The 60948-nt window shown below is 51.1% G+C and overlaps 3 protein-coding genes, 1 non-coding gene and 1 pseudogene across 4 annotated transcripts; 1 reads left to right on the top strand and 4 right to left on the bottom strand.

The window, feature by feature from the left end:
- Positions 1-1976: 1976 nt before the first annotated feature.
- Positions 1977-5712, bottom strand: CCDC124 (coiled-coil domain containing 124). The gene is made up of 4 exons (XM_016210816.2): positions 5554-5712; positions 3145-3334; positions 2556-2670; positions 1977-2437 (listed from the first exon to the last, which is right to left on the bottom strand). Exons 1-4 carry the CDS (start codon positions 5710-5712, stop codon positions 2230-2232), a joined length of 672 nt encoding a protein of 223 aa, XP_016066302.2. The 3' UTR covers positions 1977-2229.
- Positions 5713-34454: 28742 nt separating this feature from the next.
- SLC5A5 (solute carrier family 5 member 5) lies at positions 34455-46091 on the bottom strand. Its single transcript, XM_016210805.2, has 15 exons — positions 45735-46091; positions 44879-44944; positions 44523-44574; positions 44260-44327; positions 42725-42879; positions 42141-42281; positions 41935-42064; positions 40976-41064; positions 40132-40244; positions 39988-40058; positions 39485-39571; positions 39221-39414; positions 36845-36963; positions 36062-36177; positions 34455-34643 (listed from the first exon to the last, which is right to left on the bottom strand). Exons 1-15 carry the CDS (start codon positions 46089-46091, stop codon positions 34455-34457), a joined length of 1947 nt encoding a protein of 648 aa, XP_016066291.2.
- A 5995-nt stretch (positions 46092-52086) lies between these two features.
- RPL18A (ribosomal protein L18a) lies at positions 52087-55318 on the bottom strand. The gene is made up of 5 exons (XM_016210815.2): positions 55232-55318; positions 53822-54001; positions 53090-53219; positions 52400-52509; positions 52087-52234 (listed from the first exon to the last, which is right to left on the bottom strand). Exons 1-5 carry the CDS (start codon positions 55247-55249, stop codon positions 52142-52144), a joined length of 531 nt encoding a protein of 176 aa, XP_016066301.1. The 5' UTR covers positions 55250-55318; the 3' UTR covers positions 52087-52141.
- LOC148093366 (small nucleolar RNA SNORA68) lies at positions 52606-52735 on the bottom strand. The gene has a single exon (XR_015714449.1). It is a non-coding gene; the product is annotated as a small nucleolar RNA SNORA68 (small nucleolar RNA).
- Positions 55319-58513: 3195 nt separating the features above from the next.
- Positions 58514-59201, top strand: LOC107535391 (WD repeat domain phosphoinositide-interacting protein 3 pseudogene; annotated as a pseudogene).
- Positions 59202-60948: the final 1747 nt, after the last annotated feature.

Raw genomic sequence — 60948 nt, 5'->3', positions numbered from 1 at the left:
CCAGCAGAGCTTGCCACAAGCAACTCGCAACTCGGAAGCTCCAATACTCTTCCTCCCCTAGTCACACAACTCTCAGGGGTCCCTATTGCCCTGTGGTGAAGCCCCATTCCTCAGCCTGGCGGGCTTCCTTCCTTGGGTTAATCACCAATGGTCCCTGATCTTCCCTCATTCTGGGCCCCAACATAGGCATGCAGGAGGCTCCCTTGCTAAACCCTTCTCCCTTGCCAAACCCTTCCCAGGCACCATTTTGTTGATTCTCGAAATAGCTTAGGGGTAGATACTGTTTTTAGTCTCATTGTATATAGGAGTTAGGCTCAAACCCGCTATGTCCCTGGCCTAAGACCCCAGAGGTAAGAGGCAGAGGCCTCCATTTGTAGGGAGCCATCTGGGCTCTTGCACTGGTTATTGGCAGACACCTTCACCCCTGATTCATGGCCCCACCACCACCCTTGCTGGCTCCCTCATAGCTCTGGGTGCTTCCTGGTTATGTGACACAGGCAGGTGACTTAGTTTTCCCATCTGTAAAGGGGACCAATATCTCACTGGGCCGTCCTTAGGGCTCAGTGAGATATTGCCAGGGCCCAGCATCCAGGGGATGCTTCTAAGAGCTTGTCCAGTCCCTGCACTCCCTGGGGGGCACTTTGTTAATAGGCAGCCCCTGCAGGGCTGCTTCTCTCTTTCTTACTTCCCTAACCCCCACAGGGTCTTCCTGAATCCTTCACAAGCCCTCTAGCCCTTGTCTCAGGACTGGCTGCTGGGGGACCCCCAAACTAAGCCAGTGCTCACTCCATGTTGGTTAGTTTTTATGTCAGCTGCCATTGTTTCAGGCATCCTACATACTGCACTTCAGCTGTATCCAATTATTAATGGCATCCCTCCCTTGAACAGTAGAGTGGTGACCTCCAGGTCTTTGCTCGAGTGGCTACTTTGGCCTTTTCTGTTCCTTGTCTGCGTGGAGAACTCCTATGCATCCTTCAGGGCCCTCCCTCCAATAAGCCGCCTACTTTCCTACCTCTGGGCAGAGCCTGGCCCCATTTAGCCCAGCCCTGATTCCACACAGTTGGGGATATCTATGAGGATCTGCATCTGAAACTTGCAATTTGAGAGACTAACCTTCTTGGCAGGAAGAAGCAACCATAGGCCCTGAGGGGAAACCAGCCTGCTGTGTTGCAGCAGAGAGCAAGGAGGCAGGAGGGGCTGGAGCTGAGAGGGGGTTAAGAGTGGGAGCATGGAGAAAGGACTCGGGCAGCCCTCTGGGTGTAGAGAGAGTGTCACTTTAGTGGGAGGCATAGCAGTGACCTGGTAAATGCTTAGATCCCATTCCACACATGTTGGGTCCATCTCCCAGCTGCCCTCCCTCTCTGCTGACTCCCTAAGGGTGACTAAGCACTTGGAAGCAGGAACCAGGTTCAGACCTCTCCCAGCCCTTCTCAGTCATGTGGCCTTCAAAGAGCTCATTGCTACCCAGGTCCACCTGCCTGCTTCAGCCTCCAGGCCTTTGCCCGCCCAGTGCCCTGCCTCTGTGATGGAATCTGACTGATCTTTCACTAAGGCCCGCTCTGAAGAAACCCTCCACCAGGAAGCCTGCCCAGATGTCTCCTGTGTTGAAACAGCACAGCAGCCAGCATTTCCTGGTGGCCTGGTTGCTGACTCTGAACCAGATTCTCTGGATGCCAACTTGCCTCCAATCTCCTCTGATTGATTTCGTAAAGTGACCTGGAGCCACAGCCTCAATTTCTCTGAGCCATACCCTTGCAGGAGCCCAACAAGACTAAGGAATGGTGGTACAGGTTCCTCACTGGACAAGTGGCCCAGCCAGGAGGGAGCGCCGTAGGAGCTGGGGCACAGCTCTCAGGTAGCTTGCTGCAACAGGAACTGTGCTGGGAGCTTTTATCATCTCTGGCTGTGGCCCGCATGTCCCCCCTCACTCCGGCCTTCATCTCCCCATACACACCCATGGAGACTTCAAGTACACATTCTGCCTCATCGACCACCTTTATTGGGCACTCAGCCAGCCACTGCTAACGAGGGAGGGAGATGGATGTCACTCAGAGCAGGGCCCTTGGTGGGAGGCATGGCTGATGATGCCAACTAGCCCCCAGGACATGCGCTGGCACGGACCTCTCTGTAACCCTGGGAGCTGACTCTGAGAGGGCATGTGGGGTCATGACCCTGACCGCCCGTGGGGCTGCTCCCCCAGTTCGTGGGGCTGCTCCCCCAGTTCGGGGCTCACTTGGGGGTGTTGAAGGGCATGACCCGCTGGTTCATGGGGTTGTCTGGTGAGCGCAGCCACTCCTTCTTGAGCAGCTGCTTCAGCTGCGACAGCCGCATGTTGGGGTTCTCTTGCTTGAGCCGAGGCAGCTGCTCCTCCTCAAAGGCAGTGAAAGCAGCCCGCATGCGGCGCTCCGGGTGTCTGTCTCCGGCCTCCTCTGCCACACTGCAAAGAGGACACTAGACTTCAAAGGGACCGCGGAGTGGCCCTGCTCCCAGAAGCTCATGTCCCGCCCCAGAGGCTCAAACCTGTCCCTGAAGGCTCATGCCCTGCTGTACACTACCTGAGCACAGCGATGGCTTCCTCAATTGTGCGTGCCTCCAAGCTGCCCTCCGCCAGCACGCGGCGGTTCACATTTTCCTCCAGTGGCACCTCCAGGTGGCTCTTGACTTTCTCAGCTGGGGATGGGCAGTCACCCAGGTGACAGAGACACACCCAGAGTCAGAGAGAGACACAGTGGGGAAAGATGGAAAGGGAGAGACAGAAACGCTACTTGAGTTGAGAAGCCCTCCCAGGACTGACCTATGTGGTGATCCTACCCTACCGGTGCTCAGCCTCTGCCCTCCTAACTCCCCTGGAGCTGGGCACATGGAGAAGACTCACATGTGGCTGCTGTTTCCTCAACATCGGGCAACATCCCCCCTACACTGGGGCAGGCTGGGGCAGGGGCAGGTGCAGAGCAAGTACACAAGTGTGTGCAGTGCTGACCGTGCTCAGAGCAGGTCTGCCAAGCCACCACCCACCCACCTTTCACCATGCAGAGCCCAGGCAACATCTCCGAGACAAGGAGGGGGTCTGAATTTACATTACGGGGAGATCCCCTGCATTCTTTAGTGGGTAAGAGGGCAGCTCCAGAGGGGACCCTGCCCCACCTGTTTCTTGGGCTTCCTTGTGCTGATGGTCTCTGCGGAGCGTCTCCTCAATCTGGGCGCGGGTAACTTTGCTTGGCATGGCCACCCGGGGGGCCTTGCCGCCCTTGAGCTTGGAGTCCTCCTCCTCCAGCAAGCGCTGGGCCTCCTTTTTGCGCTCCAGCTGCTCCAAGCGCCGCTTCTCCTTTTCCTCCTGGGGTGATGGGGCAGTCAGGGGTGGATACCACCCTACTGCCATGGGTTCCAGATTTTCATCTCAACCAACGTGGTTTGAGGCTCTGCGGTGTGCTAGACCCTGTGCTGGGCATAGGGGACACGGCTGGGAGCACGATGGTCCAACATATATAAAGACGGAAACAATGGGGAACCTTGGCCAACACAGGTGGGTGGGTAGGTCTGAAAGGAAAAAGTGACCCCTGGGCTTGAGGAAGAGCCAACCAGGAGGAGGGCTGGGGCACAGGAGAGTAGTGGGAATGGCAGGTGTAAAGGCCCTGAGGCAAGAACTACCTAGCATGACAGAGGAGGAACACAGAGACTGGTGTGGCTGAAGTGGGAATGGGATGTGTAAAGGGAAAAGGGGGGTGGGGGGACAGCTTAGGAACCTCAAGGGCAAGGGAGACAGTTTGTATTGGATTCCAAAGGCAACAGGAGCCACAGAGTGTCTGGATCCATTTGCCAGTTGGGACAGGAATTCTGCCCTTTTTAGTCAGGAGACCTTGGGGGAGGCACTGTCCCCAGCCTAGTATCACAGGGGCTGGGACTGATCCCACCTTGGCTCCCCAGGGAGACCCAGATGCCAGTGGGACAAGGGGAACATCTGGCCTACAGAATGTATCCTTGGCCACTGCTCCTCCACCGTTCCAGGGGATAGAAGTTCTTATTCACTTATAGTGTAGAGCCCTTTGGCTGAGCTCTGCACTACAGGCACCGCTGCTTGCCTACCCACTGCCTACAACTCTACCATCTGCCTCCTATGCCTCCAAGATGGTCCCTGCCTGCAATGCCCCATGACACTCCCATGGATGGACTAAGTATCCCAAGAGAGGGGTCGATGTGCCTGAGGACACCCACTGAGCCTCCATCCCGCCTGCATGGCACAAAAGTGTGTGGGGGCAGGTTTAAAGGTCAAGACTGTTTGAGTGTAGCTTCTGGGGCTCCCACTTCTGTGCTCAGGCACCTCAGACAGGGCCACTGTATTCTAAGCCTCAGTTTCCTTATCTGGAGGATGGGGATGACCCCAAGGCCCAAAACAAAGGCCTGGGGAGGGCTCCCAGGCTCCAAACTGTCAAAATATCTCTGGCTTTTCTGTCTGGATAATGGATCTTTGACGGACACTGATTTTCTCTTTGAGTTTTCAACTTTCCTATGTTGTCAAAATGTTGACAATCAAAAAGGAAGTTTAAAGACCCCCACAAACCCAATGAAGCATGGTGAGGAAGATGGGGAGGGAACCAGTGACATTCGATGTCCACTAACAACAAAGCAGGACCCAGTCCTGCACAGAAAGACAATGAGAAAACTCTCAGAAGTACCCAGGCACCCCATGATCTGGGTGTGCAGGGACTGCGTATAACCACTGGTATTTTCCACAACCTTTATCAGTTTTCCAACGGAGGAAACCCCTGTTCTCTCCGCAGAGTCACCAATGTATCACCAGAGCCCTGGGGAGGTCTGACCAGCCCAGGAACCAGGATGTCTGTTATAGGGGTCTCTGGCGCCACCTACTGGGCAGAGCAGGTCAGCACCAGCCCTCAAACATTCCCAGACAATTAAGCACCCATTGTGTGCCAGGCAGTGGGGCCCATCAAGGATAGTCAGCCATCCCTGCCCTCTTCTGTGTTTTTATGAACTCCTGGGAGATCCTGAAGGCCCCAGGTCAGCAAGTCAGAAGTGGGAGTCTATCCCAGCATTTCTCAGCCTCAGTACTGCTGATGTCTGGGCTGGCTCATTCTTTGCTAGGGACCCATCCTGAGCACTGTGGGGTAATGAGCAACATGCCTGGCCTCAACCCACCAGATGCCAGCAGCACCCTCCACCAACCAGTTGTGACAACCAAAAATGTCTCCAGATGTTGTCAAGTGTCCCCTGGGTACAGAATCACACACACACACACCCCCCACGCCCCCCATCACCACCCCGGGGGTGAGAACTGCCAGAGTAACCTGACCCTGGCATCATATGAAGGAGAGAAACAAGCCCATGGAGGGCTGTGGCTGCCTTGCTGTTCCTCAAACATGCCAAGTCCTGGCCATCCCAGGGCCTTTATATAAACTGTTGCTTCTGCCTCCCTCCCTGCCCTTGCTCCAGGTCTAGTGCCTCCTTGCCCTTCAGGCCAAAGCCTCAGAGGCCTCCCACCACCTTCTACCATGACTGCCTGCTCAGTCACGGGTGTGGCAACCCAGGGCCCCCCACCTTGCGCTGCTCCTTCCTCATGACGTGTTTGTCCTCATCCTTCCAGTAGGCATCCTCCAGCTCCTTGTGCTTCCGGGCATCAGCTGCCGCCTTGGCTTCAGCCCTCCGTGCCCGGGCTGCTGCTGACTTGGTGTTCTCGCCCTGGAACTTCTTGGGCATCCCTCAGCAGGCTGTGGGAAGAGGGTGGGGGACCAGTGAGTGGGGAGAATCCATCTCCAGGACCCCCAGACTCACTCCTGGGCAGCCAGGACCCCCTTGGGGCCTCAAAGGCCTTTCTGTAAAACAAGGGCTCAGACTTAGTGATTTCTCTTTTTAAATATGTATTGAGGTGAAATGCACATAACATAAAATGAACCATTTTAAATGTACAGTTCAGTGGCATTTCATACATTCACAATGGTGTACAACCATCACTTCTATCTAGTTCCAGAATATTTCTATCACCCCAAATACCTCCCTCCCCCAGGCCCTGGCAACCAATAATCTGTTTTCCATCTCTATGGATTTGCCTCTTCTGGACATTTCATATAGATGGAATCATACAGGCGGCGTTTTGCACCTGGTGTCTTTCATTCAGCATGATGTTTTAGAGGTCCATCCACATTGTATCATGCATTAGTGCTTCATTCCTTTTTATGGCTGAGTAATATTATCTTGTGTGGATGGACATTTTGTTTATCCATCCATCCACTGATGGACATCTGGGTTGTCTCCACTTTTTAGCTCTTATTAAGTCATGCTGCTGTGGACTCCGGCAGGCCAGTCTGTGTGTGGCCCCTCCCACTCTGCCACCTTTGAGGCCTCAGTTCCCCTCACCCTGGGTAAGCAGCTGCCATAAACTGCAACCAGTGACCCAGCCCAGGCTCACACAACTGGGAGGTGGTGTAACAATCATGAAGCTGCTGTCCAGTAGGCACCTGGTCTGTGCGAGTCCCACGCTGGGCACTGGGGAAATGACCACACACACCAATGGCAGGTACTACCTCCCTGTGCCTGGCCCACCACTAAACACTTTCTATGGACCAATTAAATGAATGCCCCAAAGCGGTAAGTGTGGAGACTGTTCTTATTCCCATTCTAAGGCAGGGAAGCCAAGGTACCTGGCCAGGTCGCATGAGGCTAAGCCTGGAGTTTCACCTCCAAAGTCTTTCCTTTCTGAGGAAGGGAAGGCTGAGAAATTAACAGCACCACCTCCAAGTGCTGACTGAGGACCAAGTGCTGTGTGGCCAAAGGCACGTGCCTTCTGGGCCTCAGTTTTCCTCATTTGGGAAATGGGCTGATACACCTCCCTCCTAAGTCATTCTCACCCCTCATTGAACCTTGGAGAAACAGGCCCAGAATCCAAGAATAAAGAAGAGGGAGTGTGGGACCATCCTGACTCAGGACCACTAGGCAACCCCTAACTCCAACCTCTCAGCTGTGTGACTGGTGGGCAAGGGAGCTCCTATCTCTGACCCTCAGTTCCTGCTTGCAGCAGTTGTGTGCACTGGGCTAAGGGCTTTATAAGCAGCATCTTAATGAATTCTCACAACCCTGATGGGTGACAGCCAAGTTGAGACCTAAAGGGTGGGTCAAAGGCAGTCCTGTGATGATGAAGGGGTGAAGGGCACAACACACGCAAGGGCTTTGAGGCAAGAATGAGGCTATGTTCAGATACCAGGGAGTTATAAGGCAGCTTTGAGCAGGGCAGGAACAACTTCTGATTAAGTTGTTCCAAAGCCCTCTCTGGCTATCATGCGGGTGGCACCAAACACTGAGGGAATTACCATGGTGCAATGGGCAAAGTCAGAGGTTTAGAGTCAGGTGAAGCTAACACTGGGTACAGGCATGTTCTAAACCATTTCATCCCAGCAGTAGCAATGGCATCCTTCACTAAGCACTTTATATGGATCAACTCAAACAAATACCCCAAAGCCTTAAACGTGGGGACTGTCCTTATTCCCATTCTAAGGTGGGGAAGCTGAAGTACCCGGCCAGGTCCCCATTTGCAGGTGAGAAATCTCAGGCTTTGAGGCTCAGGGACACACAAGGGGTTAGTGGAGGGGCCTGGATTCCACCTCAGGCCCAGCCCCTCAGTCCTGACTCCATGCTCTTAACCACTGCTCCACCCTAGGGTTCCAGCAGGTCCCTCAGGGAACATCAACACAGATCAGGACTTTGAGGCCACTGGGGCTCCTCATTTGATACAGAAGGGAGGACCATCCAGGCTGAGACTGGGAAGCAAACCCCATGAGGAAGAACAGGACAGACTGAGGATCAGTGTACCCAAGAGACTTGGAGTTCTGGGGCCTGTAATCATAGCTGATGTATTCCCTTCAACCCTCAGTTTTCTTATTTGAGATGTGGGGTTGATTCTAGTACCTCCCCACACTAAATCCAGCATTTATTACTGAGCATCTACAACAGAAACTCCCTTCTGATTCCCCAGGAATGCACCAAGAAGTGGGGGTTACTGTCCAAGTTACAGATGAGGAAATTCCTCACCCTCTATTTCTCCCTCACTCATTCAGCAGCACCCACACCAGCCTCCTTGCTAGTTTTCAAATATATCAAGCAAGTTCCCACATCAGGGCTTTTGCACTTGCTGTGCTCACCAGCTGGCTGTTCTTTGCTCCTCTTTTTACCCAGTTAACTTCTTTTTAAACTTCAGGACCCAACTCAGGCATTGCCACCTCCAAGAAGTGTTAACTGAGATACCCTTGACTCTCAGACCTCAAACTTCTCTCTTTTTTAAAAAAATGTCTTTATTGATTTCAGAGAGAGGAAGGGAGAGGGAGAGAGCGATAGATAGAAACATCAATGATGCTAGAGTCATTGACCGGCTGCCTCCTGCAAGCCCTCTACTGGGGATCGAGCCTGCAACCCAAACATATGCCCTGATCTGGAACTGAACCCGACGACACTCTGAGTTACCCAGCCAGGGCTCAATAAATGTTTTGAGCAAGTAAATGAACAAGTGTTGATTTCCAGGGTTCCCCCAGTATTTCCTTCATACTGTGTTGTGTCCAAACTCAGCTTCTCACTATTCTTCCCACTCACCTCCCCCTCCAGCCTCTGAGCCTCTGCTTGCTATGCCCTCATCTGACACACCCTACCCTATCCCTTTCTCCTGTGAAAACCCTGCTCATTCACAGGGACTCTACCCTAGCATTTCCTCCTCCCATACCCCACTGCTCACCATCCCCATCTCCAACCTAAGGCCTGACAGGTCTTTTTTGACCCCCTCTTCAGGCTGAGAACCCAGGACTGAATGTTTGTGTGTCCCTCCAAAATTCTTATGTTGAAGCCCTAATCCTCAGGGCCACTGTATTTGGAGAAAGGACCAATGAGGAGGTGATAAAGATTAAATGAGGTCAGCCCTGGCCAGTATGTCTCAGTTGGTTGAGCATTGTCCCATGGACCGAGAGGTCCCCAGTTTGATTCCTGGTCAAGGCACATACCTGGGTTGCAGGCTTGATCCCCAGTAAGGGACATGCAGGAGGCAGCCGACTGGCGTTTCTCTCTCATCAATGTTTCTCTCTCTCTCCCTCTCCCTTCCTCTCTCTAAAAATCAACAAAAACATATATTTTTTAAAAATAATGAGGTCATAGGGTGGGGCCCTAATCTAATATGGCTGGTGCCACTGTAAGAGCAAAAGACTCCAGAGCTTGCTCTCTTCACTATGTAAGTACACAATGAGGTGGCGGCTGTCTGGAGGTCAGGAAGAGCCTGCACCAGGAATGGCCAGCACAGAAACTAAACTGACTGGCACCTTGATCTTGGACTTCCCACCTCCAGAACTGTGAGCAAATAAATGTCTGTTGTTTAAGCTGCTCAGGCTGTGGTATTTTGTTATGGCAGGCGGAGCTGACTAAGACAGACAGCTTTCTTCTCTGGTAAACAGTCATTCACTTTGTCATACAGTAAACATGCAAAAAGCACCTAATACATGTGGGACGCTGGAGAAAGAGGTGGAGTCAATGGGCTTTCTGCCCACAAGGGACTCCCAGGCTGTCTGGGAGATAAACAATAAAAGTGACAACTCAGCTGTGATAGAGTGCTGGGGAAGCCTGGAGGGGGCTTCTGACCTAGCTTGGGGATGTGTGTGTCAAAGGACTTCCTGGATGAGACATCTAAGAAAAAGTCTAAAGGAGAGGGAACACCAGAGCCCCCAGGAATGTGGGGGAGGCAGACTAGAAAGATGGATTTGTACTCCAGAGTGATGGGAGGGTGCAGAGGGTGTTAGAGCCTGGAGGTGCAGATCTAGGGGTCTGAGGTTGGTGAGGAAGTAAACTGGGGTGGGGAGAAGACAGAAGCAGGGAGCTCAAGCAGATCCGGGGAGTGGCTCTGGATGGACAGGGGGTACACTTAGGTGGGAATCAAGACCCACATAGTTGCTTGGGTGTGAAAGTAAGAGAGAACAGATGAAGCTCAACGCCTCCTCCTTCAAGGAGCCCTCCAGCTCTCCCTTCTGGGCTCCCCCAGCCCACAGTCCTTCTCCCCAGCCATGATACGGAAGAAGCCGGGGCGTCCGTGGAAACTCTGTGATCCCCAAGCCTAGAAGCGGCTCAAGGGTAGGGCCAGAGTTGGTGGCCTCGAACATGACGCTATCCTTCTGGGTCTCAGTCGCGCGCTGTAGTTAATGGGCACAGCTCCCGAGGGAGCCGTCGAGACTGGGCGCCGGAAGTGCCCCCGTCTCCAGGGACCCCACCTTCAGCCCTCCTGGGCAAAGGTCCCAGGCCGAGACGCCCGCCGGGCCCACCCGCACCCTGAAACCCAGCTCCGACAGCACCACTGCCGCTCCTACCTCCTTTCCTCAGCGCCCGTCAGGTCGCGCCTTCGTGACGTCACCACAGAGCTTGCGTGCTGAGCTCCCTACGGCACGCGCTGATTACGTACACGCGCCGCCGCCATCTTGGTAAAGGAAATGCTGGCCAGGTCCCCGACTCAGGCCAAGGCCACTATCCTTTTTGTTGTTCTTCTTCATCAGAAAGCGTATGTTTTATAAAAAGTCATCCGTGTGCTCACTTTAGATATTTGCGAGCCAGGAGGGGCGGGGAGAGACAATCTAGAACCTTGCCTTTACCAAGATGGCCGCTGCCTGGAGGAACGTTAGCAGCCTGTATTTCACACTCGGTCCGTCGGCGTCGGCCGGGAGCTGCCCTGCCGCCAGGGTGCGCCAGAGCCCACGGTCCATGCGCAGTCCCTAGACCCCGCACGCCCGGAGAAATACTCGGAGTCCTTCGCTATCGCTTTGCGGTTTTTCAGCGCTTTCCTAGCCCACATTCTCTGCCTCCGTTTGCGAAGCTGGGGAGGGAGGGGGCAAGAGAAAGCGGCAGAAAAATTTAACTCCGCGTCGTCCAGGTGGGGAAACTGAGGCTTATAAAGACCAGGAATTAAATTTGACCAAAATGTAACTGTGAGCGGCTCAAATTTCCCGCCGACCTCTCCTTCTGGATTACTGCCCTCCCCGACCCCCTTGAGATATTATTTACCTTATTATTTTATTAAACAGGTTTGGGGCCCAGCCCGACGTGGCTCAGGGGTTGAGCTTCGACCTAGGATGCAGCAGATGGTGGTTCGATTCCAGGTGAGGGCACATGCCAGGGTTGCTGGCTTGATCCCCAGTTGGGGGCGTGCAGGAGGCAGCTGATCCGTGAGGGCTCTCTCATCACTGATGTTTCTATCTCTCTCTCCCGCTCTCCCTTCCTCTCTCTGAAATCTATAAAGATATATATATTTTTAAAAACCCACACAGGTTTGGGGGTCCATTTGTCTTAAGGATCTGAGGATGGTTACACTGGGCCTGGCTGTGGGAAGAAGAAGGGTATGAACTTGGGGAGCAGTTCCTCAGAGTCTACTTGATCACAGCGTCCAACCCCAGTGCCCCACTGGGTCCCCACGCCCTGCTTCTCCCACCTCCCCACCTCTTCTCCCTCCTCTTCCCCATTCTCTCAATTCCAGCCACACCACCCTCCTTTCTCCAAATTGCCAGACCCTGTCCTGCCTCAGGGAATTCACCTGTGCTGTTTCCTCTGTCCTCACCCAGCATTTCCCCTAACCAGCTCCTTCACTTCCTTCAGGCCTTGGCCCAAATATCCCGCCCTGAGAAGACTTCCCTCACCTCCTGCTCCACCCCCAGCCCTCTTTTTTGTTTCCATCATAACATCAACTTGCTTTATCCATTTGGTGACATGTTTGTTTTCTGTGTTTCCCATGGCTGTGATGTCTGGAGAATGTCTGGAATGGTGTTTGACACCAAGAAGACAGGGTTTAATGTAAACATTTATTGTTGTTTACTATCAGGGTGGGGAGGTGTGGAGGTGCCAAAGGCGATACCTATTGAACCTTCCACTGGACAAGAGCCAGATTTAAAAATGAATAAAAGCCCAACTGCTGTGGCTCAGTTGGTTGAGCACAGACTCGGGCACCAAGAGGTCGCCCTGGTCAGGGCACGTGGCAGGGTTGTGGGCTCAACCCCCCCGTGGGGGGGGGGAGGCAGCTGATTGATGTTGCTCTCTCATTGATGTTTCTATATCTCTCTCCCTCTCTCTCTCTCCAAAAAAATTCAATAAAAACATTTAAAAATAAATAAAATAAGTATTTAAAAAGAGCCTTGTCACACTTTCCTGGGGGCAAGGGAGCCTGTTACTTCCTATTGACATAACTGAAGGCTTCAGGTCAAGTTACTTATTCTGTGTGGGGGCCCCCCTACTGGAAGACTGGCACACAGACTGCGAGGTGAAATGGGCAATATCAGGGTGGAGTGTGGAGTCAAGTGAGGATATTGCCCAATTCCCCCTCCCAGTCAGTGGAAAGGTGTCTGCCTGGCCAGCAGCCACAAGGAGCAGAGCAGCCCAGACCCGGGTGGTTCCCACATCCTTGACAAGAAACAACCTTCACCAGACTCTCCTTTGTCCTTGGCCTGCATGAGACCATTCCCAGCATGGCTCCCTCCCCCTCCCCACTGCTAGTTAACCCCTAGCCCTGGCCAGGCTTGGAAGCTCACCATCGGGTCTTCCCCATTGTTTAAGTAATAAAGGCTGTGTCTCTCCCCTCTGGTCCCCCACTAGGTTTTTTTGAACTAGCAAAGAACAGTATAGTGCCCCCTGGGTTGGAGCTTCTACAGTACACTTGGTATTGTTGGCAGGCTAGTCCAGAAAACCCCAGAGACCAGGACCTGGGCATGCCCAACAGAGAAGTGTTGGTAGGAAAATCCTGAAGTCTGCTGGGGGCAATCCCAGGTTGGGGGGGGGGGAGCAGATTCCCGGGGTGGGCCACAGGTTCTACGGGGTTTGCTGTAGCAAGCTTGCTAGATTCCTGGGGACCACCAAGGGACTGGAGGAACGCCCCCTCTGACTGGCAGGATTGCTCACGGTCCTGGGGACCATGGGAAAAGAGCAAGTAAGGAAATGAAAGGATTGCTGGTGGGGCTGCCCCGGTGACGTGGCCTCTTTTACATGCAGTGTGGCGCGCCATGGCAAAACAGTTGGCTGCTGAAGCAAAAGTGGGTAGGTTGGAGGGGGAAGTAAAATTGGAATGGGACACGCATCTGATGCAGGCAGATCATAAGGAAGCTTTGGGATGGCAGTTAGAGCAAGGGGGGGGGCGGGCAGAGGGGCAGCTACAGGATTTAGCAGTCCAGGTTGCTTGCCTGAGGGGGAAGAAGCTCACCCTGACCCTAACCCAGGCTGTGGTAGCACACCCAGAATGAAACCCTAGTAGGTGGGACCCTACTGCTGAAAGTGACTCTGACTCCGACAAGGAGATACTAGTTGAGACAGACCCAGCTGACCCAGCAGCCATGCAGGCTGGGCCCCTTGTTATCCAGAAACTGAAACCTCGCCCTGGCTGGTATGGCTCAATGGTTAAAGCACTAGAGCATCGGCCCAGGGACTGAAGTGTCTTGGGTTCGATTCCTGATCAAGGCCATGTACCTGGGTTGCAGGTTTGATCCATCGCCGGGGCGTGTGTGGGAGGCAGCCAATCTATATGTCTCTCTCACATTGATCTTTCTCTTTCTCTCTCTCTCTCCCCCCCCTTTCCACTCTCTCTAAAAGTTAATGGGAAAAAATATCCTCCTGTGAGGACTAACAAAAAAAAAGAAGAAAGAAAAAGAAACTGAAAACTCAGCTGGAGAGGCCAGAGGGGCAGGACCCAGCTGCCTCCACAACTCAAACACATGCACACCTCAGCCTGGCCATGCACCCTAGCCGCGATGGTAGAGTTAGCCACCAAGTATCTCCAAAAAGGGACAGGGACCGTCGCAGGTTGGCTGTTGAGGTGGTGGGACACTGGCTGATGGGGTAGTCCAGCCAGGGATGAGTTGCAGTGTATGGCCTCGGCCACTTCGCACCCCTCCCTGCACCAGCGAGTGCACAGGGCTGTGCTACATACACTCTGAGAACACGTCCCTTTTGACATGGATGACGGCAGGGTGTCAGGTCGCCTGGCCCGATGAGGGGGATTTACCCGTGTCTACGCCTAGTTGGGGTTCCATGCCAGAGCTCCACGCTTTCCTACAGGAAATGGCAATGCGGTGCGCTATTTGTGAAGATGACTTTAGGGGGCCAGATGCAGCCAGCCGCCCAGTAGTGGCGGATCTGGGAGACTGAGTAGCTGCACCTACAGAGGGGTCCCACAGCTGGAGAAGGAGCAGCCCAGGCGGCTGGGAGAGAGCAGCGGGGCGTTGAAAGTCACCCCGAAGCAAACGTGGCTGGACTTCCTAAAATTGACAGACAGCCTGTAAGATCAGCAGTTAAAGCCACAGCAGCAGTTTCAACTAGTGCCCACACCCTAGGCTAAGCCAGAAGTGTGGGTCTTGGAACAGACCCCAGCTCCAAGGTCGAGCTGTCGCTCCCCCCACCCCCCACCCCAGCTGGCAGATTACCTCAAATACGGCGGGGGCAGAGACGTGGCTGTGGCTCTACTCTACTGCTGGCTTCCCCAGAGGACGACCCTTGGGGTGGGCTCTTTGCGCAGGGAGTGGGCCAAAATTTCTGTCTGGTTGGGAGTCTCTGGGACAGGGACTCGAGGTTGCATGTAGAAATTGCCATCTACTGGTCCCCCAAGAATGTTCAACAGGTGTTAGCCCTTGTAGACACTTCTCCATGCACACTTCTCCATGGGGACCCTGACCAGTTCCAAGGACCCATCAGTGCCATCAGTACCACCACACAAGTGAGGCGCGTGTGGTGCATCAGTGTCTTGCTTACCATTGGGCACCTGCCCCCCACCCACGCTGTGTTTGTTTCTCCTATACCGGAGTATGTCTTAGGGACTGTCCTTCTGGGGCTCCAGTTGAGGACTACCTGGGAGTCTGGGTGGTGAAGGCAGCCCTGCAGGGGCAGGCAAGAGCACCCCTGATAGTTCTGTCACAGCTGGGGCGCATGGTAGCCACAAAGCAATACCAGCTATCTAGGGGCCACAAAGAAATAGGGGAAACTATTGAGGAGAGCCAAGCTAGAGATTGTCCATCTAACTCTTAGTCCATACAGTTCCCCCATCTGGCTGTGAGAAAGCCACATGGGGCTTGGTGAATGACAGTAGACTATAGGGAATTCAACAGTGGTTCCTTCCCCCTCTGTGGCAGTGCCCAATGCTACTGACATCTTAGACACCAATATTACTGACACAGACAAGCTGGCAGTTCAAGCCGGCACATACCACTACATGGTAGATTTAGCTAATGCTTTCTTCTCCATTGACATCTCCCCTGATAGTCAGGACCAATTCACCTTCAGCTGGGAAGGACGCCAGTGGACATTCACAGTCCTGCCCCAGGGGTACCTGCACAGCCCTACTCTGTGTATCGGTTTGGTTGCAGAACACCTGACAAAATGGACCCATCCCTCTTCCGTGACCTTGTACCACTATATGGATGACACCATGCTAACCTCTGACTGTCTTGCAGATCTGGGGAATTGTGTCCCTGGGCTCCTGGGGCACCTGGAAAAAAGGGGTTGGGCAATAAACAAGAACAAATTACAAGGGCCTGGGTTGTCTGTCAAATTCTTAGGTGTTGTCTGGTCAGGTAAGATGAAGGCCATCCCACAACCAGTAGTTGATAAGATCCAGGCCTAACCACAACCCCTCACACCTAAGCATCGGCAGGAATTTGGGGGGCTGTTGAGTTACTGGAGAGTTTTCATACTGCTCCTAGCTCAGATAGTCTGCCCATTATATGCCCTGACCTGAAGGGGGAGCCACCTTGAAATGGACTGAGGCCCACCAATGGGCCTTCACCGCCGGCGCCAAAGCAGCAGTAGCTGTGGTAAAGGCGCTGGGGGTCCTCGACCCCTCCTCACCCTGTGAACTAGATGTTACCTGTTTGCCTGAGGGGTATAGCTGGGGGCTCTGGCAAAAGCAAGGCAAAACATGGGTCCCCATAGGCTTCTGGTCCCAACTATGGAAAGGGACTGAGAGCTGCTACAGTCCCATTGAACAAGTCCTTGCCGTCTATAACGCTCTCATCGCCGTGGAAGCAATAACCGGACCAGCACCTGTCTTTGTGCGGACTACCCTCCCAATCTCAGGTTGGATCCTGACTTAGGGAAGCAGCCCAAGAGCCACACTGCCCAGACTGCGTGCCTGATGCAGAGAAGCACTCTAGCCCTCTAGGTGCCCAGTTGCAAGAATTCCTTGGCCTCCTCGCTTATGTGACCCCTGAAGACTCCCCTCCTGACCCTGCTGACAGCCTCCCACCACTGCCCATGACTGAAGGGATACCACTCATTCCAGAATCGGCCTGGTGTATAGACGGGTCCTGTCAGGGGCAGCTGCCCTGTTAGAGGGTGGTGGCTTACAGAGGACAGGGAAGGACACAGCAGGCAATGGGCAGGGCCGCTGGGGATCTGTACAGATGCTGGGTGGTGTTTCAAGGCCTGATGCTCTGGCTCGAGAAGTGACAAGCCGACTTACGGCTCATGGCTGGAAAGCCCCTTTGGGAGTCAGACCTCTGGAAGGACCTGGCCGCTGTCTGTGCCCAAAAGGCTGTCACCCTCTATCATGCAACTGGGCACACCCCCTGGCAGCGTCTGAGGAATGAAGAGGATGCCCTAGGGCACATCCGCTGGCTGGAGGAGGCCCCTGCTGAGGAGACTGCGGCCTGGCTCCGCCGGCAGATGAAACACGCGGGCCAGCGGACTCTCTGGGCCATGGTGGAGGCCTGGGGCCTCCCCCTGAGACATGCAGACGTGGTGGCCGCCTGCCAAGCATGGTGCCCCTCCTGTGCAGAGGCACCTGTGCCATCTGCCCATTGAGGGAGGGCACTTGCACTGGGGCGACCGACCCCTGGTGCTTTGGGAAGTGGACTACATAGGGCCACTGCCCGGCTCGGAGGGAGCTCAGTACGCTGTGACCTCTATGGACACTGCTACAGGCCTGCTTCAAGCGTACCCAAGTCGAAAGGTGTCACAACAAACCAGCATCTGGGTCCTGAAACAACTGTGTGCTGCGTATGACACCCCAGAGACCATCGAGAGTGACCAAGGCACCGATTTCACCAGGCACCTAGTCCAACACTGGGCCGAAGAGCACAGCATCGACTGGCGCTTCCACCTCCTGTACAACCCCACAGGAGCAGAGCTCACTGAGTGGTACAATGGCCTTCTCAAGGATGCCCTGTGGGCAGGACACCACTCGCTTTCAAGACGCCTTGCAGGCCCTGAATGAGAGACCTGGGGTCAGTCATGGGTTCCCAGTCGACCTGCTAACACAGCCCTGGACTTCCCCTGTACGCTTCCAGATAGCTATGGCAGAGGAGGCCTTGAGACTGGGGTGGGGACCCAAAACAATCTGCTTTTGCTGGCCCCTTGTGACATTCTCCCTGGGCGAAAGGTTCTTAGGTAGTCATGGACAGCCCAAGGTGGGCCCCACTGGTGCTCCCTGGTAGCCCCTTGACGTGAGGGCTCAGAGAGAGACTCGACTCTTGTCCAGGAGTATCTATGACATGGTCCCTCACCCTGGGGTGCCATAATCCAACCACGCATACTGTGCCAAGGGGAACATACACAGCATCTATATGGTGCTTGGTTTTGACCTCTACAACCACCTGCAGTGGGGGGACCTACACGGGCCTGGCACACCCAAGCCAGGCTTGCCCCCCACAACAGTGACCATACTAGCCCAAGATCACACAACTGCATGTGTGTTACCGAATGGGAAAGATCTGCCTTTGCTAATTCCAGTAGAACATCTTCCTTGTCACCCCTAGTCTGACCACAGGGAACCTGTTCTACCATGGGCAAGTACCCTGGCCAGGGAGGCCAACTGTTTAGACTGCTGGATATGCTCCGAGTTTCCTCTGTCTACAGCTGCGGGCCTCCCCTGGGACATTAGCCCCAGCAACAAGACAAAATGGAGCCGCCTGGGCCTGTGGAATGACACTGCCCCTGATTTCCACTGTGTGCACCAGAAGGTCTTCCACCTGGTCTGGGAGAACAGGTCGATCACACTGGACCCTGGCTGGGGCATTCTGTGTGGGACAGACTAGGGTAGTTGACTATGGTGCAGATAGAATTGTGGGGTCAGCCCGGCTGGTGTGGCTCAGTGGTTGAGCATCGATCTATGATCCCGGAGGTCACAGTTTGATTCCCGGTCGGGGCACATGCCCGGGGTTGTGGGCTCGATCCCCAGTTAGGAGAGTGTAGGAGGCTGCCAATCAATGACTCTCTCATCATTGATGTTTCTATCTCTCCCTCCCTCTCCCTTCCTCTCTCTGAAATCAATAAAAATTTAAAAAAGAGTTGTGGCATCAGACCCCCCTACTGTATTGAGAGAGCAATTCCACATCGAACACCACACATCACATGGGGTGAACACTTAAGGAACAATGCCGGAACATAGCCACCCTCACTGCCCAAGGCCCCTGGGGGAAACAGAACAACAGCTTAGAGGCAGGATGTTTCCTGTCCCTTGGGGGACCCTTGGGTCTGCCAGGGACCCTCTGGGTCTGTGGGATGCATGGCTGGCCATATCTCCCCTATAACTGGACAGGGCGCTGCACTTGGGGAAGCCCCTACATCCCAGGCTGGGTGGTGACCACTCTGCAGGCTCTCCCCTGCAACTAGGAGGCCTAGCACGGCTGGCACGGGCCCCTGTATGCCAGACCCACTGGTGGTTCTACCCCCTTGCCATACTCTCCCCGCAGGGAGGGAACATATGGACACATGAGATCCAGGCTTTAGATCCAGGGCTCAAACCTTGAACCACTCTGGCCCAGCCATCACCTTGCTGAATCCAGAAGTCACACAGATGCTCAAGGTAGTGTTACAGAACCTGATGGCTCTAGACATGCTGACTGCAGCCGATGGAGGGACCTGTGCTCTCCTAGGGTCCGAGTGCTGCACCTACATACCTGACTCAGAACACAACGTCAGTTCAGCCTTGCAGGCCTTGAGAAGGGAGATCAATACCATCTCCACCCTGGGCACTGACCCCTCACCTCCTGGTGGAACTCTCCTGGCTCCTGGAGGCACTACACCCTTTTAGGGGGTGTGGATCTCCTCCCCCTGCTATTACTCTGTGCTTGTAGCCTAGACTGCATTTGTGGATTTGGAAGCAATGTGTTAACACCCTAACTGCACAGGTCCCCTGCTGGAAGACTGGCACACAGGCTGCGAGGTGAAATGGGCAATATCAGGGTGGAGTGTGGGGTCAAGTGAGGATATTGCCCAATTCCCCCTCCCAGTCAGTGGAAAGGTGTCTGCCTGGCCAGCAGCCACAAGGAGCAGAGCAGCCCAGACCCGGGTGGTTCCCACATCCTTGACAAGAAACAACCTTCACCAGACTCTCCTTTGTCCTTGGCCTGCATGAGACCATTCCCAGCATGGCTCCCTCCCCCTCCCCACTGCTAGTTAACCCCTAGCCCTGGCCAGGCTTGGAAGCTCACCATCGGGTCTTCCCCATTGTGTAAGTAATAAAGGCTGTGTCTTTCCCCTCTGGTGCCCCGCATGTTTTTTTCAGACTAGCAAAGAACAGCGTGGCGCTCCTGGGGTTGGAGCTCTTACAGAACATTCTGGGACAAGCTAAATCTCCTGCAAGGTGACTTCTACTTCCTCCCAGGCACCCCCACTATGAGGCTTCTTGACTTCTATTGGTCTGACAATCTATAGCTCTTAGATGCTGTCAGGTAAGTATTGAGGCTCTGCTGCACACCTGTGCGGGAAACACAGTGGCAAGTGAGACAGCGTCCATGGTCTCCCAGGGTTCACAGGAAGTTGAATAAAAAAATTATGATCCTAACCACAGTCAGAAGATGTGCCCCATGTTGAGAATGAGCTAAGGAAGCCAGCAAGGTGGATAATTAAAGAGGTCTTCTCAGAGGAGAGGAGTTGGATGAAGAAAGGAGAGAAGGGTGTTCTGGGCAGAGGGAACAGCATATGCAAAAGCTGGGTGGTAACTGTATGGTGAAAAAAAAAAAAAAGCAGGCCCTGACTTCGGGCAGCTGGGAATTGGCCTGGTGTCCACAGTTGAGCTGTGGTGTCCTCTTGTTGAACATAATTTCATAGAACATCAACATCAGACAAGGCCACTCTGGCCAGGATGGAGCAAGATAAAAACAAGACTCCTCCATAATCATGTCTGATCACAGACAAAAACAAGAGTAACATCTAAGCCCCTAAAGATGTCCATACCTTGGACCTTGAATTCTAATAGCTTAAGTTATATGGCAAAAGGGATTGTGCAGCCTGGCCGGCGTTGCTCAGTGGTTGAGCGTTGACCCATGAACCAGGAGATCACAGTTCAATTCCCAGCAGGGCACATGCCCTGGTTGCGGGCTGGATCCCCAGTGGGGGGTGTGCAGGAGGCAGCCGATCGATGACTCTCTCTCATCATTGATGTTTCTATCTCTCTATCCCTCTCCCTTCCTCTCTCTGAAATCAATAAAGATATATTTAAAAAATGTATATATGACTTTTATTGATTTCAGAGAGAGGAAAGGAGGGGGAGAGATAGAAACATCAGTGTTGAGAGAGTCATTGATCGGCTGCCTCAAGCCCGCAACCCGGGCATGTGCCCTGACCAGGAATCGAACCCCGATCGCCTGGATCCTAGGTCGACGCTCAACCGCTGAGGCACGCCCAGCCGGGCAAAAAGTCAAATTTTTTTAAAAAAGGGATTGTGCAGATATAATTAAGGTTGTGGACTTTATTATTAATAATTTTTAAAATTTTTTATAAGTTTTAATAATCTTTTAATATTTAATTTAAATATTTTTTTAAATTACACTTTACATTCAATATTAATTTGTATTAGTTTCAGGGGTACGGCATAGTGGTTAGATCATACTTTACAAAGTGTTCCCCCCGATATTTCCAGTATCCATACACAGTTATTACAATATTACTAACTTTATTTCCTATGCTGTACTTTACAGTCCCATAACTATTTTGTAACTACCAATCTGTGCTTCTCAATCCCTTCACCTTTTGGACTTTAAAAAAATAGAGACTATCCTGGATTTTCCTGATGAGCCCAGTCTAATCACACAGCTCTTCCAAGCAGAGGACTTTCTCTAGCTCCAGGCAGAAGAGAGAAGAAAAATGAGAAGCCTGCCCTTGCCGGCTGTGATGATGGTGGGTGTGGGGGGCATGGGCCTTCCTCCTACCCTACAGCTGGATTCTTCCAGCAACCAGAATGAACCACCCTGCTGACAACTTGATCTCGTACACGAGGGAATCAAAATAAGTCTCTGTTGTTTTAAGCCACCCAGTTTGTGGGACTGTGTTATAGCATAATACAGTAGAAACGAATACAACAGATTTCCTTCCATAGGCCCTCTGACTAGGTACATTTCCCTCATCTACTTAATCCCAAACTTCATCTTGTAACAACTGGATCTTGGTCTCAGGTCAACAAAATGACTTTCTGCTGAGATAATTACAACCCTATCAGCAAGCCCAGCTCGTCAAGAGTGGAAACAAATATTTGGGTTCTCCTTGCCATACTAACCAACATGTTCCCCCTAGAGACACCCCCTCCTGCTCTGCAGAAACTGTTTAAATCCATTCAGAAAATCTCTCCCCTAAGGCACCAGCGTTTGGCTCACTCCTGCTGCAGTAACAATGCCGTGTTCCCATCTGAGTCTGTGCCTTTCAGTGTTACTGCTTCTTAAAAGGACACAGGTCCTGCTCTGGAAGTCCCACAGATCCATTTAAATTCACTGGCCAGTACTGGTTTCCTTGTAGCAGACACGAGGAAGTCTGTGCTGTGGCAAACACTTCCTGCTACACTATGTAATACTGCAGGTCAAGTAGAAGAGTCTGTGATCAGAAAGAAGAAAAAAAAAAGCCACCTGGATCTCCACAGACCCCCAGCTGGACCTGGGGCATGCTTTCCTTGCCTGGGTTTAGTTATCTAGGCTCCTGGCTTTGGGGCCTGTGAGGGGAAGCCTTCGAGATGGTCCCCAGTGATACCCCACCTCCAAGTGTTCACATCTTTGTGAACTCGAGCTGGACTTATCAACTTGCTTTTAATGAATATCACACAAGAGAAGTGATGAGACAGCACTTCCAAGATTAGGTTTAAAAGATTACGGTTTGCCCAGCCGGCATGGCTCAGTGGTTGAGAGCTGACCTATGAACCAGGAGGTCACTGTTCCATTCCCAGTCGGGGCCCATGCCTGGGTTTCGGGCTCCATCCCCGGGGGGAGGGGTGCAGGAGGAGGTTGATCGATAACTCTCTCTCATCACTGATGTTTCTATCTCTCTCCCTCTCCCTTCCTTTCTCTGAAATTAATCAATCAATAAAATGAAATAATAAAATAAAATAAAATAATAAAGCTGTGGTTTCCTACCTCCCAACTTCCTAGCTTTCTTTTCAGGTAAGGGTGGCTATGTTTGCAGTATGCTTTTTCCATCTTGATAAAAGGGCGATGCAGCTGGCTTCCCATTCTTTCTGCTGTGAATGTGGATGTGATACCTGGAGGTGTAGCAACCACTTTGCAATCATAAGGCAACAAGCCTAGGGATAAAGAGAACATGAAAAATGGTGGAATCAAAAAGAAAAAAAATCTATGGCATCATGGAGCAGATGAAAGGACACCTGTAGCTGCCTAGTTCTAGATTTCTGGTTACATAAGAAATGTATTTAAGCTTAAAAAAAAAAAAAAAAGACCTGTGGCTACTGTCTTAGGTGTTCTTCTCTCTTGGGTTACTCATGCTGATGGAAGACAGCTGGGATGTCATGAGGCAGCCCTGTGGAGTGAGCGAATATAGAATTGGATACTTCAACCCCATTCGAGCCTTGAGCAGACTACAGCCCCAGCCAAAACCTCAACTGCGATCTTATCAGACACATGAAGCCACATGTACCCAACTAAGCCACTCCCAGATTCTTGACACAGAAACCATGAGATAAATGTTTGCTGTTTTCAGCTGCTAAGTTTTGGGGTCATTTCTTATGCAGCAGGGTATAGCTAACATAGGGCCTACTATAAGGACTAATAAAGACTTTATTTCTGGGAGTTGCTATGGTGCAGTTGGCCCTTGTAGCATGTCCAAAGTCTGAAATTCTACTGCAGAGCCAATATCCAACAACTGCACCCAAAAGAGCAGGAGGGACTAACTCTATCAGAAAAATGCTTTCTGGACAAACACCTAATCAGCAGTATCAAAAACATTTGGAAGCCTCAAAAGACCAATCAAAATAGGTATCCCATTTAGTTTTGCTAATTTTAGGCCCATGGCTGTCCAATTCAGTTTTGAGAAAAGTAAGTTTGGGTAAATTGAAAGTTCCCCAGAATGGCCATTGGTGCTTTAAATTCGTTTTGGTTAAGTAGGTCCCTTTAGTGAGAAATGCGCATGAAGAGGGATTGGGATCTGTTTTTAAACATAAAACCGGCCAGGATCCCTGAAGGGGTGGGGGTGGGGGTGCCCTTACAACATTTAGATGACCTGAATCCCTCTTCTCAAAGGTTTCTCTAGAGAGCAAAATAAAAATTCCACATACTTCCAATAGGAACAGCCTCATTCCAAAGGAGTCCTGCCAAAGGCTAACAGAGTAGTTCCCAAAAAGACAAAGCCTTTATAAAAACAAGAACAGATCCCCAATGAAGTTGGAGGGCTCTAAACGCAAAGAGAATGGAGCCCAAATCCAGGAGAAAACTTACCCTCAAACTCCAGGGCTGGCCAGGAAGCAGTGAGCTCAGGGGTTCAGTGAATCCAGCACCAGCCTTGGAGTTGTCAGGGGTCTTCTCCGGATCGCACTCGGGACACCAAGTTACGTCCTAAAGAATAAAACAGCTAGTTATTTTACCGGCAAAATGGGTTTATTTGGGAATAGCAGAGAATTGCAATTCGGTATAAGCAAGCCATAGTGAAAACCATAGGCAAGCCCGGGAGCCAAGGACAGTAATATTACTTCGTAGAGAAAAAGGAGGAAGTTGAGTGGGGTTTTTGTTGTTGTTGTTGATAACCCTCACCGGATGATTTTGTTCCATTGATTTTTTTAGAGAGAATGAAAGGGAGGGAGGGGGGGAGAGAGAGAGAGAAAGAGAGAGAAACATTGATGTGAGAGAGACACATTGATTGGGAGTTGCTGTGGTGCAGTTGGCCCTTGTAGCATGTCCCTGGGGCCAGGGATCAAACCTTCAACCCAGGTATGTGCCCTTGATTGGGAATCAAACCCATGACCCTTTGGTGCACCAGCTGACACTCTAACCACTGAGCACACCGACCAGGGCCAGTAGTGTTATTTTCAATGAAAGAACATTGGAGGTAAGTGAGAGTTCAAGGTGGTAACGTTTCTCATTGGCTAAGTAGGGAAATTTTCCTTCCTTCTGGTGGAGTAGTGAAGCAGTTCCCACTTGCTAAGTGAACTCTTCCTGTTGAGGTCCCCAGTGGGCAGTTCTTCCTCTTTGGGTCCCTAAGTGCCATGGAGTTATAGTGCTGAGGGCTCCCGCTTCTGGCCTCCCAACTCCATCCTAAAAGGAGGCTTCCCGCCTGGCCGGGCCTGGCTCAGCAGTTTGGCATCGACCTTGGATCCAGGAGGTCCTGGTTTGATTCCCGGGGTTGGGGCACATGCCCGGGCTGCGGACTCCATCCCCGGTTGGGGGTGTGCCAGAGGCAGCTGATCAATGCCGCTCTCATCATTGATGTTTCTCTCTCTCTCTCTCCCTCTCCCTTCCTCTCTCTGAAGTCAATAAAGATATTCGTGTGTTTTTTTTAAAAAAGAGGTCACTTTGCTCTTTAAAAAATAATAATAATAAAATGAGGTTTCTCTTTATTAGTTTTCACACATTTTAACCACGTTAAGTGCACAGTTCAGTAGCATTAAGTACATTCACAGTTTTGTGCAATCATCTCAACCGCCCATCCACAGAACTTTTCACCTTCCAAACTGCAACTCTGTCCCTGTGGAACAGCAACTTCCCATCCCCCTCCCCAACCCCTGGCACCCACAATTCTACTTTCTGTCTCGATGTATCTCACTCCTCTAGGGAGCTTGTATAAATGAAATCATACAGTATTTGTTCTTTTGTGACTGGCATATTATACTTGGCATAATGTTCTCAAGCTCAGTCAAGGTGTCAGGATTCCCTTCCTTTTAAAGGCTGAATAATATCCCACTATATGAATATACACTTTTAAAATATATATCTTTATTGATTTCAGAGACAGGAAGGGAGAGGGAGAGAGAAAGAGAGAGAGAAACACCGATCGGCTGCCTCCTTCATGCCCCATGCTGGGGATCCAGCCCGAAATCCTGGGCATGTGCCCTGACTGGGAACTGAACCGGTGACCTTTTGGTGCATGGGACGATACTCAACCAACTGAACCACACCGGCTAGGGCTGGGATTCTTTTTTTATTTTATTCCATTATGTATTTATTAGTCTTTATTGAGGTAAAATTCACACGACATTAAATTAACCAATGCAAGTGTACAATTCTGAAAAATAAAGTATACAATTCAGTCATTTAATACATTCACAGTGTTGAGCAACCATCACATCTATCTAGTTCAAAACATTTTCATCACCCCAAAAGGAGGCTACAGCTGCGTGAGCAGTCACTCCCCATTCTCCCTCCCCCACCCCCACTAGTGGAAAGTGGCATCCACTAGTCCACTTTCTGTCTCTGTGGATTTGCCTGTTCATATCAGACACTTCATATCAGTGGAATCGCATACTATGTGGCCTTCCATGTCTGGCTTCTTTCGCTGAGCAGGATGTTTTCAGGGTTCATCCATGTTCTAGCATGTGTCAGCGCTTCCTCTCTTTCCGCGCTGAAGGCAGGAGACTGAGCCCACGGTCCATGCTCTCAGCAGTGCATCTCTCTCGCGGCAGGACTCCTGGCCCAGGTCTCAGGCTTGGAGAGAGGCCCTCAGGCCCAGCGGCGTGCAGCTCTCCTCTGCCCCACTGTGGGCTCTGACCCTGACTAAAGGGCATGGGGCCTCTGCATTTGTCTTGTCTTGAAAACAAATGCTTGAGTAAGGACTGAATTCAGCACACACCCTGCACCTTCGTGCAGATGGCGGAGACCGGGTGGGCTGGGCCGGGGACCAGATGTTAATATGTGACCAGGCCCCTTGAGGACACAAAGCCACTGTTTGCTTTCTGGGGTTGACCCTTCTCCCCAATAGATGCAATCTGTGGGCTCCCTGCAGTCCTTGCACAGCTCAAGTGTGTTTTCACTTTGCCCATTAACAGCCAATCTAGGTGCCTCTTTCCCTACATCCAACATGGGCCTCCACCAGCAACCCCCGGCTGGGTGTCCTTGGAGCTGGCAGTCACCCTGGCAATGCCTCCCATCAAGGGCAGTGCTTTTACAGCACCCAGAACCCTCCACTTCCTCAAACACACACCTTTGATGTTGTTAATTCTCACCAGAGGATTTTTTTTCCCTTTGATTTTCAGAGAGTGTGGAAGGGGGGGCGGGGGAGGAAGAAGAGAGAGAGAGAAACATTGATGTGAGACACATCCATTGGTTGCCTCCCACACGTGCCCCTACAAGGGGTGGAAATCGAAACTGAAACCCAGGTAAGTGCCCTTTATGGGAATAGAACCCAAGACCTTTTGGTGAACAGGCTGATGCTCTAACCACTGAGAAACACTGGCCAGGGCAACCCACACCTATTTTCATGGACAAGGAACTGAAGTAAAAGTGACAGAGCTGCCCAGAAAGTCAGAATTCAAACTCTGCCAGGCTCTAAGTCCAGAGTCCTCGTCATCTCCTTGGGTATGGGGACAAGGAGGGGAGAGGGGAGAAGGAGCAAGGTATTGGAGCTGACTTCACGTTACCAGATTGATTTTGTTCTGAGGGCAATAGGGAGCTATGGAGGGTGTGTGAGCTGGGGAGGGAGCCTGGGTGTTAGATTCCTTGGAAGTGGGGGGGCAAGGTAGAGGCCAGAGCATTGAAAGGGGAGGCAGAGGGCCTGATTCGGTCTGAATGAACAGGATCTGGGGGCCAACGGGTGCTGGGAGCGGACAAGAGGGAGCCTTGTCCAGGTGTTTGGCTTCATTCACACCTCCGCATTCCCTAATACCTTTTTTTCAAATACGTTTTTAGAGAAAGAGTAAGGAAAAGGGATAGAGAGATAGAAACATCAATGATGAGAGGGAATCATTGATCAGCAGCTTCCTGCATGCCCCCGACTAGAGATCAAGCCCAAAACCTGGGCATGTGCCCTGACTGGGAATCGAACCAGGAAACTCTTGGTTCATGGGTCAATGCTCAACCACTGAACCACACCGGCTGGGCTCCCTAACACCTTTGAGTCCACAACCCCACAACAGCATTTATATCTCTCACGATTGTGTTGATGTTTTGTTTTTTTGTTTTTTTAAATCCTCACTCAAGGATATGTTTCCATTGATTTTAGAGAGAGGAAGGGAGAGGGAGAGAGAGGAATAGCGATGTGAGAAACATTAATCAGTTGTCCCCCCGCTCCACACAACCCGAGAGGGGATCAAACCCAAAATCTGACTATGTGCCCTGATCAAACCCATGAACTTTTGCTGTACAGGACAATGATCCAACCAACTGAGACACACCGACCAAAGCTGTGTTGATGTTTTTCTTGATTTCATAATACATGGAAACTGTAGGGGGCTGCAGATTTTCATAACAAGTCTTCCAGGACAATCTGGCTCTTTAAACTTTTAATGTTGTGTGATTAAAAAGTAACAAGAAAAGCTACATTTAAAAAATTTAAAGATAAATAAGATTTATAGTTACTACACTGGAAACATTTCTATGATTTACTCTTTTTTTCCACTCATCAATTTATTAAAAATTAAAAAGATAAATAGTGTGGGTTTAAAGAAACAGTGTATGAAAAAAGAATGCATTAAAGTTATAGGTATAAATCGGTTCACTCTTCCTGGAGGCAAATCTGATATCAACCCTCATGAGTAGATACTCTATTGTCCCCACTTTAAAGCCACAGCATAAAAATTACAGCACAGGGAGGTTAAGCAACATACTGAAAGTATCACAGTTAGTACTTTGCAAAGTTTACATTCAAACTCATCCTTGAAGTCTTAGCTCTTAACCACCAAGCTAATGTTGGGCCATGAAATCAGTTTAGTGGAGTGTGATCAGGATGGGCTAGGGCGTGTCATATACGGTGTGAGTGTCACATTGTGGAACTTCAGTTTCTATGTTCTGGGTCAAGAAATGAAATATATTTCTTCTTGTCAAGATCATTGCACTAGTACAGGCAGCTCAATTCTGTCGAAAGCCTCTGCTAGGACTCTTTCCCCCAGATCTCCCCTTGACAGAGCTTCATGTCATCTATGATTTTCTCTTGATGAAAAAATTAAGTTTCAGAGCAATATGAATAATCATTTTTAAAAAAGAAAATAAGATCTTTCCCTCTCTAGATCTTTTCTCGTATTTCAACGCAGGGGCTCTGCATTGCCGTGGGCAACCGTGGGTCTGACCTACTCCTTGCATGACCCATTGCCAGGTCAAGGTTCGGAGCAAGTGATGTGGATGATGCAGAGAGGTGCAGTGACTGGCTGCAGGATGCACAGCTTTTCATTGGGATTCTATACTGGTGGATGGGGTGGTGTTAGGTGAGCTGCCTCCTGAGGAGCTGCTGGTTTAGGGTAAATCCCAGCTCCAGTCTGAGACCTGGCTGCAAGGAGGACAGGATGTAAGTTACATCTTCCCTTCTTGCACTGCAATGCCTCTAGAGCCAGCAGAGCCTAAAGCTGACAAAAGTTGTTAACCTGGGGAGGAGGCAGTTGGGGCGTACCAATGGAAACTTCCTTGCTTCCTGCCAACTCCTGTGTTCTGCTCAATCTGGCTCCTGGCAACTGTCCTGCAGTATCAGAAGGAACAAGAATTTGTGGGCCCTGGAGGGTAATTCAGTTGGTTAGATCATCATCCCAATACACCAAGGTTGTGGTTGATCCCCAGTCAGCACATGCAAGAATCAACCAATGAATGCATTTTTTCTCTCCCTCCCCCTAAAATCAATAAATTTTTAAAAATTAAAAGAAAAAAAAGTGTGACCTCTGTCTTGGCTTTAGTTGCAGATACCAAGGTCAGCAGGGGAGACTGGACAAGACCATGGCTCTGGGGTGTGAGGGGAGCTGTGTGGCTGGCCCCTTCCCCCCTTTAGGAGAATGAGTCAACAAGACTGGGGGTTGGGGTGTAGAGGACCAGTGGAAAAAGAAGGTGAGGAGGCTGCCCAAGGTGCAGTAGTGGGTGAGCAGTCTCCTGGAGGGGGGCGGGCTGGGGAGCTGCTGAGTTGAAGTCACCTGGTTGAGCTCCTGCAGAAGTTCTGAGCAGACTCTCCCCCATGCCCTGCGGGAATCAGCTCAGCTGCAGGGTATGGACGTGCCAGGGAAGGGTCAGGAGCCTGGGCACATGCAAAAATGCTAAATAAAATATCAACAAATTGAACTCAGCTGTGTTTTAAAGGATAACATACCAGGGGCATGCAGGGTTTTATTTCCAGGAAGGCAGGGAAAGCTTAGCATCAGAAGGCCTCCTTTACTCAATGAAGAGATAAAAGGAGAAAAAGTACCAAATGATTATCTCACTATGCTAGAAAACATCAAATAACATTCAGCAACCACTCCTGATTTTTAAGTTCTTAGTAAATGGGGAATAGAAAGAAATTAGTCTGATCAAAGATTGGATTAAAAAGAAACCATCTGGCCCTAGCTGGTTTGGTTCAGTAGTTAGAGAGTCAGCACGGAAACTGAAGGATCTCAGGTTTGATTCCTGTTAAGGGCACGTACCTCGATTGCAGGCTCCATCCCTGGCCCTGGTCAGGGCACATGTGGGAGGCAACCAATCGATGTGTCTTTCTCACATCCACGTTTCTTTTTCTCTCTCCCTCCCACTCTCTCTGAAAACAATGGAAAAAATACCCTCGGGTGAGGATTTTTAAAAAAAGAAAGAAAAAAGTAACCATCTGCATTATGTTGGATATTGAAACAGAAGATAATATATTCCAGGATGAGTCAGGGGTGCCCACAATCATAGCTAATATTCAATGCTTAATATTCAAGTGCTGGCCAATGCAATAAAATAAGAAAAAGAATTGAGACCAGATGATACTATGATCAATAGAAAATCAAAAGGCAAACACAAACAAAATGGCTATAACTGACTTAGAGATTGAAGGCAAGCCCAATATAGGTGTAACACAGGGGATTTTTAAGGCAATAAAACTATTCTTTATGATAGTATAATGGTGGACATTATGCATATGTCAAAACCTATAGAATGTACAACACAGAGTGAATTCTAATGTAAATTGTGGACTTCAGTTAATAATAATGTATCAATATTTACTCATCAATTGTTACAAATGTATCACAGGAATGAATGATGTTAATAATAGGAGAAACTGGGACGGGGGAAGAAGGGGGTCTGTGGAAGCTCTCTGAACTTCCTGCTCACTCTTTCTGTAACCCTAAAACTGCTCTAAAAATGTATATTAATTAAAAATAAACCAAAATAGCCTAGCCAGTGTAGCTCAGCTGTTGGGCATTGACCTATGATCCAGGAGATCGAGGTTCGATTCCCAGTCAGGCCACATGCCTGGGTTGCAGGCTCGATCCCCAGTAGAGGGCATGCAGGAGGTAGCTGATCAATGACTCTCTCATTATTGATGTTTCTGTCTCTCTCTCTCCCTCTCCTTTCCTCTCTCTGAAATCAATAAAGACATATTAGAAAACAAAACAAAACAAATTACAAAAAGTGCTTGTTACCAAGTTGCTGCTCAATAAACATCAATACTTTTATATGAGTAAGCCACTTGGCACATAGTATATGATCAAGAAATGTCAACCATTTCATAATATTCTTCTGATTATAAAAATGAATCACTTTAAAAATTAAATAATACTATGGAAAAGGAAATCCTACATATATTATCCACTTTTTTTGTGCATAGAATAATGGTGCTCATCTGGGGATGATTCAAACACACCTCCCTCAAACACACACACACTGGCCATTGATACTGGAGACATTTCAGGTTATCATAACTGGGGAAGTGGAGAGTGCTATGCATCTAGTGGGTGGAGGCCAGGGATGCTGCTCAACACCCTACAATCCCATAGGATAGCCCCCACAATAGAGTATTATTCAGCCCAAAATGCCAACAGTGCCAAGGCTGAGAAATTCTGGCATTAACCTGACTTTAGGTATTGCTGAGCAACTTGCTTTTGCATCTTGTCCCTTGGAATCTTCTGCACACACACACCCCCCCCAATGATTTTTTTTAATCACCAGCCTAATTTGCTGTCCTCTAAAAGCACTATGCCTTATATCCCAGGCTCTCGAGATGGAGAGCCTATGGATTTCTTTTCTTTCTTTTTTCTTTTCTTTTCTTTTCTTTTCTTTTCTTTTCTTTTCTTTTCTTTTCTTTTCTTTTCTTTTCTTTTCTTTTCTTTTCTTTCTTTTCTTTTCTTTTCTTTTCTTTTCTTTTCTTTTCTCTTTCCTTTCCTTTTTCCTTTCCTTTCCTTTTTCCTTTCCTTTTCTTTTTCCTTTCCTTTCCCCTTTCCTTTCCTTTCCTTTCCTTTCCTTTCCTTTCCTTTCCTTTCCTTTCCTTTCCTTTCCTTTCCTTTCCTTTCCTTTCCTTTCCTTTCCTTTCCTTTCCTTTTTCTTTTTTTCCCTCCAGCCCTGTTTTTCTGACCTCCAATGTGTTCCCCTGTACACACCAGTCCATTTCCTTGGGCCAGGTTCAGGCAGCATCATTCAAAGGCTCAGAGTCCCTGGTCTTAGACGATGCTGAGAGGTCTTACTATAAAGCTATGGGAGTCAAGGCAGGGTAGTACTTGTATAGGCATAGACCAGTGGTTCTTATCCAGGGGAAGTTTTGCCCCCAGAGGACATTGGGCAATGTCTGGAGACATTTTTGGTTGTCACACTGCGGGAGGGTGCTACTGGCATCTAGTGAGTTGAGGTCTAAAATCAAGAATGTCTGCTTCTTTTTTATAATTTTTTATTTCTACCAACATAGTATTAGAAGTTCCAGACAAAGTAATTAGGAATAAAAAAGAACTTAAAGATATCCAAATTGGACATGTATGTATATATGCATAGCTCATGGTGAAGGCCTAGGGGAGCAGGGACTGAGTGGAGGGGATAAGGGGAGGATGGGGGACATCTGTAACAGTATTAACAATAAAAAATAAAATTAATTCATTCATTAAATTTTTAAAACTATATCCAAATTGGATAGCCAGAGTCAGACCAAGCAGGACAGCAGCGATTTCATCACGCTACTCAGAACTGTGTGCAATTAAAAACTTATGAATTGTTGCCCTTGCTGGTGTGGCTCAGTTGGTTGGGCATCGCCACGTGCATCGAAAGGTTGCTGGTTCAATTCTGGGTCAGGGCTCATGCCTGGGTTGCAGGCTCAGTCCCTGGGAGGGGTGGTGCAGGAGGCAGCCAATCGACATTATGCTCTCACATCAATGTTTTTCTCTTTCCCTCTTCCTTCCTCTCTCTCTAAAAATCAATAAAAATATTTTTTAAAAACCTTATAAGTTGTTTATTTCTGGAATTTTCCATGTAATGTTTTCAGGTCTCAGTTGACCGTGGGTAACTGAAACCTTGGAAAGTGAAACTGTGGATGAGGGGGGACTACTGTATTAGTTTGCTATCACTGTCATAGCTTAAAACCAATAAAAATTTATTCTCTCACAGTTCTGGAGGCCAAAAGTTCAGAATCAAGGGGTTGGCAGTGCAGTGCTCCCTCTGAAGGTTGTGGGGAGGATTCTTCCTTGCCTCTTTCGTTTCTGGTGGCCCAGGCATTTCAAAGCTTGTGGCAGCATCACTTCAATCTCTGACTCCATGTCCACATGACTTTCTCCCTATGTGTTTATGTCTCTGGGTCTCTCCTCTTCTTATAAGGACACAGTCATTGAATTCAGGGCCCATCCTAATCCAGTATGACCTTATCTTAATTTAACTAAGTATACCTGCCAAGACCTTATTTTTAAATAAACTCACATTCTGAGGTTGCAGGTGGACATGAATTTTTGGGGGAGGACTCTATTGAACCTGGCAGCCCCGACTGCCAGGTGAGCAGGGAAGCCATGGCAGGTGAGGGCAGAGGCAAGTGCAGCCAGCTTTCATGGTCACAGAGACCCCGGGGGTGGTGCAGGGACATCGCAGAGGCTATCCAGGTGCAAAGGGCAGCAAGGAGGGAGTGCTTCAAGAAAGTCATGAGGGGAGACAAGTTGTGTGCCTGGGAGGGCTGTACAATGCACCCTGATGTGGGAGTGGTCACCTCTCTCTGGTGATTTAAATACTCAGGTTTATTCATTTGTAGGCTTGAGCAAGAGACACAGAGATTTGTACTCAGATCTGAACTCAGATTTGACTGCGAGATCTGAGGCCAGAATAATTTCTCAGAGAACCCAGGATATCAAGCCTCAGAGTCCATTTATTTGATGTGTGTGGATGAAGTCTCCAGCCAAGGGTCAGGGGCGTGCACTCGCCCAGTCGACCGGGCCCTGTACACCAGGGATGTGTCCTCAGTGGAGCCCCAGCGCCATGCGGCACCCAGGCCCGTCCCTGCCCAACCAGACTCAGGCAACCTGACTGAACTTCAGTTTCTTCCTCTGCAAAGCGAGTTCACAGTCCTTAATGAATGAGCTGGGGCAAGTGTCCGGATGCAGGAGGAAAGCTGAAAAGCAATTTCTCCTTCCTCCTCCCATCATGCTCTCAGGGTCAGAGGCCAGGTGCCGTCCGACCCTTCAAAGGAAGGGGGCGGAAGACAAGCCGGTGTCCAATTCTCAGCGCATCTCTGCTTTGTCCTGTGACCTTGGCCATATCCCTGCCCCTCTCCAGTTCTCAGTTTCCTCACCCGTGAAATGAGGTGCAGGGGGCTGGGCCTGAGAACCTCCAAAATCCTTGCTAAGGTTCAGACACCTTGCAGAAAGAGTTGGGGTCTTTCTCGGACTCTCAGACCCTCATGTTGAACCTGGAGGTTTCCCATGTTGCCCAGAGGGGACTCCAACTTTTTTTTTTTAATATATCTTTATTGATTTCAGAGAGAGGAAGGGAGAGGGGGGGAGAGAGAGAGAAACATCATTGATGAGTCATTGATCGGCTGCCTCCTGCACGACCCCCACTGGGGATCGAGCCTGCAACCCGGGCATGTGCCCTGACCGGGAATCGAACCGCGATCTCCTGGATCCTAGGTCGATGCTCAACCACTGAGCCACGTGGGACGGGCTCCAACATCTTTTTTTCGTAGGTATGGACAAATCTGACCTCATTTTGAGGTGCTGGCGGGGATACAGCGTCTAAGACTAGCGGCTGTGTGGAAGCAGGAGGCTGGCCAAAATGACTTTCCAGAGATGGGGCTTGCCTCTTCCCACAGGGTGGGGACCTGCAGTCCTGAGCTCATTTGCATATGAAACCATCCAACCAATCAGCGTCCGAGGCCATTGTCCCCTGGTCTGGGACTGGCCCACCCTGAGGTTCCATTCCTGGTGGTCAGTCCTGGGCGGGCTCAGAGAGGTCTGTCTCCCGCAGGCCGCGGCCACCCTCGCGCCCACTGCGAGGGTTCCAGGAGCCAGAGCTGGCTCCCTTCACCTCCTTCTGCCCCAGGAAGAGCAGCTGGTCCTCGTTGGTGGGCAGGAAGTCAGGAGGCCTCTTAGCCCTGGGAGACAGTTCCTCAGCCCCCTGTGGGGAGGAGAGAAGAAAGACCTCTTCAGAGACCCCTTTTTCTGTGTCTGCTCATCTCCCAGATGGGAACACTGAGGGCCTAGGAGGGTGGCATCCGGGCAGGGTTGCACAATGTCCTCTTGCCCAGTGCATTAGCCAGTCCCCCAAATCTCCATCCACTTCTCTTCCCCATGCCCATGTCACCTATAGTCCTGGCCATCAACGCTTGCATGCCTGCCTGCCTCCATTCTCTCCCTGACTCTCTCCGTTCCCCTTCAAGAAAATAAATATTTCCCCACAGCAGCCCAAGGGAGCTTTAAAACATTTCAGCCAAATCTGTTTCCTCCCCAGTCTCCCCCTTTGTCAACCCTGTTCCAGCTTCAGGGCCTTTACGCCTGCTGTGCCCTCCACTGAGACTGCCCGTCCTCAGCTGGCTCCTTCTCTCCTCGTTCCAAGGCTCTATCAATGTCCCTTCTTCCAGGAGGCCGCCCTCATTGCAGTATTCTGTTTTGCTGTCTTCCTCACACTTACCCCTGCCAAAGAACCTACTGTTTAGTTTTTATCTGCTCCTGCTAGACAGTGGGCTTGGACACCAGAGCAGAGCAGGGCGAAGTACACAGCAAGTGCTTAATGAGTGAGGAAATGAAATGGAGTGCAAAGCAGGGGCAGGCCTGAATCAGGCCCCTCAGGGACAACATTTCCCAAACTCAAGGCATTCAGAGCAACCATGAGGCTTTGAGCAAAGTCTGTCTAACCTGTCCATTTCTTCTATAAGATTATCTCTATGCTGACTCACTTTTTTTGTGTGTGTGTTTTTTTTTGTTAACCTTCACCCAAGGATATTTTTTCCATTGATATTTTTTTAGAGAGAGGGGGAGGAGGAGGGGAGAGAGAGAGGAAGAGAGAGAGAGAGAAACATCGATGTGACAGAGACACATTGATTGGCTGTCTTGCACACGCGCCCCGACTGGGCCGGGGGATCAACTGACCTACGAGGTGCGTGCTCTCGACTAAGAATCAAAACCCAGATCCTTCCATCCATGGGCTGATGCTATAACCACTGAGCCACTGAGCCAAAAGGGCCAGGGCTGACTCACTTTTGAATGAAGCAATTTTATTATCAGAAGAGACTTTATATCAATACCCTAAAGGCAAACCAGTTTCACCTGCCATAGATTGGAAGTAAGTGTAAAAACAGATACAATGAAAATTATGAACTTCTGCTTAGTCTTTGTTAAAGGGGGTAATAAAAAATGTTGAAGATACATCAGCTCCAACTGAGTCTTTCCACTGGTGGTAACAAGAAGTTGATAAAGACAGTGACTGATTGTCATACCATTCCCTTGAATTACAGCCATGCCCAGAGCACCCCAAGCTACTTCACAGCTACTTTACTGTCCCTTCCCTCACTCTGGGATCCCAGCCCTGAGACTGACCTTCACCAAGCTGTCATCCTGAGTGGCCACTTCTTCCTTGGGAGCCACCAATGCTGTCTGCAATGTGAGGTCCCACCACAGCAGACCAGGACCCAGGGCACTGCGCTTGGTTGGGCCTGGGGTGTCAGAGAGAATTGGGGTCATTTAGTCATGGGTGGTGGAAACTGGAGACTGGGAAGGGAAGGGAAAGCTCAGATGGGTTCCAATCCCAGATCTGACAGTGACCCATTGAGGGACCTTGGCAAGCCTCTGCCCCTCTCTGGGCTTCAGTTTTCTCATCTATACATCGGTGGATGGTCGGGAGGGTCCAGTGTGTGGTTCTGTTCACGGAACAGAGACAGACTCAATAAAGGCCTGGTAAATGTAAAGCCTACACTCAGAAAGTGGGAACAGGTACTGTTGTCACTTTTGATTTCTCTTGATCTCTTTTCACTTCTTTGTGGGGTCCAGAGTTCCCCCTGGGGTGCAGAGTGAACAAGGCCCTGATGAGAAGGTATTTCAGCACCATAGACAGCATCTCGTGGCCCCACCCCACAATTCCCAGCAAAGATCTAATCTTTGGGGCTGCGGGTGTGTCTCAGTTTCTGCCTTTGCTAAATAGGGCAAGGCCTGCAAGGTGCAGGGTGGTCCCGAAGGTGATGCAGCATCAAGGGTGCAGATGTGTCCAGTATATAGAGGCTGTTTGGCCAATGGGAGCATCCTTCCTCTTCTTCCTGCCCAGTGGGTCCTGGAGGCAGAGGAATGAACAGGGTGACCTCTGAAGAAGCCACAAGCCCTGCTTACCTGTCAGGTAGCTGATGAGGGCTCCGCACAGCATGGTGCTCAGTGTGCCCAGGGCACCATAATAAAGATAGGAAATGGCGTAGAAGCTGTCAGCCAAGGTGGGTCGGCCAGGGTCCATTCTGGGGGTGGGAGAGGTGAGCATGAGTCTAGAAGCCACTCTCAGTCCATTCCCTTCCTTTCATCTTCACTGCATGGCCTAGCCCAGTCCTCTATTATTGGTCACCCAGATGTGTGCAGTAGCCAATACTCCTCTCCGGCCATCCTGCCCTACCCCCAGGCTTTCTTTACACATAACCAGAGGGAGTGTTACTAAAATGTAACTCAAATAACCTTAACCTCCTGCCTCTGCTCATTACCCTCTGTGGCTCACTACTATCCTAAGAATAAAATCAAATTAAAGTCTTAGAAAAAAACATAGGTGTGAATCTTTATGACTTTAGATTTGGCAATCATTACTTGGACATAACACCAAAGCACAAGCAACCCAAGAAAACAGGTACATTGAACTTCATCAAAATGAAAAATTCTTGTGCATCAAAGGACACTGTCAAGAGAATGAAAAGACAGCCCACAGAATGGGGATGGAAGGAGATGTTATTTTGGGCAGCAAGTGCACAATGCAGTACGCAGGTAAAGTGTTATTGAGTTGTACTCTTGAAACTTGTATGGTTTTATTAACCAATGTGACCCCAATAAATTCAATTTAAAAAACCTAACCCTAACACACACACACACAAAAAGACAACCCACAGAATGTGAGAAAATATTTGCAAATCATACATCTGATAAGGACCTGGTATTCAGAATATATAAAGATATAAAGAATATATAAATGATGACTCAACATTAAAAAGACTCAATTTAAAAATGAACAAAGGATTGAAATAGATATTTCTCCAAAGAAGAAATACATATGGCTAACAAGCACATGAAAAGATATTCAAAATCATTTGTCATTAGAGAAACACAAATCAAAGCCACAATGATGCCTGGCCGGCATGGCTCAGCGGTGGAGCATCTGCCTAGGATCCAGGAGATCGAGGTTCGATTCCCAGTCAGGGCTCATGCCCGGGTTTCGGGCTGGATCCCCAGTTGGGGCCCTGCAGGAGGCAGCCGATCAGTGACGACTCTCTCATCATTGATGTTTCAATTCTCTCTCTCCCTTTCCCTTCGTCTCTGTGAAATCAATAAAGATATATTTTTAAAAAAACAAATAAAAAAACCCCAAAAAACCACTATGATGCCCTGGCTAATGTGGCTCAGTTGGTTGAGCATCATGCCATGAACCAAAAGGTCACTGGTTCGGTTCCTGGTCAGGACACATGCCCAGGTTGCAGGCTCAGTCCCCAGTAGGAGGTGTGCAGCTGATCATCGATGTTTGTCTGTCTCTCTCCCTCTCCTTCTCCTTCCCTCTCTCTCTAAAATCAATAAAAACATATATTTTTTAAAAAACACAATGAGATACCACCTCACACCCACAGAATGTCTAGAATTTTTTTTTTTTTAAAAAGGAAAATGAAAAGTGTTGGCAAGGATGTGGAGAAATTGGAACTCTCATACATTGCTCGTGGGAATGTAGAGGACGGTCTGGTGATTCCTCAAAAAGTTAAACATAGAATCACCATATGATCCAGCGATTCCACCCCCAGGTATAGACCAAGAGAAATGAAACATATGTCCACACCAATTTGTACATAAATGTTCATAGCAACACTAGTCACAATCACCAAAAAGTAGAAACAACCAAAATATCCATCAACCGATGAATAGACAAACAAAACGTGGTCAATCCACACAAGGAAATGTTACTTATTTGTCAGCGCTATGTTGCGGATGAACCTGAAAAACATCAACCTGAGTGAGAGAAGTCAAACAGAGAAGGCCACACATAGTATGATCCCCTTAATGTGAAATGTCCAGAACAGGCAAATCCATAGTGACAGAAAGTGGATTAGTGGCCGCCAGGGGCTGGGGAGGGGGAAAAGGGAGTGACTGCTATGGGCACAGGGCTTCCTTTTGAAGTGATGAAACATTTCTTGAGTTAGATAGTGGTGATGGTAGTGTAACCACGCGAATATACTAAAACCCCTTTTAAACGACTAATTTTATGGTCTGCAAATTATATCACAATAAAAAAAAATCAGACCAAACTCCCCTGGCTGGACCTAATATATCCTTTCTTCCCTCTTTAAATTCACCCAATCTCACCACAGCCAGTACACTAATGTGAACCTGGCCTTGCATTTCCCCCCTCAATCCCGCAATGCCCTTCCCTTCCCCCTTCCCAAGCCCCGCTCCTCCTCCGCATTTGGAAACGCAGTTTAAGGGTCCCCTCCCCGCCACGCTCTCTCACGCCGAGCCCCCCACCCCGCTCACCCGGGAGCCCCACTGGAGGCGTTGGCGAGCAGGAGGGGCCCTAGGAGGCCAGAGGCGTTGGCCGAGGGCCCCGCGCAGGCGGCAGCAGAGGACGGCAGGGCCCCCATGGACTTCGCGCTGGGCGGGTACAGGGTGGCGCCCACGGCCACCCACAGCGAGAGCAGGAAGCCGGCCAGCAGCCCGGAGAGCACGCCCTGGGAGCGCGGGGGGTGAGCGCGCGCGGAGCCCGGCCCCGCGTCCAGCGCCCCCCGCCCCCCCACTCACGGGTGTGTTGCAGGCGGGGAGGAATATTCCCAGAGTGAAGGCTCCGAGGAGGGGCCCGCTGAGGACGCCCATGACAGTGAAGGAGCCCTGGGGGAGAGGGTGGGGTGTGACGGGGGGCGGAGCCACCCCATCTCTCGGGGCTTCAGTTTACCCCCCGGAAAGCGAGACCTGAGGGGTCCCACTGCGGCCCCGGACTCCTCTGTGCCTCAGTTTCGCTAAAGGGGAGGGGACGCTCTGTTTCTGTCTCTCTCCCCTGGGTTGTAGGCAGAGATGCCCATTCTCTCTCTTAACGGACGCCGGGGGCCATCTCACATCCGTGAGTCTCCTCCCGCCCCCAGGCCGCCGCCCCCCACCTCCCTTCACACAGCCCAGGTGGCTGCAGGAAAATCCACGCGCCGGTGCCGGCGGGCCCTAGAGGGCGTATGACCCTCTCCACCCTCGGCGCAAGGCAGGAGGTGCCCCAGCTCTCGGGGAGATGGAGCAGGGTTGGGGAGAGCGCTCACCTGGAGGACGCCGCTTTCCAGCAGGGAAGACAGAGCTGCCACCGTGATACAGGCCAAGCCATATATGAGTGCTGTAGTGATGGGGATGGCACTGTCAGCGAGGAGAGGATGCCCTGGCCCCTCGCCCAGAGCCCCCTAACTCACAGAGCCCCTTGGAGATGATTACGAGTCTCCGGGGCGCCAGGCTGGGCAGCCGTGGTTTGATGAGGTCCTCCACGGTGACCGCAGCCATGGCGTTGATGCTAGTGGATGCGGTGCTGGGGGCAGAGGGAGAGGGGGAGCATGTGGTCAGGCCGCATCCAGAGACTGGCCACGCCATCTCTGGGGACCACTGACTGGGGATGTCCCTAGCTGCCCACACCAGCTGACCTGCCAGGACCCCACCTAGCCCAAGGACAGAGGAATGGGTGATAGACTCCCCCAAGATTTGAGGAGATGTCCACCCCCACCCTCACTCAAGACTTGAGACTTCTCCACAAGGGAACAGGGACACCTACAACCAGGCACGCAAATGACACAAGTTCTTGTTACAGAGCAATAATGGGGCACGGAGAACTGCCACATGGGACCCTGGTCACCCTGTGGCCAAAAGTCATGGAAGATTTAAAACTACCAGAATGTGAGGCCCATAAGGGCAGGAGTGGGGGGACCACTTGGTCACAGCTGTGCCCCAGGATTTAAAACAGCAGGTGCAGAACATAGTAGGTGCTCAATAAACATTTGTTTGGGGAAGGACTGAGAGAAGGAAGAAAGAAAGGGGAGCCAGATGTGGCTGCCAGGTGCTAAGAAGGTGAATACCCCACAGTTGGGGCCCTTGTGCCCAGGGTGTGCCCTCTGCCAGAACCCACCTGAGCTGCCTGCTGGGAATCAAGCAGGAACTGTAAATGGTAGATACATCTAGAGCATTCTATCCCTAAGGGGGGTGGCTGGTAGGGACAAGGCTCTGAGGGGCTGGGACATGGCTGGGTGGGCAGGCAGGGCCACTCACCTGAGGGTACCACTGTAGGCACAGGCCAGAAAGAGCCCAGGGATTCCAGGCAGGTCCTTGAAGATGTCCAGCACTAGTAGGGGCATGTACTGGGGGGAGGTGGGGATCAGCCCCAGAAGGTAGGGCTTCTGTCTGTCCTTACCCTGCATGTCCCCAGCACCCAGTGCAGACTGGGCTCACACTGGGCACTTAGCGTGTGTTTGTTAATGGGCTGCATGCACCTGTGATGGTGCACAGAGCCCTGGGATCCCAGTGAAACAGGGTTCCGTGTCATCTCCACTTTACTGACGAGGCCAGTGAGGCTGAGAGGTGCAGCCCTGCCTGAGGTTGCAGTCAGGCAGTCGGGATTCTGACCCCAGGAGACAGCAGATGCAATAGCCTTGCAGCCTCTGCCCACTCTGAACCCCATGGCTAGAGCTCCAGCTGGGGTGTGATCTAGGTATTGATCCTGGCCCTGGCACTGCCCTTGACTTGCCTGTGGACCTTAGGCAGTTGCCTCCTACCCCCTCCAGCCTCTGTTTGCTCATCTGTAAAGTGGGCACCATGGCATCCTTGGCCTCATCACATGTTGAAGGGTTTGATGGGAAACTGCTTGTGAAGGGGAACAGCATGAGGTACAGAGTCGGTGTCTGGGACACAGGAGCTGGTCATTATTACTAACACCGTCACTGTGTGCTGGACCATGGTCCCATCTTCTCCTTGATACCTCTCAGGGAGTCTATGACTAAATCTGAATGTGCCCCTCTCCTGCTCGCATCCACCATGGCTCCTCATTGCCTCCCAGCTTCATCTTCCCCACTCCTCCCAGGCCCTCCTCTGAGCCAAGCTCTCTCCTGCCTCTGGATTTTGCACAGGCTGCTAGGAAAGCTTTTCTACCCTCATTCCCAGAGAGTCACCCATATAGAGGTTCAGAGTGGGGACGGGGTCAGGAGTAGCCTAGGAGCCTGGACCAGACTCACCTGGTCAGGGGCAGAAATACGCCCTGTGAGGAGGGGGTCACAGTCCATATAGAGCGTGAACATGACGATGCCGCAGCCAGCAGCACTGGACACAATCAGGAACAGGCCCAGCTGGTTGACGAGCAGGGCCCTGTGGGGAGGTGTGCCTCAGGCTGGGGATGGGGGGCAGCACATCCTAGATGCCCCCCTGACCCCCGGACACTCACAGCTTGGCCTGCTTCTCTGTGCGACAGGCCACATAGCGCTGCACCTGTGCTTGGTTCACTCCATACATTGAGAGCCACACCAACGTGCCTCCCACCGCCAAAGTCCAGAATGTGTAGCGACTCCGTGGGTCTGGGTCAAAGCTGGATGAAAGCAGGGCAATGGGGATGCCACATTGAATTCACACTCCCAAGGGTCCTAGATGGCCATTCCCCTTAAGAGCCTTAAGGAGACATGCGGATGGGTTTTGAAGTGTGAGCAGGAGTTTGCCAGATTGAAAATTCATTTATTTGTTTACTGAGTCATCTATGTATGTGTTCCAAAACCATTCTTTCTATGCCCAGCTGGGACCTCAGAGAGCCTTTAGTTCCCAGTGTAGCCTGGGGGGTGGGGTAGGGAGAGGTCTGGGCCAGACGGAAGAATAGGGGGCAGAAGAGTACAGAGAAGGGGAACCAGGGTACTATCTGTGGAGAGTCTGGGAGGGAATCAGGGAGGGCTTCCTGGAGTAGGAGGCATTGGCTGGCTTCTCTCAGGGCAGAGGGATGCCAGCTCCATCTTGCAATATCCCCCTCTACATTTCACTCACTCCATCAGGTTGATCCGGGACTGGTTCTGGGCCAGTTTGAACACCTGCCTGGGCCCGCCCACAAGCATGGTCCCACGAACCAGGACAACCCAGAAACCAGCCAGCATCACCACAACCTGGAACATGTCAGTCCAAATCACAGCCTTCATGCCGCCCTGCAGGATGTGACAGACAGGAAGAGAGGGGGTCAGACAGGGACCTGTCTGGGGCCTGCAGGACAGGACAGAGTGAGGCAAAGAGGGGTCAGATGGGAGACTGGCTGCAGCCAGTCTGGACTGGCCTCCAGTAGTAGCTGGGACCAATGCCCCTCTCTGCCTCAGTTTCCTTATCTATAAAGTAGGGTTAATAACAGTGCTCTCCTGCCCTGGCTGGTGTGGATCAATTAGTTGGAGCATTGTACACGGAAAGATGGCAGGTTCGATTCTCGGTCAGGGCACATACCCAGGTTGCTGGTTCAATTTCCAGTTGGGGCACAGTCAGGGCGTGTGCGGGAGGCAACGGGTTGATGTTTCTCTCTCTCTCCCTCCCCTCTTCCTCTCTCTAGAATCAGTTAAAAAAAAAACAAAAACCCACATACCACAGTACTCTCCTTATGGGGATGTAAGAATTAAATTACTTAATATGAGAAAAATATTTGGAATGGCACATTTAAGTGTTCAGTGAGTGAGTGAGTGATGGCTGCTACTACTACTATTATTATTATTACTACTACCATTATTATTAGCTGCTCTTTTTGCCCTTCCAGCCTCCATGCCTTTACATTCCCATGGCAGTCCCTGGATTTTCCTTTGGAGAAGCCCCTTCTCCCCCCACAAGCTGTACAGGTGAGGCCAATCCTGCTCCCAGCTCCAGGAATAGCCAATTAGAATATCCTAATCTAAAAAGGTGAAGGGATTAAGTAAAAAACAAACAAATAAACAAACTCATAGACACAGAAAATAGCATGGTGCCTACCAGAGGAGAATGGAGGTGGGGGGAGGTAGAAGAAGGTAAAGGGGAGATAAATGGTGATGGAAGGAGACAACTTGGGGTGGTGAACACACAATACAACATACAGATGACATATAGAATTGTACACCTGAAACCTATATAATTTTATTAACCAATGTCACCCCAATAAATTCAGTTAAAAAAAGAATATCCCAACCCCCCGAACTTCTGCTCATTCTGCACACAAGACCAGAGCTAGCCCAACAGAGCCCTCCTGGACTTCAGCCAGCCCACCCTGAAATAGGAGCTCACTTTCTGACCAAAGGGGTGGATGCGTGGAGCTGACGGGACCCTGGAGATAAGAGAAGCACACAAAGGACACTGTTGTAGCCCCTGGATCCAGCCAGGCCTGAAACTACCTTATCCCTGGAATCTAACCAATAAACCTTCCAAATATTCTTTCATTATAAAGATGAGGAAACAGGCCCAGTTGGGACTGGGTTTCTTCGGGAGGAAGGAAAGGTAAGGAGTATGGACAGCCAGCCCAGGGTCTCCCTGACCCAGTGGGCATGGAGCCCCCAAGTGGAGTGAGGGAGGTCACTCACCACAGTGGTGTAGAAGGTACAGATGGCTCCAGTGGACAGGAGTGATGCCCATATGTCCAGCCCAGACACTGTTTAAGGAGATCCCCCCATTAGGTCACCAAGTGGGGTGCAAACTTGGCCTCCAGTGTCTTGGGCTTTCCTCTCTCTAGAAGGAGTCTCCCCTCCCAAGTGTCTCCTGGGACAAACCCTGTCCCCTCCTCTGGTACAGCCTGTAAACCTTTGCCCCTTCCCAGAGACCCTCCCCTGATCTCCCAGAGCCAAACCTTGGTTGAGAATGAGCGCTGGGGCGTAGATCACGATGCCCGTGTATAGCACCTGCAGTGGGAGGGGAGGTAGGGTAGTGGTAGTGGTGACTGGGCAAGGAATGAATCTGGAGATGGGAGAAGGGGGGTGTTTGCGGTAGGGAGGAGGCAGGTGGGGCGGGCCATGCTGGTGAGGGCCGGGTCAGGTCCTGCTTAAGGAGGAAGTTGGCAGGCCAGACCTGTAGACCTGACCTCAGTGGGCAGGGCCGGGCAGGACTTTGCAGGGTGGGGACGGGTCGTGAAGGATGGGGAAGGGTTCTGGGTGGGGCAGATGAAGGCAAGACCCTTTGGAAGAGGGCAGAGCCCAGGCCACTCACTGTGGCCACCAGGTACTGCAGGGTCCCACAGAGCCGCACAGCGCGGCTGAAACGCAGCTCCAGGTACTGCAAGGAGGAGCAGAGGACTCATGGTCACCTGGACAGATCCTACCTAGGGGCTCCAGACCTCTGGGTTCTTTCATTTGCCCTCTTGGCTTCTGCCCTCCCTCTGGTGGCCAGCTTTGCTCTCTGCACTCTTGCCTGTGGGAGCCTCTGCCAAGCACACACACTCTGACAGTCTGCACACACCTGTGCACGTGCACCATCTCCAGGCCTATGCCCACGGTGTATGCCCAGGAGGACTGAGCCATCAAGTGTGTACACGTCCCCCCTCACTCGTGTCTGATTGGCCTTTGGCAAACAGTTATTAGTCATGCTTTTAATCACTTTATCCATGGCCTGAAGGAGGTCCTGTAGTTAGCCAGGTTGGACATTTGGGAAACCTGAGCTGAGGCCTGCCCCTTGCCGAAGGTAAAAGAGGGGAAATCAGGTTTCAAATCTCAAGCCCGAGGTCCCTCGAGCACTCAGGTGTCTGCATGCTGAGGCATGTCCAGGGCAAGTGTGTGCCTGTCTACAGGTGAGTGCAAACCTGGCCGAACCTGGCCCCACCCTCTTGGGGCTTCCACCAAAGAGAACCAGGACACAGGCTCCTCTTCCTCCTTCCTGCCCCTCCCGGGCTGCCTGGGGCTTCTTCCCAGAACCCTGCCCACCTGTATGCCTTGGGGAAGGGGGGGAGGCAGGAGAGCACCAAGACGCCGTTCTGTGTACCCCTGCACAGCAGTTCAAAGCCCCAGGGCTCCCCCACGCCTCCCTGCGTTCCCAGCCAGGCGGTGGGCTCTGGTTCTCTGCCTGGTACCTGGTAAGTGCTGGTGAGGCCCAGGCGGTAGAAGACTGGCAGGTAGAAGGCAGCGGTCAGTAGGGAGTTGAGCAGCTGGCCCAGGCACATCCAGAGAAACTTGAGGCCGTAGCGATAGGCCTCGGCCGGTACACCCAGCACCTGCACGGCCGACATGAAGCTGGCGGCCAGCGAGAGGCCAACCGGCAGGGCCGTGAGGCGCCGACCCCCGGTGAAGAAATCCTCAGCGCTGCGCTGCCCGCCCCGCGCCAGCCCCACCCACAGCCCGATGCCCGTGGACACGAGGAGCATGAGCGCGAAGACCCCATAGTCCCAGGCTCCGAACGTGGCCCGCGCCCCCGCCCCGACGGCGGCCATGAGGCGCAGGTGCGGGGCCAAGCGCGACCCCCCAACCCCGCGCCCGGGCTCGGGAGGTTGGCTGCGGCGGGAAGGCGGGGGCCGAGCAGAGGTCGGAGGATGCTCGGCCTCGGCAGCGAGGCGCACGCGGGTTCCCGTCGGTTCCCGGCGGCCCTCGCTGCGGCCGTCTGCCTCCCCGCCTCTCCTCTCCGTCTACGCAGTTGCCTCCGCTGTCAGTCTGTCCGTCCACCTCGCCTCCCTCTCCGTCTGGCTGCCCGGTGAAGCCGCGTGTCTGCCACCCAGGCTCTGCCCCTCTCCCTGGGAGTCGCTTTTAGGGCTGATGGCAGGAGGTCTCGGTGGGGCTTAAAGGGGCGGCCCAAGGCAGCGGGCTGCGGATTTATAGGGCTCCCTCCTGGGTCAGCAAAACTCCGCCCCCAGACCTGCCCGCACCCTTTCCTCCCAGGACAGGGTCGGTCACGTGAGTGTCTGCTGGGGGTTGGGGCTGGAGGCTTCGTGTAGCACTCACCCCAGATACCAGGGGCTGTTAATGTCTCCCGTTGACTGGTGGGGAAACTGAGGCTCAGAGATGGCATGTCACTCACCCCAGGCCACACAGCCGGGAGCAGTGGTTTCAGCGTTCAACCACCGCTGTGCTGTAGTACCTTTGAGCTACTGGGAACTCACTCTCCCACAGGGCTGGGGGTCACTTTCAAGGCTGTGGAGTCCTCTAAGGAAAACTGGACCCACTTGAACCCCTTTGCCAACTGGACCCCCTTTCTCTAGAGCCTAGGGGGAGTGCATCACCAAACCCCACCCTCAGGCTAATCCAAATGGAAGATATCAGGGTTCAAATCCTTAGTGCATGTGTACTGGAGGAAGTGTGCTTCTTTCTGGGCCTCAGTTTCCCCATCTGTAAATAGGAATAAAAGCTCCTGCCTCAGAGGAATAAATGGAACCCGCATAATACAAACCTGGCACAGACTAAGTGCCTTTTCATTTGTTTCTTCATTTATTCGTTGGTTCCTTGTCAACGTGCACTGGGTGTCTGCCCTGTTCCAGGCATACCGTACTAGGAAGGTCATGAGGAGGGGTTGTCAGTGGCCAGGAACCCGAATAAGTGATAGACCCATGACTACCTGGGAAGGTAGTGTCTGGCATGAGCCTATCACACAAGTGACACCAAGAGGGGAAGTCCCTTGCTTGGGGTCATGCCATCAAGGGACCCAGACACTGTCATCTTGGGACCCTTCGCTGGGGCACCCGGAGGGACTTTGGACTCTGGAAGCTCTAACCTCTGGTTCGCCCTCCAAAAGCTGGGTACCCTCCTCCATAAGACGGTGGGATCTAAAAATGCGCGGGCGGAATGCTAGGGTGCTGCGGTCCTCAGCGGCCTCTGTCTCCCCCTAGTGGCACCCTCTGGCCTACTCGCTCTGCTCAGGCTGAGTCCAGCGTACCCCCGGGCCTTCACGAGTGACCCCAGGGACTCTCTCCTCTTTATATATGCGATGTGTAGGCCCCTCTCCTAGGGTTCCGACACAACTGTCACACGGCCATCTGTTGCCCATGCCAGGAGGGTGTGGAGGACACCAAGTTCCTCTTCCTTTCACCTCCATTATTTTTCCAGGCCCGGGCACGGCATTTTCTTGGAAAACCTGCTGGGGAAGGGGAAATCCGGGCAGGGATCCCTTCCCGAAAAGCCATGCAAACATGAAAACATATGCAAACTGATGCCAGAAAACCTGCTCTGTCTCCCCAGGGAGGTTCTTGGAGGCGGTACCATTTGGTGCCAGCACCCGTCTTCCCCTACCCTACCTTAGAGGGGGGTCCAGGCCACAGGCTGACATCTGGGCTGAAACCCGTTCATTGAGCACCTACTGTGGGCAAGGCCCTGTGCCAAGTGCTGGGGACCTAGGTGGACCCATCGGTGCACAGGATCATGACACTGATGCAGCCAGCAGATGAATACCCATCCCAGAAGCTGATGGATGACAAGAATGTTGGCCTGGAGGCAACCATTTGTGGGGCCCATGGGTGGGGCACTCCGGGGTGGTGAGTGGAGACCTACAGGCAGAGAATGAGCTAGGCTAGGCTGGGGGAAGGGCCCTGAGGTAGAAAGGAACTAGACAGGAAGGGCCACCAGAGGACTTTGAGCCTTGGTGAGGGATGTAGATTTTATTCCAAGGGCACTGGGGAGCCACTGGAGAGTTTGGAGCAAATGAGGGATCCAATCAGTGGGGCCTAGTGGGATGAACCTAATAACAGACCTAATGAGATGGGGAGAAATGGGTAGATTCACAACATTCTGGAATTTGGGATGTGAGAGGAGGCCCAGAGTTGGGAGCCCTCGGGGGGTAGGCAGGACCATCTCCTGTGCCTGCTGGGGAGTTGGAGCAGGAAGCCTGGAGGGAGGCAGGGAGCAGGGTGGGGAGTAGTAGTACCTTAATGGGAAGAGGGGAGGCAGGACTGCAGAATATGAAGGGTCAGGGATATCCTGAAGACCCAGCTGCTTTCGTCTGAGCAGAAGGGGCAGGTATGTTGGGGTGTCACATGTGTATCTGCTGCCCTTTGCTGTCCACTGCCTGGGCATCCTGTGCTCCCATGGCTCCCTGGAGACATGGCAAGGGTCAGGGGTGAGAGGTTGTAAGCTACTCTGGCTCCAGCATACTCTACTGGGTCCTTGAACTCATACCCTGTACTCAGTAAAAGCAAACCTTTATTCCCCTCGTGATGCCACTGTGAGATTCCAGGAGTCTAAAGTCTTTTTTTTAAAAATTTATTGGTGTTAGAGACAGAGAGGAAGATTGATTTGTTGTTCCACTTACTTACGGATTCACTGGTTCATTCTTGGGCACCCTGACTGGGGATTGAATTCATAACCTTGGTGTATTGGGATGATGCCCTAACTAACTGAGCTACCCAGCTAGGGCCCAAGAGTCTTGAGGACCCTATGATCCCGATTCTCAAGTCTTTCTGGGTCTCAGAATCTGTTGGGTCTCCTGGGATCCCCACTCTTCTTGCCTCAGCACCTTCCCTCATGGTCCTAACTCAGGAGATGGGTGCAGGGTGGGCCAGAGGAGTGGCTATCTCCCCCAGAGCTCCCTGGAATGACAGCTGGCACTTGGACATGCCCAGGAATGGGTCCTGGAATGCCTGTGGTAAGGGTGCACTGGGGTCCTGCCCTGTCTGGGTAGACCAGAGTGGTGTCAGCAATCCAAGTACCACCCGGCCTCACCAGCCCCACTTCCTCCTAATTCTGGCCTTTGCTCTAGGTGGTTCTGGCACAACACCCTGTGAAGACTGAGGGCTCAGTTCAGTGTCCCACCAGCTGCTCTTTGCAGGGTTTATGGGGAATTGCCAGGCAAGTGGTTACATGGTAGAGTCCATGGACAAACTGGTTAAGAGGATGGGTCGATGGCAAGGGTGGGTGCATGAAAAAGTTGAAGTTAGGGAGTTGGGCTTACTATCCTCAGTTCAAGGCCCCTCAATAATGGGATTGACCCCACATCTTGATTGGGGAGGAAGGGGGCAGAGCCCTCCCTACTGGTTCCCAGGTTGTAATGTGGATAAGGCCTCAATGGAGCCCCAAGGTGGGGATGAGGTACCTGGTGGGCCTTTGTGGGGCCCTGAACTTCCACATTCCAGGTAGTACATCCTGGACTCTCAACCCCTAGCTTATCTGAAGCCTCCCCACCCCCAGATCTAAGGGATCACCACTCCCTTTACATAAAAGAAACCAGGGCTGAGTAGGCAGTGACTTGCCCTAGGCACAGCTGTCAGCGTCAGGGCCCACCTCCAGGCCACATCATGAGTGATCTAGCAGCCACCCAGAGTCAGGAACCCAAGCTTTTTCCACCTAGGTGCTGGCGGCCAAGGATGGCTGTTGGAGCATTGGCCATTATTCCAATGGTATGGGACTTCCTGGAAATAACACACATCACTGCTATCACACGGCCACCCCTAACTGCCAGGTAGGCTGGGAGACTCTGGGTGGCATCTAGATATGAAGAACCTATTACTGAGGAAGGGAAGAAACATTTTGGGCTAGTTTTTGCCAGAAACCACAACAGATAAAATCCACAAGACAAATGTGTTTGCAAAATGGGGAGATTTTTCTTCCAAGGTTTTGCCCCATACAAGGTTTTACAAAGCAATAAAAAAATAACCAGCACCCCAGTGAGCCAAGGTTATACAAATGAACTTAATTAGGGGGTAGGGGCAGTAGCTGCTTCATAGAAAAAGCAAATCCTAAAATGTGATTTCTTTTTCAGCCATCAAAGTTTGCTAACCCACCAGTACTGGCAAAGTTGGGGAAAACCAGGATTCCTTTAAGAAAAAAAAAAGGCATTTCTATTGACTTCAGAGAGGGAGATGGAAACATCAATGGCCATTGATTGGCTGTCTCCTACACTGCCCCCAAGCTGGGGATTGACCCCCAACCCAGGAATGTGCCCTGACCAGAAATCAAACCTACATCTCCAGGATCACAGATCGATGCTCGGCCACTGAGCCACAGCAGCCGGGCCAACATCCCTCCTTAATGCTGTTGGGAATACCTTGGATATCTATGGAGGATATTCTGGCAGTGCCAAAATCAAATGCCTGGCCTAGCAGTCAGGGCCAGGAATTTAGCAGTTACCCCATGTGGTGCAGACACAGGTGGAGGGACATTCATTAGCCATCATTGCCCTTTCCTGGGTCCCACAAACTTACAGAAGCTCTGCCGGTGATAGCAACAGGTGTGGTTCCAGCCCTGTCTGGTGGACAGAAAACTAAGTCATATGGATAGATGTATGGTTCAGAAACATTATTGAGGTGAACCCAGTGATGACCTGTGAAGAGCAGTCCAGGTAGAGAGCTCAGCAAGTGCAAAGGCCCAGGGGTGAGGAGTCAACTGTGTTGGAACAGCAGGGTAAAGCAGCTGTGAGGGCCCTGGAAACCTGGGACCCCACTCAGGCCTCTTTCCTGAGAATGGCTGGCTGTGCACAAGCTGTGCCCTAAGGATCTGGCCTCTCCAAGCACAGGTGGGTTTGAAGTGATCTGGTTTTCTCGGGGAAAGCAAGGCTATCATGCACATTATACCCCCTCCTGTGGGGTAGTAGCTGTGTTTCCCACCCAGGAAGCCCCAGGCCTGGCTGCTTCCTGCCTTTTTGTGCTTGGGCTCCTTCCTGATCCATGATGGGTCCTGCCCAGCCTGTGCCCAGTGCTTGCATCCAAGCATTGTTGACTGAGTAAATGTGGTAGGTGGCCTGGACACCAATGCTCAGAGGGCTCAAGGTAACACACGAAGGACAGGTGCTCCCAAGGCCTGTGCCTCAATCTCCTTGAGGGCTTAGCCAGAGTGGGATTAGCTTCATGCCTGGATTTCCCGTTTTTTTAAGTGGTTTCCTGGAGACAGATGGCCTCAAACACCCTGAACGGAATCAGGGTAGCTTCAATCAAGGTGCCCCAAGTGGGGAAGCAGCAGAACCTCAGCACAGCAGGCTCATGTCCCTCTTCGGCACTACCTCATGTTACTCTGAGAACCTTGTAACCAAGAACCAGATTCTGGGCCAAGAGGAGAGGCCCCAGGTAGAATGAATAGCCCCCACTATCAGGATAGCCCCACTATCCTGATTCCCCCAGGGTCCAGCTGCCACATCTCACCACAAGAATGGCGGGGGGGGGAATGGAGGCCTGTGTTTAATGAGGCAGGTGGGACAGATTTGGGGGCAAAATCTGTGGCTTACAATGCACCTCAAGCTCACAGCAGAGGACTGCCTGATAGGGCTGAAAACTCGGCCCTCTCACACCAGGGCTCCACCCACGACAGTTTCTCACTGGACAAAGCCTCAGGGAACTGAGTGGGCAGGAGAGATTAGGGACCCTTACCATTCCTGGGACCCCCCCCTTCTGAATATCCTGCTGCCTGTGCCCCACTTGAGCAAGAATACCCCTCTCGGAGCAGAGAACTCATAGCTTGGCTGTGCCCTTTTGAGTTCTGCAGGGTGTGCAAAGAAAACAAATGTGTCTGAGCACCCCAGTTTTCCCAAGGAGTTTATTTGGACAGACCAGGGGACAGGGAGGCCCTGCATCTAAAAGAAGGTGTTGGGCCTCTTGGTGGTGAAGCGTGGCTTGTGCTGGCGACGAAGGACCCGGTGGGGCAACGGGAACTTGATCTTGGAGTCCTATGACAAAGAGAGGAAGGTGAGGGGGTGGAAGCCTCTTAACCTTGTCCTTCGAAAGGTCTACAGAGGTGTGGACATGCCCCACTGGGCTTCTGCGTCAGACCCAAGGCTAGGGGGAGCCCCCCCTCAGCCCAGCCTGCCCAGCAGGGGCCCCAGTGCACTCACATGGAACTGCTTGACTGCTGGTCGGCGGCACTTGCTGGCTGCAATCTCCTCCACCTTCATGATCTGGATTGAGTGGGCACGGGCACGGTGCCGGGCCCCCATGTCTCGGTCTGCAGGGAGCAGAGTGAACGTGCACTAGGGTTTCTGGGTGTTCCCCAAAACTCCTACTAGGTACCTACCTAGGAGCCCTAATCTCTCGACACCAGAAATGTAGAACCTCCCAATTCACTTTGAGGAGCACAGCCACAGCCCCCAAAGGCGACGAGATCCACTTGCTGTTAGCACCTGTTTAAACTGCTGCTACAACAAACAACAGTTCTTGGGTTTAGGTGCTTGGGTTTCAGCCCTTGTAGGTGGCCCACCCTGGGAGCACCTTGGGCCACTACAGGTTCCAACAATGGACAGGGGCTGGACCCGGTTATGGGTGGGAGCTGCATCTACATCAGAGGTTGACCCCAAAGGTTTTCTGCCAGGTTCCAGAAAAATGTGTTCCTGGGATATCCTTTCCATTTCTGCCCCCTAAGCAACCCTCCCACATCACCATCCTTGGGACCCCCCCCCCCCACACCCACAAAAGCCTCTTGCACTTGTCCTGCCTCAGTTTTAGGGGCAGGTGTCAGACTGAGCTGCAGATGTCTGTCAATGATGACTCTAAAAGGAAGAACCTGACTGTGGGACATGCCAGCTTACAGCACTGGGTGACGGCGCCTGCAGTGGTCAGGTCCCGATACTCCCGGTACATGTTGTGGGTGCCACTGCGGGAGTCATAGCGCAGCCAGATGCCAAAGTTCTTCACCCGAAGGGGAGATTTTTCAAACACCTGCCAAAAAGGAGACTGGCTGAGAGGAGAGTAGTAAGCAGACCTCTACCTGGCCCCTAACTTCACTGAGCCAATACTTCTACCCTTCCTGCTCCCAGCACAGTCCCCGAACCTTCAGACATCTGAGAGCAATCTGCTGTCCAGAGAAGTTTCCATGGCAGAAGTGGGGGGTGCAGAGCAGTCCAGGCCACTTCCCTCATGGGGACCAGGATAGGCCCCGACTCCTCCCAAATAGAACTCTCCAAGAAACAGCTGGGCTGAAAACGCAGCTGCCACCCAGTCAGCCTCACGATGCAGTCCAGTGCCCATCATGGCAATGTGCCCAGGTGTCAACATCTCTTCCCCCTTTCACAGATGAGGTCCAGGGAAAGCGATGGCCTCAGCTGAGGTGCCCCAGCATGCCAGCCACGCCATCCCCAGGCCTTGGGCTTTCTCATTAAGAGCAGAGCAGTGAGACACCCATCCCATTATAATCTAGAGCCTGAACTACACCTGTGAACAGGACCAGGGCCTCTGAAGCATAGTAATCCTGTGGGGCCAGGGCTGCCCCATGGGAGGTGTAAGCCCACTCCAAACCCCACCCTGTCTTGGACACCTCATACCTGCCCACAGTAGACAATTTCCCCTGAAGATTTCTTCATCTTCTTCAGCTGAGACACAAAGTACCAGAAGCGGGACTTGGCAACGACATGGTTAGGTGCAAAGATGCGCATGCGGTAAAGGGGTGGTGTGCGGCACTTGGGGGTGGGCAGGCAGCGCCCCACCACCTTGTACTCTCGCAGCTGAAAGAGAATCAGGGGTGAGGTGGGACGAGCACCCAGGTAACTGTGGAGATGCCCCGCTCTTTCCCAAGACTGGTTGATGATCAGGGGATAGAAGAGGGAAAAGTCCCATCCCTGGGCTTCCATGTGGAATCCAGGTGATTGTGGGTCCCGCCACTGTCCAACCTTCCCCATAAAAGTGAGGGCAGTGGACTGTTTGCCCTGGCTCTGGGAAGCTGGGCAGAGCTATCAACCCCTGTCCCTCCCTTTCTCTTTATACTCGAGGGAAAAGTGGAGGCCTAGACTTGCAGCCTCAGGCTCAGGTCAGTCAGTCAACCTTCTCCCTCCACATCATCTCTGCAGCTCACATCTTGCCAAAGTTCTCTTTCACTCTGGGGCTGAGACAGTGACCAGCCTGGGATCTCATTGCCCACTCCGGGCAATACCAGGAGAACTCATTTCCCTCTCCAGCTCTGCGCTCCCTTCACAGCTGCCAGGCAACCTGTAGCTGCCTGAAATCTCCCACATGTTCAACGAGATTTGGGCTCCCAAGCAGAAGCTCCCTGTTTACATGGATGAGAAGATGAGGATGCCTGCCAAATCCAAGCCCTGCGATACAATAGAAAAGAGTCACCTACCTAAATGACTCGCCGTCAATTTATTAAGGTCAACAGAAGACAGCACCAAATACCACAAACTCGGCTCTCACCCGTTCTTAAAGAGGCCGATGCAGTCCCTTTCCCAGCGTGGAAACTTAGGCTGGAAAGCTGTACATGACACCCCCCACCCTGTAATTCCCCAGGACCCACTCTTCTATCTCTGCATCATAGCGCCCTCTGATTTTGCTCAGGCCTTGCCACAGTGATAAGGCTCTCAATCTCCTCGTCAATTCGGGTTTATAACTTCCTTCTACCTCTCACAGCCATACTGGGGAAAAAAGGAACACTGTTGCCTCCCCCGCCCCACGTTCACTGTGCAATTGAGATTCGGAGACTCGACGAAGTCTGGTAGCACGAGCCTCCACAACGTGCAATGTCCCCGCGATCCCCGAGAGGGCCCGGTCAAGAACCGGCCTCCCCACGCGGCGCCCAGAGTGGCCGCCATGTTGGCTGCACCTCCGGGCAGCAGCACGCGACTGTACGGGTCCCATACGGGAGCGCGCACCACTGACTCGGCCCATAACCCCTCCTGGGTCCCTCATTCGATCCACGACGCGTTCCCTCGCCCCCTCTCCTGTCCCGGCCGCCTTACCGTGCCCGAGGCCTTCATAGCGTCCTCCCCGCGTTCTCCACCACCCACAAAAGGAAGTATCTACCCTCGCGCAGCCGCTCACCAACACTTCTTTGCCGGAAGTCCCGCCCTCTCGAAGCTGCGGGTCCATTGGCTTCTTGGCCCAAAGCTCAACCAGATCTGTTTCTTTATTGGTTCTAGATACATCAATCTCTTTACAGCCTCGCCTTCCTTCGCGGCTAGACTACAACTCCCAAGAGGCAACGCGGACAGCCCTCACCTGTTCCGCCCCGGCCGTAAGGGTGGGTCGGCGCGTGCGGCACGCCGGGAGTGGCGGAGTTAGAGCTTTTCTCTTCCCGCGGAAGCTTCTGTATAAATGGAATCAGACCTCTGGTGGGCGTGGGCGTGGCATTTATGACACGAACGCCTCGCTTTTTCAGGTGGTGTGTTACCGAGATGTCGAGCCACAGACCTGAGAGTTCTTATTTGTAAAATGGGAGTAATACCATTGTTTTTCTCCTAGAAATGTGACAGCAATTAGATGCGATAACCCATGTAAAACGCCAGACACGGAGCAATTAACAAGTGGTAACATTCATTAAGCGTTAGGATGTTAGTTATTACTATTATGGGGATCTGGTTTGTGTTTCGTAGTAGTACATTCAAACCCCATCAGCTTTCCTCCAGCACAGATCCTGGGGCATCATGAGGTGGAGGCGGGGGCGGGGGAGCTAGAATTGATCTAGGCTCAGGCCTCACCTTTGAGAGGCTCCTGCGAAAAGGCTGTCCTGGAGGAGAGACCAAAGATGGAAAAGGAAAGGACCACAAACAGCTCACGATTTCAGGCTGTGAAGAAAAACAGAGGAAAGAGAATGAATTGGAGGGTTTATTGGGGGAGGGGGGTTCTTGGAGAAGGTGACAACTGAGCCCAGTTAGCATTTTTCTTTCTTTTTTTTAAATTAGGTAATTAATAGCTTCATTGACATACCATACCATAACCCCCTCCTGGGGTTCACATACCATACAGTTCACCCATTTAAATTGTACAATTCAATGGTTTTTTACTACCATTTATTAAGAGACACAGATTCATATACTTAGTATATGAATAGTTGTGCAGCAATCACCATAAAATTTAGAACATTTCCAGCATCCTCCAAAGAAGCCCCTCACCATTAGCAGTCACTTTCCATTCCCTCCCGCTCCCCAGCCCTAGACTACTAGGAATCTGTTTTCTGCCACTATGGACTTGCCTATTCCAGATATTTTATGTTATTGAAATCAGACAAAATGAGGTCTGTTCCGATTGGCTTCTTTCAGGTAACGTTTTCAAGGTTCATTCCCGCTGTATCATGGCTCAGTAACTTCATTTCTTATTACTGCTGAATAATATTCCATTGTATGAATATATCTTGTTTATCCACTCATCAGTTGATGGACATTTGGGTGGTTTCCACTTTTTGGCTATTGCAAATAATGAGATGACATTTGCATGCAAATCTTTTCTGTCAATATATGCTTTCATTTCTCTTGGGTATATAGCTAGAAGTGGAATTGCTGGGCCATTCAGTAATTCTATAACCTTTTGAGGAACTGCTAGATCATTTTCTAAAATACCTGCATCATGCCTGACTGGCATGGCTCAGTGGTTGAGCATTGACCCATGATCCAGGAGATTGAGGTTCGATTCCCAGTCAGTACAGGAGGCAGCCAATCAATGACTCTCATCATTGATGTTTCTATCTCTCTCTCCCTCTCCCTTCTTCTCTCTGAAATCAATAAAAACATATTAACAAAATAAAAATAAATAAAATGCCTGCATCATTTTACAATCCCATCATCAGTCTATGAGGGTTCCAACTTCACATCCTAACCAACACTTTTTATTATTTGTCTTTTTTATTATAACCATCCTAGTGGGTGGGAAGTGGTTTTGATTTGCTTTTCTTTGATGACTAATGTTGGGCATTTTTTCATGTGCTTAATGGCCATATGTATATCTTCTTTGGAGAAATGTCTATTCAAATTCTTTGTCCATTTTATTTATTTATTTATTTATTAAATATATCTTTATTGATTTCAGGGAGAGGGAAAGAGAGAGATAGAAACATCAATGATGAGGGAGTCGTTATTGATCTGCTGCCTCCTGCACGCCCCCTACTGGGGATCAAGCCTGCAACCCGGGCAGGTGCCCTGACAGGGAATTGAACCCTGATCGCCTGGATCCTAGATCGATGCTCAACCGCTGAGCCACGCCCGGCCTGGCTCTTTGTCCATTTTAAATGAGGTTTTTAAAAATTATTGAGCTGTAAGAGCTCTTTATATATTCTATAGATACATAGTTCCTTATCAGGTACATGACTTGCAAACTTTTTCATTCTGTGAGTTATCTTTTGACCATCTTAAAATTATTTTTAATTCCCCTCTTTCACTTTCTTGGTTGCATCCTTTGAGGCACAAACATTTTTAATTTTGATGAAGTCCAATTTATCTTTTTTTCTTTTATTGCTGTGCTTTGGATGTCATATTTAAGAAACTGTTGCCTAATCCAAGGTTATGAAGTTTCTGTTTACATTTTCTTAAGAATTTTTATTTTTAGCTTTTATATTTAGGTATTTGATCCATTTAATTAATTTTGCATATGGTATGAGACATGGGCCCAACTTCATTCTTTCACGTGTGGATATACAGTTGTTCCAACCATTTGTTGAAAGATTATATTCCCCCTTTGAATTATGTCATTGAAAATAAATGTGTTTATTTCTGGATTTTTAATTCTATTCCACTGATCTGTATGTCTCGCTTTATGCCAGTACCACTGTTTCGATTACTGCAGCTTTGTAGTCAGCTCTGAATTGGAAAGTGTGAATTCTCCAATTTTGATCTTCCTTTTTAAGATAAAAAAGCCTAGCCAGGAGGCGGCCTGACGGGACCCAGCGCCTGGCCTCCCCGAGCGGAATGCGAGGTAAACCTCCCGCAGTGCAACGCACACGGCAACGGGCTGCTCTATGCTGGCTTCAACCACGACCACGGATGCTTTGCATGTGGGATGGAAAGTGGATTCCAAGCCTATAATACCGATCCACTAAAAGAAAAAGAGAAACGAGAGTTTCTGGAAAGAGGAGTAGGCCATGTTGAAATGTTATTTCGCTGCAACTGTTTAGCTTTAGTTGGTGGTGGGAAAAAGCCAAAATATCCTCCCAACAAAGTGATGATCTGGGATGACCTGAAAAAGAAGACTGTTATTGAAACAGAATTTTCTACGGAAGTCAAGGCAGTCAAATTGCGGTGAGACAGAATTGTGGTTGCTTTGGACTCTATGATTAAGGTGTTTACTTTCAGACACAATCCCCACCAATTGCACATCTTTGAAACCTGCTATAACCCTAAAGGCCTCCGTGTCCTGTGCCCAAACAGTAACAACTCCCTCCTGGCCTTCCCTGGTACACACACGGGCCACGTGCAGCTCATGGACCTGGCCAGTGCCAAGAAGCTGCCCGGTGGACGTTCCTGCCCACGAGGGCCTTCGGAGCTGCATTGCTCTCAACCTGCAGGGAACAAGAATTGCAGCTGCATCAGAAAAAGGGACCCTTATCAGAGTATTGGATACCTCATCAGGGCATTTGATCCAGGAGCTATGAAGAGGATCTCAAGCAGCTGACATTTACTGTGTCAACTTCAATCAGGACTCATCCCTCATCTGCGTGTCCAGTGACCACAGCACAGTGCATATTTTTGCTGCTGAAGATCCGAAAAGGAATAAAGAGTCTAGTTTGGTTTCCTTCCAAAATACTTCAGTTCCAAGGGGAGTTTTTCCAAGTTTCAGGTTCCCCCAGACTCTCCATGCATTTGTGCCTTTGGAACAGAGCCAAACGCTGTCATTGCAATCTGTGCAGATGGCAGCTACTACAAATTCCTGTTCAGCCCCAAGGGGAAGTGCATCTGGGAGACCTACGCCCAGTTTCTAGAAACAACCGACGACAAGCTGTGACTTCACCCGAGTGTAATCAACGCCCACAGCTGAGTGCCCCAGAGTGCTGGGCGTGCCCCTCAAACTCCTGGGGCTGGTGCCAGCACCCTTGGGCCTTGTGGGTAATGGGCTGGAGGGACCGTCCGGGAACCTTGGTCTCGAAGCCATATGCAGTTGTCTGTTTTCCTCAGCAAGGCCTCGCATTTCCAGTGTTAAAGGAAGAGTCGTCGAGGCACCGTAGACACTCACGTGGCTCTGAGCAGCTGGCGCCTGACTGCTGGCTTGTTACCTGCATTTCAGCTGTGACACTAGCTTAACGGTTCACTGCTTCCTCCCACCTATTGTCGGGGCTCCGTACAAACTTAGGGGCTGGGTTGAGAAAAGGGTGGACAAATCAAAATTTGTTATTGGCAACAGATTCCATCATTTTCACTGAGTCTGTAATGGGGAGATGAACAGATGTGTTAATGTTAGTTTTTACATTATAACCAGATTTAAATAGAATAGTAATACCAGCAGCTTGCCTTAGAAAAGGAGGGAGGAATTTTCTCCATCTGAACATGAAGAAAGGAGAGAGCTGTGTCAGAGAACACAGGTGGGCATTTCCCTCGCGAGTCCCGCGGCGTGGTCCTCTCTGTGCCTGCTGCCTGTGGTTGGCCGTGTCGTGCTGGCGTCCTTTCTGCTGCAGCTGTTGGGACTGAGGCCAGCGCCAGGCCTACCCTGTGGGTCCGTGCTCTGTGCATCCCCTGGGGTCTCCTGGTGAAACTCCGGGTGAAAATAGTCTCCCCATTGTGTGCAGGGAACGGAGTAACACATACACTTTAAAAATTAGTCCTAGAAGAAAGCATCTCTTAATTTAGAAGATATGGAGGGAAATGTTTGACGTCTCAACAAAGCAGAGCCCCTTCCACTCCGTCTCACCTCCCTTTTCTCTCCCCAGTGTTTGTAAGGAGAGCTGCACACTAACATTTTGAGGATGAAAGGCACATAACTTTTTTTAACATTTGGTAACTAAAATAGGTTATGAGCCCGGCCGGGCGTAGCTCAGCGGTTGAGCATTGACCTAGGATCCAGGCGATCGGGGTTCGATTCCCGGTCAGGGCACATGCCCGGGTTGCGGGCTCGATCCCCAGTTGGGGACATGCAGGAGGCAGCCGATCAATGACTCTCTCATCACTGATATTTCTATCTCTCTCTCTCCCTCTCCCTTCCTCTCTCTGAAATCAATAAAGGCATATTTTTAAAAAAATAATAAATTTAAAAAAATAGGTTATGAGCTCAATGTTAGTACTACTTGAGGACTATTTGATTTTCTTAATTTCCCTTTAAAGAAACCTAATTTAAGGTTTTGATTTCAGGTTGCAAACATTTAAAATCTGCAGCAGCAAGTTCTCTGTTTTGCCATTTCTTTTACTGTCATGTAATCAGCTAACTTTGTATGTGGGTTTCAGTCTAAAGTGTGCATGTTCCTTTCATGTGTACTTAATCATGAAATTTTAATTTTGCACACTTATTTTTAATGTTTCTTTTAAATAAAAGTGACTAATTTTGTTGTTTAAAAAAAAAAAAAAAAAAAAAGGCTAGTCTGGCCCAGCTGGCGTGGCCCATTAGTTGAGCATCAACTTATGATCCAGGAGATGGCAGGATTCCCAGTCAGGGCATGTGCCTGGGTTCCGGGCTCCATCCCCAGTGGGGGGCATGCAGGAGGCAGCCAATCAATGACTCTCATTGATGTTTCTGTCTCTCTCTCTCTCTCCTTCCCCCTTCC

The sequence above is a fragment of the Miniopterus natalensis genome, chromosome 4 (genome assembly GCF_054644295.1).
Source record: "Miniopterus natalensis isolate mMinNat1 chromosome 4, mMinNat1.hap1, whole genome shotgun sequence".
NCBI classification, from domain to species: Eukaryota; Metazoa; Chordata; class Mammalia; order Chiroptera; family Miniopteridae; genus Miniopterus; species Miniopterus natalensis.
Note: the sequence above shows the minus strand (reverse complement) of the source record. Positions and strands in the feature narration are given on the sequence as shown.

Coding starts and splice junctions, on each gene's coding strand:
- CCDC124 (XM_016210816.2), bottom strand. CDS start 5,712: ATGCCCAAGAAGTTCCAGGGCGAGAACACCAAGTCAGCAGCAGCCCGG. Junction 3,335..5,553: donor TGAGGAAGGAGCAGCGCAAG/GTGGGGGGCCCT, acceptor CCATCACCCCAG/GAGGAAAAGGAGAAGCGGCG. Junction 2,438..2,555: donor GAAGCCATCGCTGTGCTCAG/GTAGTGTACAGC, acceptor TCCTCTTTGCAG/TGTGGCAGAGGAGGCCGGAG.
- SLC5A5 (XM_016210805.2), bottom strand. CDS start 46,091: ATGGCCGCCGTCGGGGCGGGGGCGCGGGCCACGTTCGGAGCCTGGGAC. Junction 42,282..42,724: donor TCCCGGATCAACCTGATGGA/GTGAGTGAAATG, acceptor GCTTTCATCCAG/CTTTGACCCAGACCCACGGA. Junction 36,964..39,220: donor GCCTCCAGTGGGGCTCCCGG/GTGAGCGGGGTG, acceptor TCCCACCCCCAG/AATGGACCCTGGCCGACCCA.
- RPL18A (XM_016210815.2), bottom strand. Junction 53,220..53,821: donor AAATTGTCTACTGTGGGCAG/GTATGAGGTGTC, acceptor CCTTTTTGGCAG/GTGTTTGAAAAATCTCCCCT. Junction 52,235..52,399: donor CAGCAGTCAAGCAGTTCCAT/GTGAGTGCACTG, acceptor TCTTTGTCATAG/GACTCCAAGATCAAGTTCCC.